This window comes from Pieris rapae, chromosome Z, assembly GCF_905147795.1.
Source record: "Pieris rapae chromosome Z, ilPieRapa1.1, whole genome shotgun sequence".
NCBI classification, from domain to species: Eukaryota; Metazoa; Arthropoda; class Insecta; order Lepidoptera; family Pieridae; genus Pieris; species Pieris rapae.
In genome coordinates, this window is record NC_059534.1 from 9,618,218 (window position 1) to 9,690,306 (window position 72,089).

General features: G+C 32.3%; 1 protein-coding gene across 1 annotated transcript; it reads right to left on the minus strand.

The window, feature by feature from the left end:
* Positions 1–1,252: 1,252 nt before the first annotated feature.
* Positions 1,253–41,478, minus strand: LOC110999035 (glutamate receptor 1-like). The gene is made up of 18 exons (XM_045634228.1): positions 41,275–41,478; positions 35,781–35,933; positions 31,218–31,345; positions 30,467–30,596; positions 24,907–25,160; positions 22,789–22,938; positions 20,781–20,987; positions 19,130–19,237; positions 18,306–18,531; positions 17,136–17,221; positions 16,511–16,678; positions 16,054–16,185; positions 14,868–14,956; positions 8,813–8,966; positions 8,247–8,410; positions 6,897–7,011; positions 6,042–6,299; positions 1,253–3,905 (listed from the first exon to the last, which is right to left on the minus strand). Exons 1-18 carry the CDS (start codon positions 41,369–41,371, stop codon positions 3,840–3,842), a joined length of 2,685 nt encoding a protein of 894 aa, XP_045490184.1. The 5' UTR covers positions 41,372–41,478; the 3' UTR covers positions 1,253–3,839.
* Positions 41,479–72,089: the final 30,611 nt, after the last annotated feature.

Below are 72,089 nucleotides of genomic sequence, written 5' to 3' on the forward strand. Positions count from 1 at the left end.
TATTACATCGTAATGGTTTTTGCCTCGATAAATTACAGACAACATTTTTAACAATTTCTTTTACCCGGAGCAATCACGAACTCTTGTGGTGTCACTTAGGGACGGACAACCACGTTTAAAGCAAATTTCTAAAAGATTTGGAAATTAAGTCGCAAATCTGTTTACGAAAAAAATAATATAAATTAAAAGATAACGTAGCCCAGCTGTTTGGGACTTTTACACGATTATTACATCGTAATGGTTTTTGCCTCGATAAATTACAGACAACATTTTAAACAATTTTTTACCCGGAGCAATCACGAACTCTTGTGGTGTCACTTAGGGACGGACAACCACGTTTAAAAGCAAGTTCTAATAGATTTGGAAATTAAGTCGCAAATCTGTTTACGAAAAAAATAATATAAATTAAAAGATAACGTAGCCCAGCTGTTTGGGACTTTTACACGATTATTACATCGTAATGGTTTTTGCCTCGATAAATTACAGACAACATTTTTAACAATTTCTTTTACCCGGAGCAATCACGAACTCTTGTGGTGTCACTTAGGGACGGACAACCACGTTTAAAGCAAATTTCTAAAAGATTTGGAAATTAAGTCGCAAATCTGTTTACGAAAAAAATAATATAAATTAAAAGATAACGTAGCCCAGCTGTTTGGGACTTTTACACGATTATTACATCGTAATGGTTTTTGCCTCGATAAATTACAGACAACATTTTAAACAATTTTTTACCCGGAGCAATCACGAACTCTTGTGGTGTCACTTAGGGACGGACAACCACGTTTAAAAGCAAATTCTAATAGATTTGGAAATTAAATCGCAAATCTGTTTACGAAAAAAATAATATAAATTAAAAAATAACGTAGCCCAGGTGTTTGGGACTTTTACACGATTATTACATCGTAATGGTTTTTGCCTCCATAAATTACAGACAACATTTTTAACAATTTCTTTTTCCCGGAGCAATGACGAACTCTTGTGGTGTCACTTAGGGACGGACAACCACGTTTAAAAGCAAGTTCTAAAAGATTCGACATTAAGTCGCAAATCTGTTTACGAAAAAAATTATATAAATTAAAAGATAACGTAGCCCAGCTGTTTGGGACTTTTACACGATTATTACATCGTAATGGTTTTTGCCTCGATAAATTACAGACAACATTTTTAACAATTTCTTTTATCCGGAGCAATGACGAACTCTTGTGGTGTCACTTAGGGACGGACAACCACGTTTAAAAGCAAGTTCTAATAGATTTGGAAATTAAATCGCAAATCTGTTTACGAAAAAAATAATATAAATTAAAAGATAACGTAGCCCAGGTGTTTGGGACTTTTACACGATTATTACATCGTAATGGTTTTTGCCTCGATAAATTACAGACAACATTTTTAACAATTTCTTTTTCCCGGAGCAATGACGAACTCTTGTGGTGTCACTTAGGGACGGACAACCACGTTTAAAAGCAAGTTCTAAAAGATTCGACATTAAGTCGCAAATCTGTTTACGAAAAAAATAATATAAATTAAAAGATAACGTAGCCCAGGTGTTTGGGACTTTTACACGATTATTACATCGTAATGGTTTTTGCCTCGATAAATTACAGACAACATTTTAAACAATTTTTTACCCGGAGCAATCACGAACTCTTGTGGTGTCACTTAGGGACGGACAACCACGTTTAAAAGCAAATTCTAATAGATTTGGAAATTAAATCGCAAATCTGTTTACGAAAAAAATAATATAAATTAAAAAATAACGTAGCCCAGGTGTTTGGGACTTTTACACGATTATTACATCGTAATGGTTTTTGCCTCGATAAATTACAGACAACATTTTTAACAATTTCCTTTTCCCGGAGCAATGACGAACTCTTGTGGTGTCACTTAGGGACGGACAACCACGTTTAAAAGCAAGTTCTAAAAGATTCGACATTAAGTCGCAAATCTGTTTACGAAAAAAATAATATAAATTAAAAGATAACGTAGCCCAGGTGTTTGGGACTTTTACACGATTATTACATCGTAATGGTTTTTGCCTCGATAAATTACAGACAACATTTTAAACAATTTTTTACCCGGAGCAATCACGAACTCTTGTGGTGTCACTTAGGGACGGACAACCACGTTTAAAAGCAAATTCTAATAGATTTGGAAATTAAATCGCAAATCTGTTTACGAAAAAAATAATATAAATTAAAAGATAACGTAGCCCAGGTGTTTGGGACTTTTACACGATTATTACATCGTAATGGTTTTTGCCTCGATAAATTACAGACAACATTTTTAACAATTTCTTTTATCCGGAGCAATGACGAACTCTTGTGGTGTCACTTAGGGACGGACAACCACGTTTAAAAGCATATTCTAATAGATTTGGAAATTAAATCGCAAATCTGTTTACGAAAAAAATAATATAAATTAAAAGATAACGTAGCCCAGGTGTTTGGGACTTTTACACGATTATTACATCGTAATGGTTTTTGCCTCGATAAATTACAGACAACATTTTTAACAATTTCTTTTTCCCGGAGCAATGACGAACTCTTGTGGTGTCACTTAGGGACGGACAACCACGTTTAAAAGCAAGTTCTAAAAGATTCGACATTAAGTCGCAAATCTGTTTACGAAAAAAATAATATAAATTAAAAAATAACGTAGCCCAGGTGTTTGGGACTTTTACACGATTATTACATCGTAATGGTTTTTGCTAAGATAAATTAAACACAAAATATTTTACGACTGGTTTTTATATCTAGAAACCAGTCGTAAAAGGTAGGATATACAGAACTTATGCTAAGTACGACTTATTAAATAACATACATATTCTACTACAAGTATTTAAGGGTGAGATTCATCAGACTTAGCACGAACTATGACTTCAGTATGTCCTTGTTATGACAAACCCGAAGACACGTTTTACACGTACTTTGAAGTCTGAATTAGCTCTAAATGTCGTTTTTAAATTCCAACCTGCCTATTATTTATTGATAAAAGTTATTACACTATATCTAAGACTTAAACACCAAAACTATTTTTACGAACCCTCACAAGACTTACACGCTACATATTTAAGAACGTACTTAAAGCTATTTTGTTTATTAATAATTTTTATCTGGTTTTGCTTACATATATTAAACACAAAATATTTTACGACTGGTTTTTATATCCAGAAACCAGTCGTAAAAGGTAGGATATACAGACCTTATGACAAGTACGACTAATTAAATAAGTTCAATATTCTACTAGAAGTATTTAAGGGTGGGTGGTATTCATCAATGAGACTTAGCTCTTAGCTCTATGAATTCGGTATGTACTTGTTATGCCAAAACCGAAAACATGTTTTGACAGGTACTCCGGAGACAGACTTGGCTCTAAATCTCGTTTTTGAATGCCAACCTGCCTATTATTTATTGATAAAAGTTGCACTAAATCTAAGACTTACATACCACAAACTATTTTTACGAACGGTCACAAAAATTACACGCTACATATTAAAGAACATACTAAAAGCGAATGTACTATTTTATTTAATAATATTTTTTATCTCGTTTTTGCCAAGATATATTAAAGACCAAATATTTATCAATTTCTTTTACACGGACCAACGTACTCTAATTGTGTCATTTGAGGACAACCCGTTTTAAAAGTAAATTTTAAATGTTTCACAAATAAAGTCGCAAAATCGGTTTATATAATTAATAATATATAAACTTAAACTTAATTTATTAAATATGGATTTAAGTGTTTGATTCAGGGCTTTAAAGTTGAAAGAGGTCGATGTTGTTCGGCTGCTTGGTGACAGACGGGCGGCGGTTGGAAACGCCGCTCTTCTCGGATCAGACATGCGTGAAACTGGCATGTACAGCATCGTCCTGGGAGATCTGGTTTCCAGCGGGGAAGTACTGAAAACGTGAATGTTTTATGACCACAGTTCCTGTTGCATTTGTATGTGTTAAACATCAGGTCTTGTATTCAGTCTATATTGAAATATTTCCAATATATTATTAAACTGAGGTTATGTCGTCATTATACAAAATAATTTAAAACAACCGTCTTCTGTTTTATAAAAATATTTTGAATAAGGTGGAGTTATATTAAAGGTAACGTCGAGTGAGTTAAGTAGAGTTGAGAGTGGCGACTCAGGACTTCTGACTTCTGTACGTCAAAACGCAAAAAGTTTCTGACTCCTTGAATTTGATACGTTTATCCTGGTCTAACCTAAGCTGTAAAACCGGCTTTCTATGTGATAAAAACGTCACCAACGTTTGTTATTACACATGGGGGAACAAATTAATTTTATATGACCTAACCGAAAAATAATTCCATCAGTGCACAAGTTTTCAAAGGTTATATAGGTCTCTTCTGATTACCTGTTACTATAACGAAGTAATAATTTGCATATGTGGACGCTTGTTTATACAAATAAAGATTAATTAAGCCTACCGTGGGGTAAATAAGAGATATTAATATTCAGTGAATTTATAATTAGGTTGTCCAATTTTGTAGTAGATTATAACACATACACGGGGTTAATAATAATGGGTACCTACATCACTATTGTTTTAGACTCATTTCTTTTATCGTCCATTTTTTTTGATTCCCCGATTTTCTTTGTTTTATTAAATATTATTCGCACATAAAAACCACGTGTGTGTGTTAGCATGTAGCATACTATACCATGAAATTATTGGAAGTAAAAAAATGTATATTTAGTTACTTAAACTTATAAAATATTAAGCTTGATACAATGAAATTACGATATTATATTTATTTCCAACGGCATAGAAAAGCTATAGATATATAGATAGCTGTGGCTTAAGATAGGGCTTAAAGTTAGGGCGACACAATAACACTGGATCCAACACACACTGGGGAACATACATAACTTACGACGTCGCACTAAAATAATTTCCGATGAGTGCTTCCCGCCAAATCTCTTCCTAGTAGGAAGTCAGTGTACTATAAGTGCACAAATTGTATTAGTATTATTTAGTTTACCCTAAAAATTACCGTAAATTGTACATGAATTATTACTAAGGTAAAAGTCCCAACGGATGATCATGAACCAGTAAATGATGTATATATATACTGTATACGTGCTAATTATTATAATATAAATAACGAAAAAGTCTGCGTTTACTGCACAAGACGTTATGCGACAGAATTACATATAAAATTCTAATATGTAGCTACTAAACGAATACATCAACCAATAGCATGTATTTTTTCTCGGTCTCCTTTTCTCACTCTCTCTTAACCAGTCACAATCGCTCTCTCCCTTTTCTTCGACAAAAACGCTGCACATTTTCGTGACGTTTCATCCATAAAGATTTTACCCCCATACGCCTAAGGAAGCTTGACTTCAATAATATATGGTTTATTATTTACAGAACATAAAACAAATTGTTATTTAATATATTCATACTAGTAGTCCACAAGCTGGAACCAGTGCGGGCCAGTAGTTTTGGCCATACTGAATATAATAATAGTATGCATAATGTATTTTTGGTGTCAGTAACATTTTCTGGTAATACCTGTAATTAACATTCGTTTGACCACTTTCAGTTAAATACTCATTGGCGATTCTCCATTTCTGAATAAAAGTCTACGACAATTTTTATTATGGTTGTTTTATCTCTTTGTCGAGAGAGGGGGAGAGAGAGAAAATGAGAGTTAATAATAATCAGAGTAACTGAAAGAAACCGTGTCTTACATTGGCAATATCTACGAAATAATGAATGTTAGAGTAATACCGATAACACTTCGTTTATTCAATTGGCCAATATTACTAGATCTAGATTACTATTTACGGTTTTGAGCTAATTTGACATTGGTGTAATTAATTTATTACCTCCGTGACATTTGACAGTGGCACCATTGCTCCGACATAATTCATTTATTTATTGGCAATGGCAATTTACAATTAATATAATTTGTTTTTTTTGGCGTTCATAAGTGTACATGTTTACCTATATGAATAAAGATATTTTTGAGTCTGAGTTTGAGTTTGAGCATCGGTAATATAATATAATACTCACACCACCAAATGCAGCGCCATTCCATCCAAGCCTGTCCTGGTCGCGGGACCTTTGAGGTGCCTTCCTCTCAGTACGCGACGGCGTCTTTGTTTTAGCCTTCAGTGCAGCGCCTAAAGACACGTTACTGCGAATCGCCTCGCTACGTCCATGGTGGCAGAACTCCAATAACGCGACTCCAAGTGCCAAAGCCAGCCCACCGACTAGAACGTAGAATATTCCCGCAACTTGACTTAGTGACATCTCTGATATTTCCGAATCCTGAAAATGTTTTATATCTTGTTAGGAAAATATGTACTGTCTTAAAATAATATTGTATTATTAATTAGCGTTTGGTAACTATACAAATTTTATTTTTAATTAAATTAGCAAATAAAACATTTATAATTACGAACCAAAAGACTTCTCTAGACAAGATGGCGTCGATTGCCTTTGTTTCTAAACATGTAGAGAAACATCGAGATTTTGTTATTTTTACTATCTATCTACCTATATAAATTTTGAGTACAGACGAAGACTTATCTCGTTTTAAAACGTCTACCAGTATACTCGGTACATATTTATTTATCAAGGTACAGCTGATATGCGCGCGCACCATCACAAAAAACCGACTCCCTGAATATAGCATATTCAACATTTTAAAATAAAAAATGTCAATTTCTTTAATCATATTTTTTTGTAATATTTGAATAAACTTTTTTTAAACTAGATAATGCGCCACAGTAAATTTTTTTATCTTGTAACGCCAAAGAAGCATAACTTCTAACGCGTGTACGTAAGTACTCACACACATATTTTTTTATTAATTTTCAAAGTTTTGCAAACACAAATTTATCTTTCCTTTCTTTAATTACTTGCCTTATCATTGTTGTTTTCACATAGGGGTTTGTTAATATACAACAACCATTTATGCCAAAGCTTCATGATTACTCCATCATTCTTTAATTCGACTATGACGAGGTTCAGTGACTCCCTGAAATTATAGTTTTCATTCATAATTATGAGTTCCGTATAACCCCCTATATTAGTAATAATAGTACACAATGGCCTACTCAAAAAAGTTTTCCTCCAAAAATTAAAATATCGATAGAACTTTGATGATTGTCAAAATATCTTTAATAATAAAGGAACTCCTTATATAACTTGTTTAGTGGTTACAGACTGGCTTTAGAATTTCAAACCTTTATCTGTCTGGGCCTACGATTTCTGTATCTATTTCGTCATCATTGATTCTTTCTTATAGGCAAGTAGGTAATCAGGCTGTGCCTGACACATGCCGTCGACTCTAAGGTTAAAAGGTTTATTTTCCGACACCGTATGAACAAGTGTTAAATGCGCACATAGACAGGAAATACATAATTTCAGAGCGAAGTTCGAACCTACTACCACTATTACAATACTGCTATATGACATTACTATATTGACTTGAGAACAATATTTGACCAGAGTGAGACCGTTAATTCCACGCATTTATTACATTATTTTTGTAATATTTGCATAACAGCAAAGGAGAGAGAGTAGGATCCAAGATGGTGGGATGACCAGACTGAATTTATGTTGTTACATGACCCACAAAAAGTAAAACCTAAATAAATAATATTTATATTGATAAATATGCCTCTTTCTAAATTTAAAATCTTCAAAGTCTTTATTTCACGAATAAAACAATGTTAAAAACGACGAGATACACTTATATTATCCAAGTGTTCCCTAGTGATTCAAGCCATCGTAAAACCACATCTGTGATATAAAATGTAAATTTTTATGTGTTGAAGATTGCATTTGCAAATCGGGGTCTCGTAAAAATTGTATATATTTCAAACTGAGCATTTTCGTGCTGGTATAAACTCAACGAGTTTCGTATTACACAATATGAGATATAGAATTATAATAATATTAAAATACGTATCAAATGATTTGTGTTAGGTTTGACATTCCAAAAATAATTCAAAGACTTTCGTGGAGTATCTTTTTTATGTACCCAATACCGCGGCTCATGAATAGGTATTACGTAATTTATATAAAATAGAAAGATCATTAAGCCCGCTTTGAATAAACAGATTAAAATTTGTTTATAGGTTTATACTTTGTTCGTTCGCTATGAAAGGATTTACGACATGGATTAATTAGATCTGAGGGCTTGAAATTTCTTTATTACACGTGTCTATAACTTAAAATACGAAAGAGTATGTATATACAAATACTCACGTGATACTAGATCCTTTTGTTAGCGCAATACCGAAATCAACGTGTTTGTATCGGCAGATTGGTGGCGTTAGGCATGATCTTTCATATCGACTGTCAATAGTGTAGGGTGGATCGTTGGCCACTTCCGGATCCTTTACAAAGTCGTTGTTTGGAAGGAATTGACTCTGCAATTGAATAATTATAGCTCCTAAATGTTAAAAAAAACATTGTTTATAAAGAGGGCGAATGGATGCTTTCCAGATTTTAAGATACAACTTCTATTACTGCCACACTTGCCAGAGGGCTCGACCAAGTAAAAAAATCCAATTAAAAAAAAACAATAAGTGTTGAACTATAATTAATTTATGAAAATCGATAACGCTTGATTACACTGACACAACATGAAGCTGTATGAAAATAGATTGGATCTCTTTTATAGTATTACAATAAAACTAAAATCTATTAGGATCATACAAACTGTAATCTTACACACGTATCAATGACTTCATAACAGTCGCCATGGCATCGCTTCGCTCATACGAAGGTTTTATTGTTACCTTTTATCTGTAATAGTGGATTTTTCTTACTTCGAAATTTATCTTCGAATTATAGGTGAGGAATTGAGCGGGCTCCGTGATCCGCTCAATGATAAGGTATGCAGCTAAATTGGCCGTGTAGGAGCATACTAATATCAGGGCGAAGAACCACCAGACAGTTCCCACAATACGTCCAGATAGAGATCTAAAGAAAATACATTTTAAGCACCCGTGTATTACCACAATAGTTTTATGTCATACGTTGTCAAACAAACGATAGATGGCGCTTTACGCACCTAAAACTTAATAACGTGTTAGAAACAATTTTGTACTTATACATTTTTTTAATTTAATTTTAAGTAGTATAAGTGCAATCCCAAGAAATCAATACATAGTCATAAACACGTGTTTTAATATCACATTAGTAGATGTATAACGACAACTTGAGCAAGAAAGGTGACAATGAAAAACTGTGTTGCCAAAAGTATACGGCTCGATACACACTATGAAGCCGTTCTCTATTCGATCTAGCTCCGGTCTTGATCCGATCAAATTACGCTGATTCAGTACTTAGGTACTAGTCACAAGCAATATTCATAGCCGATACATTTCTCGAAATAATTCGATAACAGAAACTCAAAATATCTTTATTCATATAGGTACTACATTTAAGTACGTAAAAAAAAGAAGTTAAATTAATGAAACTTTATTCAAACCAAATAATAATACATAAAAATATACCTAATAACTAACCTTAAAATTTAATAATTAAAAAATATTAATAAAAGAAGTCTGTTTAATAATATTTTTTAATAATTAAAGGGACTTTAAATTAATTGTAAATTTTCATTTACTAATATTTCGCAGGTCAAGGGCGTAGGGCTGACAAGAAGAACTGGTAAGAAAATATCCGCCACTCATTTTAATCGCTGTTTTGAGTCATACTAATTGTTTGAACTGGAGCAAATCAACCCTAAGGATTTGGATCATTTAAGTACTCGTCAAATTTATAATAAGCTTTATTGATTCATTTTCTTTTAACGAGGGCTTTGAATTTATTTAGAGAAAATTTTCAAATTTTGCTTTAAAATTGTTGTAAAAACGAATACACTCTCCATATAAGGAGTGGTTTATCTTATAGAATCTAGAGCCTGGTTTATCGTACACTGAAATAAGTTATATTTCGCGTATTAGGTGAAAGTCACCATTTGTTTTAAAATCAATTATATTTTTTTTGTACATACAACAAGACTTCAAGAATATATTGACCAGATAGTGTCATGATATTTAATTATTTAAACCTACACCGTACCAACTCCATCGGATTAACACTAGAGAACAAGATTAATTTCACACTACAAAAAAGTGGCAAGTTAGAAGTCAAATAAAATTTTGGCGAATTTCACTAAAAACTTAGCAAAAATAATTATAGTATGTGTGTAAATAAAACACTGTCAGTACAAGTCAAGTGTTTTCTACTAACCAGTACCAGCTGGATATCGAATCGATACTGGAGCAATACGATAGTGAGAATACTCTTATTATTTCTTGTCTAAGAAAATTTTATCGGAGCGAGGACGAAACGAGACCGGAGAGATACTGCTGTAAAATTTCCATTATTCTACACTATAACAGAGTGAACCGCATTATTTATATCATGGGGCTATGTATATTTGTTGTGATATATAAAGGCGCATAATTTTTTCAGCAATGTCAATAACACCATATTTGGCAAGATGTAGAGTAGGCAAAAGCTAAAAACTTGTATAGAAAAATTATGCAAAACAAAACATGCTAAACTGGCATCGCTGTAAAGAACTGTCTTACACTCCATCGCTTATAAATCAAATTCAAATATGGGTGTCACTTTTCAGCATATTTTACCTTTCCGTTTTGTATTTCGTCGAACGACAAAAGATGGAGCTTTACGCTTTTAAAACGCGATATCGTGGTAATGCTACCTTTATACATAGATCCTGCTTCATTCTGCCGAATGCCTTCCAAACCGAAACAATTATTGTTAATTTTTTGATACCACAACATGACTGAAATGTTTGCTTGTGGTACAAATATTATCAAACGTGATATTTTATAATAGTATTCTTAATATCATAAATTTTCCATTTAGGCACTAATTTCCATTACAATCTCTGTATGAGGATCATTCATTCTTCATACCATATTAATTAGATTGAAAATCGTTCGATACATTTGAAATTTCATTATTTTGGTAACTACTAATTTAAGTGTTCTTTGAAATCAGTTTCATTTGTTTTAAAAACCTGTACGAGTATGTCAACTTGATCGTTGCTTCCTCTAATAACGGTGTGAATTTACTTCGGGACGCGCTACTATAGAAAAATATCGGTAGTTTTTTGTTGCATATTTATTCAGTACTTAAATGGTGACACAAGAATACATGATTTAGAATGAATACAAAAGAGTTTTGTGAGGAAGGGGCAAAAAATTTGGTTATATTGCCGGTTTACGGACAATAATTTTACGTGATATAAAAACTGATGAAGATTTGCACACTTTGCCTTGCTATTATTATTTTGTATAATACAGGTACGGATTTAAATAAAGAACTAATATATGACATTTTAGGAATTATTTACCTTTTTTGCTACAATGGTTGTTGCAATAAAAAAATGGAATTCACATTAACTTTTAACTTCACATTATAAACAGTGGACAAAACACTTCACGTATAGGTTGTGTGCCGCCACTGTCTCTCTTTTACTCGGACGCATCGGCCGATGGAGTGGAAAAGAGATAAATGCGCCCCAAGCCTAACGCTTAGGGCGATCATGCCTCTCTATAGATTATTCCGCGCTCTCGCTTGCACACCGGCTCAGGTGGAACGTAACAATGAGTCATGTTTTTTCGAGCGTGCAGCCGGCGTTTATCGATTTGTAAGACGTCATCACGTTAAAGCTATCAGCTGGAGGTGATACAAACCCATAAAGTGTTATAATGTATATGTCACCGTAAGATTGTAAACATCGTTATATTACAATCTATCTAGTAAGATTGTAAACTATCGATAGATTGTGAACCGTATCATTATGATTGCAATTTAACGCATCATTTTTCGGTATATTGTAATCTATCGATGGGAAGCGGTCAAATTGTGAACCGGCATAGGACGGAATGCAACTCGCGCTCTGATTGGTTGAACGGTATGTGCCGCCACCCCGGCCACACATATTTGTTTGTTATTTCTATTTTTATAATTTGTGCTTAAAGACATAATTGTTGTTGTTAAAAGTTGTACTTACTAACATTGCTATGGAACCTTGTTTTCCGAAATAAACAATTAAATAAATAAAAAAATAATAATAATAATTGTTGATTTTTTTAAAATTTTTAATTAGAATTTGTGTTTGTAGAATAAATATTTCGTTACAATTTGTTTCTAACATATGTCAAGATTTCTAATTTCCTATTAAATAATAAATTTATTTTATTTAAGTGAGACCGACCAATCAGGAAGAACTTGCAGACAGTTGACAATTTGACGCGGGACAGATTGTAATTTAACGGTTTCACTTCGGTAGATTACAATATAGCAAAAAATGATGCGTTAAATTGCAATCATAATGATACGGTTCACAATCTATCGATAGTTTACAATCTTACTAGATAGATTGTAATATAACGATGTTTACAATCTTACGGTGACATATACAAGGACATGAAAGGTATTTTATGGATGTCGTATCAAAGACAAGAGCATGTTTAATAGAATGTTCCTACTTAACATGCCTATGTGTTACACCTGAATCCTATACATTACGGGATAAGCCGACGTTAGGCATTCCTATTGACTATGTACGCTATTTAATTAGTGTCCTGTCTAATGAATCGCTGGCAATACGCAAACACAAGATATGTTTAAACCATAAATATAACAGCCTCAATTAATTAAATAGTTTTATTTGCCAACGTTATTTTCTTACTTATCAGTATTATTAATGAAATAAGCTTAATAACAAATAACGAACAATGCAGTATAAGACGTAATGAGGAGATGATATCAGAAACTCTTATAGGTAGAGCCAAATGACTGGTCTTCCAGAATGGGGAAGGATCAGACTATCAAGCCTGTAAAATAAAATTAAGCCTTAATTTGATTAAGTACTATAATTTAAGTTGTATTAAGATTATATTTCAGTGGGTCCAGTATATTTTGTAACAAATGTCTTTTATCAGACGACAAAAGAATAGATTAGATTTAATTAGATATACAGATCGTGTTATGAATTTTGTCTTCAGATAAAGAGAGATGGAAATATTGAGGAGTATTTTATCCCATACAAAAACGAGACCAAAAAAAGGAATAATACATCTTTCTTGAATAATCAATTACTGTACGGATTAAATTATACAGCTTTAATAAATAATAAATAAAGTATTTTTAATAAAATTTATTTATACACATATAAATTTATAATCCTCAGCAAGGCCTCCTTCTAATTCATCCACTTGTCTCTCCTCTCTCTACTTATTTCTAATCTTACGCCGCTAACGAGTGATGTGTTTGGAAATAGGCCGTCCACTTTAACTTTTTTTGACTGTGTCAGTCTCTTTGTAAGGCTTATACTACTGTTCACTTGGCTTTAATATTAAACGTAGGAATAGCATTTAAATATTCTTAATACGTAACATAGTCTAATATAAATGGATTTCCAATATAAGGTTCCGGAAACTATTTTCCTGAAACAATGTTCTATTGTAGAGTCGATTTAAGTCGAGGCAGGAATTTAATATAATCGTCTAGCCAATATTGACCGCAATGTATAAAATTCGTGTTCCTTTGAACTGAGTATTTCCAGTTATTAGATAGTGCTTAAGGAAACACTTTCAGGTGTCTATAGAATATCATTTACTAACGTATTTATTGATACGACACATACATTGAAAAATAATCTAAATAAAAGAAACGTTTATATTCAAGCATTGAAAGCAATAATACGACAAATCGTATATCCACAGTTCATAAAAGTACTTTTTATTAGAATATATTTTAATCAAGTTATGTTATACGAAATGACGTGAAATACTTTTCAGAGCTTTAATTTTATCTTTATATACTTTATCCTGTCTCTTAACAGGCTTAAAGAAAGCGCAGAACGATGTTGTCAATTTGATATATTTTTGCCTGTCGCTGTCAAATTATGCGGAGTTACAACCAACATTTGACTTACATATACATAGTGATATAATTTTTATACCCCGTAAAAAATGAGTAATCGCTAAATATATTAATTGCCTTTTTCAATTATAATTAAATTTAAGCCAACGGTGACAGAAAGGCTGTTGAGATTTTCATCCTGCGAAAGAAGGCTATTCGTGCAATCTATAATTTAAAATGTAGGGAATCTTAGAGAGATAAATTCAAGGCAATTAATATACTTACCTTTCCCTCTAATATATTTATGAATATATTATTGTATGTATATAAAAATAGTGATAAGTATACTAGAATAGAATATAGGCACAATGTTAATACTCGAAACAAACGCAGATAAATAGATTAATAAAATCCCAGAGGCTCTTTTATCTCTGCCTATTAATAAATTTAAGAAATGTATTAAAGAAAAGCTGGGTAAATAGGCTATATAAAGTTAGCGATTATTTAGTTGATAAAAGGGCCTGGGACTAGTGCTGGCAGTCTACTTCTAATTAATTAGCTATATTTGTTTTAAAACTAAGTGTTGTTTGATGATTTGCTTTTTTAAAGAGTACCGAAAGTTTTTTACACCGGCTTTTCTTCTCAGCCTACACCCTCTGTTCTGCTGCCAATAACTATAACTAAAAACATCTAAAAATAATCAAACAACTAAAAACACTAATGCCACAAATATTGTATCGAACCAAAAAAAAATGTTACAAGTAAATGTTCCAACAATAGTTTTAATTATTTTTGTTTCCATAATAACACAATTTATTCTTGAGTATATTTGAGGTTATAAATTTATTAAATATAATTTTTATTAGTATTCATTGGTACTAAGGTTGCTAGGAAAACTATCACTACTACGGCCACCTGAGCGAAATCTTGCGAAGTTTCTTATACATGTTTTCCTAATTATGTACTCACCTAGGAACCACGTCACTGCCCTGCTGCATGAATGAACCCAAGGAGAACCAGAAGGAATTCCAGATACTAAACTCGTTGTGCAATATTATCTGAAAATTATCATTAATTAAAAATCATGTCGAAATTAAAAGGGTAAAGGAAAATTGTGATTAAAAGGAAAGAAAGATTCTGTTGGATTTGAAGTGCCGTTGACGAATGAAAATCTACATCCGCCATTGTTTGAGAGGAAGTGCGTTTACTTCCAAGATCTCATAATCCACAGAGCGTGATTGCGCGTTAACTATACCCGCGCATTGGCCTATCAACAGATAAGCTCTTCGTGTCCTTGGTAGCTTCATGTTGTGTAAATTCAAATGAGTATTAGAGTTGAACTCGTGGTCATAGAACTTGTCTGCATACCCAATTAATAATTAATAAAGCACAGAGCTTAAGAAAACACTTTTTCAACGGATTGAAGCTATGTATTAGCTAATAGAGCTATTAAATAATTATTTTACATTTCATGACAAAAATATTTTTACGGCGTTTCGCGTGTTTTACAACGTGCGTGGTTACGGTGACTGAAAACAAAGGGGTGTTAAAATATGAAAAAGTATCACAGCTGTAGAATAAGTTATTTTCTGTATTTATTTCCCCGAAGTTAGTATCGACTAAAATATGAAGGGGTTTTGCAGAATTTAGTCACGGTGTCCTCTATTTTCGAGGATTGTTTGTTTTCAGATTAAATCTACACTGTGATACTTTTTGACATCAACACCCCTTTGTCTTCAGTCACCTTGACCTCGCACGCTGTAAAGAACGCGAAACGTCGGATTTTTTTTTATCATATAAATTAATTATAAACTTAAAATACATAGCTTCAATCCGTTGAAAAAGTGTTTCCTTTAAATCTGTAAAAAATATTTTAATCAAAGACTAAGCACAAAGCTGTGAAAGTGCACACAATTCAAGAAACACCTATCTGTCTGACACTGCATGACGAAACCAAATTGGCCATTAAACTGAACAACTAACCAATATTTTCAAACATATTGACAAAAATAAGTTAGCTAACTATGTAGTAGTCCTGTATGTAAAAAAATTGTTTGTTGTAAATAACATTGCGTACAAAATAAATCCTTTCATAAACAACCCGTTCGATCTGAACGCTTAATGACTAGGCTAACATATGCAACTAGATAAATACCTCATTAGTACTGCTAACAGGATGATCCAACTGTGTGTCTGATATCGAAACAGATTTCCACTCATGTGGTGAAAACCTCGATACGAGAAACAGAACGATGCTCACTGCAAAAAAGCTGAATAGGACGCAGAGCTGAAAATAACGTTATATTGTATTGATGTTCGCCTCCTGCCCGGTTGCACCCTATTATTTATAGAAAGAAAAAAATGTACAAAATAAAGAAAATAAATATTGGCCTTTTGTGATTGTTTCATTAATATCGATTATGTACGAGTAGCTGTCTGTGTTAGACCCACCATTAGGTATAAATTATAAATAAATATAGAACTATTACTGCCCGCTATATTGGTAGAACCGTACCTTTAGAATGGGATAGCTTTTATCGAAATTACATATCAATTATTGATACGGGACTTAGTTACTGAACATTGTATTTGATCTTTAATCCTATACTTACCCATATCTCCTTAGATAAAGGCCGCAAAAAGCCAAAGGTATCGCCGAGTTGTTTAGCCGTCTTTGTCTGTATAATCGGATTTTCAACGGATAAAAATGGTTCGGTAAAATCCACTACTCTCTCTCTTTCAGGTGTTATTGCTAATGGAGCCAAAGTGAAATCAGCTTCCTGTGGAATAAAATATACAATCGTATTGACGATAGAAAATGTATTTTTTACGTAAGTTAACGCTATATACGTGTGCATACTTATATACTATACTATACATATATACTTTAATACAACCGTTAATCCCTTACTCATAAAAATCAGTCTAATCTTTTAACATCGTCTTTTTGCTCTAACTGTGGTTACGCTGAGAGGAAAGGCAGATAGGGCAGGCTTGTACTACACAAATGGCACTATTGCGCTTTTCTATTATTATGGGAGTAAATATTGTTTTATTTATTTGGGATACGGCATCGCCACTTGAAATTGAAAAAAATAATTCTATCTTTCACTAAGCAATAGTTAAAACTTGTTATAGAGATGTTAAATTTCTTGTTTAGATTGAGTGTCTATGGATACGTCACAAAAGTACGCAAGGAAACCCAACACTAAATTAGTAAACTGAGGAACACCTTACCTTTTTTAGAACTTCGCCAACAAGACCAGTCCAACCATTGGGCGTCTCGCTTCCGAATTGACCATCGGCGACTATTTTTATCTGATCTAAAAGCAGAACACAATTTTTTCTCAATCAATTCAATCATTTATTAATTTAAGTAACACAATACACTAATGAACGTCAATAAAGTCAATTCAATAAAGATATACAAATTATATGCATTTTTTTTTGCTACCGGTTCTCAAATCAACGGCATAAGACACACTGACAAAACAGTAAGTGAAAAAACTCTATTAATGAGATATTTATCAGGTCCCGTCATCTGCCCTCCTAAACCTTTATATAATGATTAAATTAACCAATATGTTAATTGAATTATATTTTTTTACAGTCGAACCTGAGTAAATGATAACTGGGTAAGTGAGAAAACTCTATTAATAATATCGGAACTCGAAACTCTATTATAATAGAGTATTTTTCGTGTCCCGTCATTTTGCCTTCCTAAAACCTCTATAAGTGAGAAACGTGAAACCTGTGTAAGTCAGTCACAGACATTTTTCATACGTTAACCTGTAAATCTCATAAATGAGATTGATACTTGCCTATACCTAGAGATTTGACTGTATTTATCAAAAAAAATTAAAAGTCTATTATATTTTATATTATAAAAAAAAAAAAATACTTCATCTTCAATTCTTTCAACAAGATAAATAAATTTGTTTGTATAATTTCTTTAACGATGTTTACAATATAAGTTTTTATACATTACCTACTTCAAACATCTAAGCGATGTTAAGGATAATGTTATTAGAATACAAATTGTATCAAATATTTTTTTAGCTTAATAATTTTATTTTGTTTGTAATTTTTATAATAATAACATACTAGCGGGCTGTCTTAGTTTCGTACGTCTGGATATTTTTTTATATTAGAATTAAATATAGCATAGTAATGTGTATATATTGTGAACTAATGTTAAAAATAGGACTATTAGTAATATATGCGTTTCAACCAAACAAATCATTATTACTGATTTGCAACAAAATACTAATCCTAAAAATGTTAAGTAAATTAGGCTAGCTTTCTCTTTTACAACATCAACTAGATTTGAAATGAACTACAAATAAAATTTTCTATTATGTCACAATTAACGGCCTGCCGTTACAAAAATATGCCAGAAATACGTACATTTTATTCCCAGTCTCTTCGAGATAAAATCAGCGAGATCCTTACAAAATCCATGGAATGGTTCCTCCCTTTGTCCGTATTCTTTTGGTGTTATCATTAAATAGGGCTCTTGTAGGATTGTCGTAATGGTGTAGGTTTTATTTGTGTCGAAGGAAGTCGGTGTGTATAGGTCAGTGAGTTTCGGTGATAACATTGTAAGACCGCCTCTGTCTGACCAAGTTGCAACCTTATAAAAAAATTAAGTCACTTTTAAAAGCAAGCTAATATCAACCCCCAACAAGACTCGACCGTCGCCAATTCAGGTGTATTTTTAAGTTTTCTTTAATGTTAGGCAAAATAATAATATAAAATCAACATAAGCAAACAGGTTTATGAACAAATTATTATCGTTAGACCGTCGTTAGTCTTAAAAGGTAGTACAGGGAAAGTATTTTGATTTAATAAGAAATTAAGTCAAAACTTAGAGAGTTACCATGTAACTGATGTGCAAAGTTTTACGCACCTTAAGATTTTGTGAGCGCCATTATGTTGGAAAGTTTATTAAAGATTTGAACTTCTCACCCTATTACTGTGATCTTTTTTTTGCTTAAGTGAAATCATAATAATCATTCTTTTTCAGTAATAGATGACGCGGTGGGCCGCATTATATTAAATTTTTAATTTTGATTTAAATTTTTGAATAAATAGAAGTTATAAATCCATGTGGGTTTATATCTTACTAACTGTTATATAAAAATTTGTTCCTGCTATGTATGAAAGCCATATTCTTATTACAAAATATAGGTGAGCCTCCTGCTATAAAAGAAAACACATCATAAACTCACTTTAACCATTGCGCTCTGAACAGTCATTTCAACGACTTGGAGAGTGAAATTAGAACGATGTCCCTCTTCATTGAATGATATATTTCCGGTAAGGCCCTCGATATCCGTCTAAAAGTTAAAAAGTTTTAATAAATCTCGGTGATTTGGACCCGGACCCATAAAGTTATGGTGGTCAGAGCAGCTGTTCCTACTAATGTCACCAAGTTCGTAAGAACTTCAATCCCTTTTTTACTGTGTAGAGAGCCGATATTTTCCGAAGTGTTACGACCGGACATAAATAATAGCGTGTTATTACTCCGCCCTTTTATATACCTCGACCTATAAAGGCAAATATATTTCCGAGAGATTTCCGAAAACATTTTATTACAATGAATTTTGTTGCATCTTTACTGTTAAATCGGGGTAGTATTGATAGGCAAGAAAGCCTCTCAACGAGATATACATCTTTCTTTCAAGATTTCTTTCTGTTTTACACAATAAACGTAGAAAAAAAGGAATAGGCCTGTTTATCACTCATATATTATATCTCCTAAATCAACGTATGTTATTGATTTATTTTACTAATAATAAACATCAATGCGATCTACCTACACGTTTGTAAAAGTATAATATATTTTCTTTGTTCGTTTCTTTACTTTAGTGAAAATATTTTACCCGATGTCCCATAGTTTATTCTGATAATTGCAGAGAAACTAATAATTTTATTTTTTACATAATTAAATTAAATTATTATATTCTCACTAAGTGAATAGAATAAAGTACCTTTGAACCAACATGTGGTGATGATTGATAGGTCGAAATTAACCATTTACTACAATACAAACTATATATTATTACATTGTCAGTTTTCGGTGATTACAAGGCTATTTAAGAACCATATTCGCAAAGCTAGTCTTTCTCGTGTTATACACACAGGTGTGTAGCTAAACCTTATACCGTCCGACAATTATTGACCGTTGACAATTGTTATAAGGGACGGCTCTCCAAACGTTCTGGGTTGATGCAACAAACCTATATCTGATATTCCAATACAAACAAATTGTCTATGGTAGTGATTGCGTTACGGTGGATGCTGTAAGCAATCGGATCAGAGTGAAAGGGTACCCTTAGCAATACCAATACGAAAATCATATAGATAACGAAATAGGAAATAGAAACTATCGGATTTGGTTTTGTATAGAAAATTTTAGAAGCTTCAGACTAAATAGAAGCATATACTTGTGCTGTTAAAAAAATAATAACATGTGTGGAATTCACGAATTTAATTTTTATGTTTAATATCAATAATTAATTTAAAAAAAACAACTACACTGAAAAATAGTTTTTATAATTAATAATATGTAAATTAGATTTATTTTGACTATCTGAAGTAATATTAAATGTTAGACTATTCCTTAAATTATTTTTACATTTCAATTTTAAACGTTAATTTTGATTTAACGTAGGAGAAAATGAGATAGGAAGCAAATCAGTGTATAAACTCTAATTTAAGAGAAAATATTTATGCTGAAAGTATAGAAAGAGAGGAAATTGTTCCTATATTAATAGCGATGTACTATGGTTTTGTAGTCAACAATGGTTTAGAAAATCCTATACGAAGTATGTATGCATTAGCTACAGATTTCATATTGCTAATAATATTAAATCCTACCTTTTTGATGAGTCGTGAAATTTTGTCTCCGTGCTCGAAAGGAACAACCCAGCCTTTGCTAGGATTGCAATCTATTACTTTGGTAGCGTTGGCTAATGTTGCAGCTCTTCTCAAGGCGGCTCTAAATGAATCAGGTTTCTTTCTATACAGACGTCCCAGTGCGTCCATTAAAACTTGAACGCCGTCGTACATCAGCGCTGTTTGAGCCTGTAAAATATTGAGTGTAAGACTTCTAACAACAAATGTTTTTTAGCACTTTAAGATTTAACAATCGACACGATGCAATTACCTATCACTTCGTAATAAGCACGTCTGGCTTAGAGCGCCGCTTTACCCGGAAGATACTCAATGTTTTGTATGAAATTTTATTATATATAAGAAGGCTATATAGCTATATAGCCGGGCCTAAGCTGTTTATCGAGCAGTTATCCACTTTGAATATTATCTGAGTTTAAACCCAAAAAATGATATTTACAATTCAAGACGGTTATTTTATTTTGGTAGATCATTCAAATTTTTATTATTTATTTTAACCAATATTTCCAATGGAATACCGAAATATGTGATGAATTAAGTTTTAAATTTTCATTCGTCAAACTTCATAATCTATTCATATTTAAATGCCAAACGGAAATAAGGTATTGTATACGCTAAAACGGAATGAATTTTTAAATCTTTTTTTTATAGAATTGTAAATTAAATAAAATTTAATTTGCACATTTTTATATTGTAACACATTCATTCGATTTTTTATATTCTAATAACTTTATAAAAACATTCATTTATTATTACGATGAAGTAAGCCCAAATATGAATCAAGAGAGATTTGGATACATGTTATACAATACAATAAGCCAGTTGGCAGCGACATATACACTGGTTGTGTAAACGCAGACAACAAATATATTTGCGTATTAAATTTTTTTCAGCTACAAGAGCTGAGTTACAACATCGGAAGTCAGAATACGAAATTCTACCCATAGCACCTCGACGTCACTTCACTATTAAGGGTTTTTAAGGTAGTTTTTGCCGCGCACCATCATATGTGGAACCATCTGCCCACTGAAGTATTTTCGAATTAATTCGACTTAGGGTCCTTCAAGGCCGGCTACACACTTGCAAGCCCTCTGGCATTGAGAGTGTCGATGAGCGGCCTTATCACTTAACATCAAATGAGTCTCCTGCCCATGTGCCGCCTGGTCTTTATAAAAAATATATGGTTGGGACTTCATATTTAACTCTTTAGATTTTATATTATTAGGGATCATCGTAAAACCTTATCGATATTGTGTGAAAGAATTATTAGCATGCGCTATAGGCAATGGGATAATGATGGTAATATTTAACCTACATCAAAAAGTAGAAGGTTATCAATTCGTAATGTGTATTTCTTATGTGTGGCAAGTTTGTTTTATACGTTTTATGTTTGATTTTCAGTGTAGACATTTTGCTCTGTAAATGTGAACTATGCTCCGTAGCTAACGGCATGGCTTCACATTTATATGTTTAAAGATTTTAGTGAAAAAGTTTATTGAAATTACACTTCTTTTGGCGTGTTAGGGAAAAATGATGAGAGTAAATTTTAACGATGTGCGTTTTTACCCTGTAGTTAGCTAAGGTCAACACTTTAGTTTTTTCTATTCGTATAGTTTTTTTTTACTAGAAACAGTGTCAGTAATTCCCAACACCCCACAGGGGGCAATTTTATTAGTAATGGCTATTTGAAAATTCATGAAAATTATTTGCAATAACAATTTTAGACTTTTATTTTAAAGTTTTTCATGATATGTTTTACTCACTGTGTGTCGATAATCATTTCCCAGTAATTTCTTACTAAATAATAATAATAGGTATCATTTACATTTCTTTATATTTAACGAATTTTTTAATGAATAGGTGGGGGTGAGGGGACACTAGAACATGTGATTTTTAAAACTGAAATTTGGGTAATGAAACGCAGAGTAACTGCCATATGGCGTTTTCTATACAAATTAATAAATGAACATACAGATATAGTCCCCTTGAAGCGTGGATCCATCCTCTTTAAACCCTCAATGAATTCCTTCACGACCCGCCGGCCATGATCCACGATGCGGAATCCGGTTATATTCACTGCCCCATATTCCGTAACCTCATTCTCCCATTGATCGTCCATAACCTGTTAATGGGAATACCTTAAATTTACTATATGATATTAATATGTATCCTCCCGACCTGGTTTATATGTAAAAGACGCAGCGATAAAATTACAGTGTCGCTGAGTTAAACTCCTTGTTTTGTGTTGGTTCGTCACAAATGTATTTAAATCATCATTAAAATCAATCATTATTAAATTATAAATTAATTAATGTATTGTTTGAATAAGCCAAGTAGGTTATCAAAATTTAAATTCTTTAAACGTTCATTTAACGTGTTAAAGTGGAAATGACTGATATGATACAGTTGATAAAAAAATAAAATTTATCTAAAAATAAAAATAAAAATGAAATATTTAGGGGTGGATGGACTACCCTAAAAATTTAGGGGGATGAAAAATAGATGTTGTCCGATTCTCAGACATACCCAATATGCACAAAAAATTTCATGAGAAACGGGAAAGCTGTTTCGGAGGAGTTAAACCACAAACACCGCGACACTGTAATTTTATATATAAGATTTACAATACGTTTAAAATGAATTTGTTGTAGATTGTGATTTTATTATTTTACGATCTATATTTATTAAGTGGGGCGCTCCGTTGCCTATTACCCCCGTTGGTAATTGCTCACTGGTGACCCAGTGAGCAATTACCAACCAACCCACAACCTCTTATAACTGAAAGTGTGGGTCAAATCGTTCGGACTTACATGACTGACATTGTAAACTATAGCATAAATATGGACTGCAATTAAACTTATTCATACAATCTTAGGCCCAAAATTATTAAGTATATGAAATTTAAAAACACAAGAATTCTCTTACTCGTTACCAAATGTGTTTCCAGATCGAGAGAAAAAGTATGGATTTCGTCACAAAGACAAATACATAGTAATAACATTAATTTAAAAATCTTTATTCTGAATATAGGTAACATGATACACATGTTACCTATGGTAACATGGTACACTTATGAACGTCAAAAAAGAAATATACATTGAATGCTACTAATTTTACATTTACAAATCAAGGACGTAGAACGGAAGAGAAGAACTGGCAATAATCTCGCCGTCTTTGTTTGTACGCTGCAACCATTGCACCATGTTCCATCTGACGTCTTAAGTAATAAAGAGTAATACTTTTTTTTATTATTCTAAATTTAAATCTTGCTAATAAAAAATTAAACGCTGGAGACAACTCTCGAAATTTTACAACTATTATTTTCGTTTCAACGTACAACATTTATTTACAGTGGAATATAGTTTGAAAGTTTCATGTTATATTTTTGTATATACAAATTCAAAAACTAATTAACAGCTAGGACGTGACTGGACTTAAATGTAAGCGCATTCGACGCTCATTTATCTTATTGTCTCGACGAAGTTTAATTTAGTTTATACTTTGTAATTAGAAATACACTGATGAATAATAAGCATTTTCAAAGCAATTTACTCTCAAGACGCGCAAGAGACAAACAAAGTTCCTACCACAGAGTCACCATAGTTTAGCAAACCTTTAGACATACATAATTACGGCTTTTTGCAACCAACTGTACCCCGTAGTTTCCATTTCAATTATTTTCTTAATCATTAGTTAATTAGCAAACATTGGCACTTCCTAACCAATCCTTCTTTAGGAAGTGCCAAGTTAATTAACTGACAAAACCCGGTCTGGAACTTTCAATACCCGTAGCTTGGGTCAATATCTAAGCAACTTCAATAACTTACGTGGAATGTCAGGGATTCTAAGGATTTATGTAGTTGTAATACCAAAGATTGTGACAAAATTTAAAACATACCCGATAAATTATAAGTAGAAGCAACAAGTAATGATGCTTATGATTACTGCTACTTGAAAGTAGTGAAATTGATACCAATAAACTGGTTGTTAAAAAAAATTGAGCAGAAAAATAATTTATCCCTCATGGATACATTTGTGGGACTTGTATTCGAATAACTTCACTTGAAGACAGTGAAAGGCCTGTACTTACCAAACCAGTGAGCAAGTAATGATAGGTTCGACGTCCCAGTTCCACCTTTCTCACGTGCTCCACAAGGATGCTCTTTGTATTTTTTGCATTGCAGTCTAGAAGTATTCGCTTACTGCTCCACCTGTCATTTTCTTCTACGCCTAAAAGAAGATCTATGGCTTCTGCTGCGTTGTTAATGCGCTTCACTAGAGATATCTTGAATTTGGCTCGCCCCGGTTCCATAGATTGATACAATTGTTGCAATCGCAATAGACCTGCCAAAAATTATACAATAACTAAATGTTTTTTAACATTTTTCCCTTTACAAAGCGTAGCCCCGGGTTTGTAGTCAATACCGTGTGTTTGTATTACAATATTTGTTTTAAATAGATCAATGTTAGTTTAGTCTTATTTACTGAAAAAACTACATATACATCAGATTATTTTATCGAAATAAATTTGAGTTTTTATTTTTGAAATGAAAACTTCTTTAGCGGCGTTGTAATTTTTTTTTGGAATGGGTAAAAAAATGTTAAACTTGCGTCAGGACAAGTGACCTGATCGAAAAGTCATATGACGGATATACGATTTGAAGTTGTGTACGATAGCGCAATAAATAAATATTGTTTTCTACCACATAAATGATAGTACTTTTATACTGATAATTAAAGCAATTCGTGCAAAATTATTCCCTAACCATTCCAAAATATAAAAAATGCACAACGTTAATATTCAAGTTTTCACTTCCGGCACTCCTGTCGTTTTTTTTATTTAAAAGTGAACACCACTAAATGAGTGATTAGTTTACATCGGATAGATATACAGGATGGATAGTATATGCTTAACTAGGCTCTAAGGATAAGACGTCGTTAGAGTCGGCGACCGCCTGTGTTAATAGTGACCACAATACAACCTTTTTTCGCCTTTTATAGTACTAGTTCGCTATCGCCAGCACTATATTAAAAATTACAATTCAACTAGGTCTAGCATTTAAAACTGGCTTACTTGCCTTAAGTTTACACGATTTGCTTTACAGTCTATTTGATTATACACTGTTTATCATTTCGTATATTCTCTGATCTGACTAAAGGTGAGTCAGTACGTTTGGTATTTAGTATTGACTTTTATTAACATAACTTTTACAAATTCAAAGAAAACACTTTTTTAATGGATTAAAGTTACGTATTATTGTAAACTTATAATAATTTAAACCTTTGTCTTCAGTCACCACCACGCACGCTGTAAAGCACGCGAAACGTCGGTTAAATTTTAATTATGTTTAAATATAATTGTAAGTTTACAATAATACATAACTTTAATCCGTTAAAAAGTGTTTTCTTTAAGTGTGGTATTTATTTATCACCGACAAATCGATCCTTCAATTGTTTTATCGTTTGATCATATTTGGCAAATAATCAACATTGTTACAAGAAGTTATTGCCAGTTTAAGCGGTAATAATCAGAAGTGGAATTGTGAAAAACTAGTGATTTGCTGGGCCAATTTCAAAATACCCGCGTCCGTTGATTGATGTCGATTCAATTTTGGCCAAAGTGTTTGCTTTATCGAATGTATTCATCGTTCAGAAAAAGCTATTACATTGTGGTCGTTGTTTGTTAGAGGAAATAAATTTTCATGACTATTCCTAATATTTGCACTCTGTGCGTATTAAAATTTGAACCCATTTTTGCTTTGGTAAATGAATTTTGTATTGGAAAAACCTTTCAACCAGTTTTTGCTGTTAAAAATATTTCACTGTTATTGCAATATTTATTTATATTCTACGAACGAGACAACAAACAAAGTACACAAAGAGACTTTATCCGTCTTAAATTATCTAAAGTTCAAATCATAATAGAACTTCATGGTAACTAAACCCAAGGTTTCTTATTTTTTAATTTTTATTTTTTTGAACTTGGAAAACGTATAAGTTTATTCATGTAGGTAACATAATGTACACTTATGAACGTCAAAAAAGAAATATACATTGAATGCTTCAAATGTTAAATTAACAGCCAGTTCTCAAATCAAGGGCGTAGAACGTAAGAGAAGAACTGGCAATAAACTCGATACTTTCTACGGATACAACAACACTTCATCTGTCGACGAATAGAAAGAAAATATCAAGGCAGCCGCGTGCTGTTAGAACTACAAAGGCTGTTGAAGCCAGAATTCGAAACCCCATTAGAAAGCCAAAAGTCTTATTTGGAGAAATGAAGATTCCCGCTAGGAATTTGTAACGTATTATAAAATAAAACTTGAAGCTCGGTGCCCATCGTCGATATTGTGTACGTGCCCTTAATCAATCTTAACAATTAAAGAGAGAGGATCGGTCAAAACACCTTGTTGCGATACGCAGGTGAAAAATATAAAAATATCCTCTTTTGACAAAAACATTTCACGATTGATGAACATTACAATAAGCAAAATGATAAAGTGTATGCTCTCAATTCTAAAGAAGCTGCTTAAGCGGTCGGAAAGGTACAAGGTGGTCATCATCCTACGTCAGTGATGGTTCAGTGGGGCGTATCTTAATCAGGAAGTCACAATACTCCCCGCCCCGTCCATGGGTAAACTATATTCTAATAATGACATGTATTACAATTTAGTTTAATGTTTATTTCTTTTTAGATTATACCATTACTTTTTTCAAATTTTAACGTATTTTTTCACGTATGTATACTTTGACAATCTTATTAACATTGGACTAATAAAATTCTTGTTTCAATATAACTTTAAAATATTAAATACTTCAGCTAATATTACTTCCTGTACTACTTTCTAAGTGTACCGTAAAATATAAGAGCAATAAATGTCAAACGCAAACAGGCAAGTACCTACTACAAAAGAAAAGTCGGTAAGGATCGGACTTTGCGACGATGGAGAATACTTTTCAGCGTTTTTCTATAACAATGTTTCATTCCTTTCCTCCTAACGGCCATTTATATATTTGTTACGCTTAAAAGAGATGAGCAAGTTTTTATTTGTCGAGTTCAATAGCTAAACAAAAATCTTATTTGACTTTGAGGAATACGATACGTTTTTATCATATTTATCAGTACAAAAATACAAAAAATACAAATATTCTTTATTTGTCTACCATCTACAATAGGATTCAGATTGATGCCTCCCTAGTAAGTCAGAGACATGTGACAGAGAAGCTTCGTTCTTCTTTAATATATATGAAAGGTATTAGAGCCTTTCATGGCCAGGAGCAATACCTTTAGAGAATCCCTATTAAACTAAACACTTTTCGGTAAAGTATTTTTTTTACAAAGTAACCTAAAAGTTATGATTTGAGATTTTTTTTTGTATATATTAATATTTTCTTCAATGGGTATATTTAAGATAATATTAATGTATACAAAAACCATAGACAGCAGGTTTTACCAATGTAGTGAATAATATGACAAAGATACAGTATGTAGAAATTTCGAATTCTTATTAGAATTTTCTTATAAAATCGCAAATTAAATTGCAACTCTACAGGTTGATGTTAGGGATCCGTCGTAGAAATTTTTTTTGCAGCTGATGACCCCATCTGACCCCTGGTTGCGTTTGATCTACGAACTTTTGGTTAACCTAAATATAATAATAATATCGAGGAGAGTGTAAACGGATTATCCCCATATATCATTAATGATCTGTTACTACGCAGTACATAATTTGCGTAATGTAATCTTCGACTATATAATTCAAGTTACTGTTTGTGTTTATTTATCTATTACACGTAGGTACTAACAAGACCGTAACGTGACATCATATACATTGTACCTGGATATGTTACCTATAGCACTCACAATACACCCCCCCCCCCCCCCCCCACTTCCCTATTATCTTCAAGCACTTATCAAAATTTTTGTTTTAGTAAATGTTATCCTCTCGAAATTGATGTTTACATTATCGTACTCATTATTATTCTGTTTTGTTTTGTTTCTCATACTTTTATATAAAATTCTCATCTGTGAAACAAGAAGGATGTATCTATGAAGAAAACGTTTTAGTATACATTTTCTTTTAATAGTAAAAACCTCAGTGCTTCATACAAAATCGCATTCAAGTTTGCACCGAGATAATCGTTAATATTTATTGGCACAGATTACAACTAAAAGATCTAACCTACATAATTTTATTTATATATATACTTAGTGGTCCGGGAAAGTTAAATATGTATTTTTTTAAAATCGTGTACAGGAAGTAATATTAGCTGAAGTATTTAATATATTAAAGTTATATTGAAACAAGAATTTTATTAGTCCAATGTTAATAAGATTGTCAAAGTATATACGAAAAAAATACATCAAAATTTGGATAAAGTAATGATATAATCTAAAAAGAAATAAACATTAAACTAAATTGTAATACATGTCATTATTAGAATATAGTTTATCCATGGATGGGGCGGGGAGTTTTGTGACTTCCTGATTAAGATAGCCCCACTGAACCATCACTAACGTAGGATGATGACCACGTTGTACCTTTCCTGTAACGTTCCATTGTGTAGAAAATTAACAGAAAGCTATCTCTGCCTGATACACATTATTTTAAGTCTCATTCAGAGAGCTATAAAACTTAAAAAACAGCAACTACTTTTCACGCATATATAAATATGATAGTAAAAGTATGTTGAAAATCGATTATTAAACTAAATACGGTTCTAAGACGGAAGTAATAGTATAAAACAAATACAGATAAAGTCTTAGTAATTAGGTTAAGAGAGAAATTGTCAGATGAATTAACTAGAATTCTAGACCAGAGATCCTTCCAATTAGTTAATTGGTGTAGGTTTTATTTGAATTATAATATAAATACAGTGAGAAAACTAATGTTATATCGCAAAAGCTTGGACGAGCTTAGAAATTTCAGGTTAGAATTGGATAATATTTTAGAGAATATTCCACTTATCGAAGGCTATATTACGTTACCACTGGGGGCGGAAAATTAATGAGTTTAAACAGTAAAATAAGCTATTGAAATGTTAAGTTGCTAACTGTACATTAATGGTTAAATTAACGTGAAACTCTTGTATGCCGGGACGGACTATTTCTATTAAAAAACTCAAATAGCGTCTGCATATTAGTCTTTTCAGTTAAACCTTACGTTTGCTAAACAGCTTAAACTGAGTGTTCAACACGACGCGCGAGTTCATAAAGAAAACCTATTTTATGGCAGCACATTTATTATTTGCAAATGCATTTTCATGCTGAACTTTGTTTATATATAAAAAAATATTTCATTTGTGTAATCGATATGATAAGGAAGTTGCGCCAAATTGGCGTATTGGCTTAAAAATGGTTTAAAGATATATACGATAACAATTTACATCAAGCAACATAAACTACTTATAGTATTAACCATACTGTATTATTATTAAAAGTGTGTTCCAACTACATGCCTTTATATAGACCATAATATAGTAAATTCATAATAATTAAATATATAAACATTATTATTATTATATATTTGTTATTTTTAGTTTCTATATGAAGAAATAGTATATACTAGATAATGTCCTCCTTAGATTATCATGCTTGTATTAGTTGTTAAAGTAAAATTGGTAAAATATATTAGGTATTTTCTTACCATCATGCGAGTCGTACACATACATTATTTCCGTCCATCCGTAGTGGACAATAATGTCAACTATTGCTTTGTGGTAGTCGGGCCTCATGCTCACGGCATGGTCAATTAAACCGGATGATGGAGGTATAACCTGATGGATAAAATAGCTAACATTAGTTCCAGTTCAATACAAAATTCTCAGTTTACTATATATTAAAACCGCACCAATTTATTAAATCCTTTTATCATAAATAAAAATTATTGAACAAGACAGTATTTGTTTGAATTTTATTTTATAAAGTTAAGCGTTGAAATTTAATAACTGACAATGTTCTCTGAACGAGTTTTACATCAGAGCAGCGCTTTGTCTATGAGAATTCGCAGAATGCTTTTGCTGCCGTCACATAATAAGACAAATACCGGCACGAATCGTTAATCATTTACAGTACTTTAAAGTTTAACATTTGTTGCGCTTAAAACTTTATTAGAAACAATTTTCATAATTCTTTGGACTCTAAGTACCAGGAAAAATGTTAGCGCTAGCAACAAATGGCGTCCTAAAACAACTTAAGCCTGTTTTCAAAGCAGTTTTCATATGAAAATTTCAAATTCTATACAAGATTGTAACTAAGTTATAATTTGAAATACCTGGTCTCTCTTATGACATTTAATGCCGCATTCTACTAGTCACGCTCAACATTGGGAAACTTTAATTAAAACAAATGTATATTGTTAAGTAAAATAGTCTTATGACAATTATAATAGAGCTTACCTTCTCGGGGAACCATGGAGTAACGAATGGTATTTGAAAAGTGTTTGTGTACGAGTGCAGTGTATCAAACGATTCCGGGTTGACAGCGCCCAGCATGGCGAAGACACCTCGGGCAAACTGGGTGCAAACTGTAAATAAGAATCATGCTTAAGTATATGTCTAATAACTAGTACCTTAAAATTTAATAATTAAAAAATATTATTTAAAGGAGTCTCTTTAGGCAAGGTTCCGAAGATACTGGCAGCGTTCCCCCTTTGAATAGCTAGACTAATTCTTTGTGCGAGGTAGCTGCCAGCTCTTCGTTCTCCTGTGATATCGACTAACCTTTTGGATAATTCCCTAAAAAGCCTTAACGCGCTAGGACCCCACGGATATTTATATGTTAGGTTTAGAAGTGCTTTACTTTAATATATGGTCAGGGCATGGTTAAGCGATGTAGCGAATACTCAGTGGTGTAAAACGAAAGTAGCGTATGTAGGATAAACGAACGAAACGTGACATATCCCTTGTCACGTCTACGCTTGAACGAAAATCGAAACAGCAACTTTTCGATTTCAGCGACACGCGTATTTATCTCCGTCTCGCGATCACCCGCCCGAATAGTCAATAATTTCCAAGACGAGTATATAACTACGCAGTTTAGTCAAACATCTATCGGAAACCAATCACGGCAAATGGGCCTCCGCAATTTCCTACGGGTCCTTACAAATGCTTGATTTGGCTAAAACAATGATGCTATACAGGTGGCAAAAGCGGCCCTATTATCCTTTAGCTTAGGATTACTAATACGATTCTGCAAACAGTCAAAGGGATGACTCAGACTAGGTAATTGGCTGTTGGTACGAAATGTGAGCATCGTTATTTACTTCCCGTTTATCATATTGTTTTGTTATTTCTTTTCAAGTAACTAGATTGTATTTTAAAATCAATGTTATATGTTTACAATCACTATGTGAGTAATTGTATTTAGTATGTTTTTAAATATAAAAAATGGAATTGCACATTTTCTACTAAGATACTCTTCGTCTCTTTCTGTCATATTTTGTTTACGCCGTAAAGAAAAGAGATGAGCACAGTTAATACGCAGCAATTATGTTCTTATCCTTTTTTAATAGTATTTTTTTCTAATTTACCTTAGTTAACCAGATTTCTGAAAAAATAACTAAGCCTAATATTGCTTAATAGCCAAAATTATTGTATATATTCATAAACGCCGATTATCGGCGGCTATATACTTAGAACATTAAAAAATCTCCAGTATGTAAAACTGAGATAAGCTGTTTTTTCAATAAAACCGTATTTTCATTAAGGGAACGAGCTCTGGTGATTCTTCGCTCCTAGCACTTTATCTAATTATAATTAACTTACTTAACCCATTATGATAAAACGAACTTAGTTTAATATTTTTAAACGCGTACTGCGTATATTTTATTTCAATACACGGCCACTTATACCTAAAAGTGATTGTTCGTTTGAATTTTTCCGAGATATACGCAATATGCTCTCTATATAAGGCTAGCGTTTGAAAAATAGAATTCATAGCATAATTAAAATCGAATATTTCTAATGAGGCAAAGACCGACATTTCTGAGTCAAAATTAAATATGTACACGTAAACACGTTTACACATCTTTCATTGCTGACTTGTAATAATAATTATCTATAACGGTACATCTCAGCTAATTACGTTAATTAGCTATTAAAATAATTTTAATATTGGATCTAATATGAACACTGTTAATGTTCAATTAATTACTGGCTACAAATGTAAATAATTTAATAGATGTTTAGTTATGTATCGTTATTAGCAGTATATTTATATTTAAATCGTTGCAGTGAACAATTTTTCCAGATAGCACATGTCGGATGCCGTCCTGATTTTAACAATGATAACATATTTGCATTTTATATTTTCATGAAAATGGCACACAATATCTTTCTATTTTCTTTCAAATATCTAAGATTTCCATTATTGATAGTTTACATTCCACCTGTTTGAGCTTGACGTCTGGTGTTGCGCGATAAAGCGTTTTTTTTAAGAGATTTGCCTTTACGGATCCAGCTTCGAGACCAGGTATTTTTGAACTCTTATGACGTAATGGTCTTGAAGGGAAGGTTTGACCGAACCATAAGAAAGCTATACCAGCGAAAATTTCATAAAATAATAAACGACGGCGGATAGAATGTGCTTCAACAACGAGGGAGAAAGGTGGAGATAATATAAAAAAATTCACAGCTCCTTTTGAGGGATTTGAGAAAAGATGTTCATTTATGCGAGTGTCGGTAAAATACCGGAAATTTTCCATCATTAGGACAAATAACGCGGATCCGACGTTAATCCTCTTACAGACAATTTGCTATTGTTTGTTGTTTTAATTTCCGTGTCAGTATTTTAAAATTATTGTTACCAAGATACAAAATATGTATTTGCTTGTATTTTTGGGACCTTTGTTACACCGAAATGGTGAGATAAGGTTTTTCCATTTTTTTCTGTGTTAACGAAGTAAATCTACGTATACTAAGATAAGGAATAAAATCTCAATTCTTTTAAATTTGGAACATTATTTGAACTTTTTCAATACTCAACAGAATACAGTATTCACCGATAATAGGCTATCTACCCTGCGGTCTAGTGTTCGAGTTACGGCAGTGCATCAGTGGAAGTTTCACTGGTTTCTTTGAGTAGAATTATCCCTTCTTAGTACGGGTAAAGGCAAACATCATGACATAAACATTATTTCTTTAACGCATAAATAAAGGGGTCATTAATAAAGGAAACAGATGCAATCTTTAGCGGTTATCAACCGTAAAGCTGAGCTTTCAAATAGTTTGATTTTTTTCTTCTGTAACTGGAAACATATATATTTTTATTTACATTTAGACTCAAAAACTGAGGACAAAGCATTTTTTTATTAATTGTGGAGGAAACGGAAAAAGCGGCTCATCTGATGTTAAATCACATTGCCAGACGAATTGGTTCCGAAATACTTCAGTGAACAGCTGGTTCTACGTAGTAGTAGTGTGCGGCAAATACTGCCTTAAAAATGCTCACTTATGGAATGTATATAGATGTGTTACGGAAGGAGAAATAAATTGGAAGGATTTATTTTTTATTTTCTCACAAAAACTTACAAAACTTCATAACATATGTTACAGTAAAGTATCTAAATAATTGTCATTCTTCTTTGGAGTAATTGTTATTGTTTATGTGAGACTGATGCCTGTTAAAGGTTGTGCACCTGTGTTACAGGTCATCAGGCCTCCACCACTTCGGATCGACAAAATGATAATAAGTAAAGAATAGACAATTATGGTTACAGTATGTATAAATATATATATAAATGAAGAAATATATTATAATAACATATACTTATGACTAGTAAAACTCGTCAAAGTAACTCTAAAATTTTAAGTTTTATGAGGTAGCGATTCCGAGGTCTTATGCCGCATAAAATTATCACACGTAGAGCTTACTAAAGTTTTGGGTATGTAAATCGTGAACTCTTTCAAAACTTATACTACTTTAAGTGTGCTAATGGTGCACATTATACTCCTATTCAAAATTTACTAGAGTAGTTAATTAGTTAATAACAATTTTCACTTTTATATTTCTAAAGAGGAGAAAAGTGCCTTTGCACATTTCACGTTTCAATATGCTTAATCGTACGATTAAATAAAATAATCGAAAGAGAATCGGCACGTATTCGATCTATGGATCAACATGTGCCACGCATCTACCACAAGCTTACGTATACAAGAAAGTATCACAGAAATAGATCCGATCTGTTGTCAAACCCCATATATGTTTCTGCTTCAAAATTATTATAATTACTATATTTAAAAAAAAAATTGAATTGTAAGCACAAAACAATATATTAATCGTAATCCTAATAAGACGTCTGTAAATTATTAAGGACTTGTTTTATTAAATAAACATAAAACAATGTTTTAGTATACAAAAGTACACTATAAAAAAACTTAAAGAAGTCTTGAAAAATAGTAAAACGAGCATGGTAATTAATAGAAAGTTCTTTGATACTTTTAGATATTCGCCCACCAAAGCGAAGCATAAAAGGTTACAGGTGTCACACATTGTCGACTTTTTGGGTCTAAGAAATGTCGGTTTCCTCACGATGTTTTCCTTCACCATTCGAGCAAATGTTAAATACGCACATATAAACTAAGTCCATTGGTGCACAGCCGGGGATCGAATCTACGACCTCAGGTGGCAGAGTAGAGTAGAGGTGGCACGCTGAAGCCACTAGGCCAACAATGCTCTGTACATTTTGTTGGTCTCTAATAATATGAGTCAAACACCGCGTGATTTCGTTGTAATTTATTAACAAAATCTCTTGTCCCCTCGCGTAGATACACGAAACGTCATTCAATTAAAAAAAATCGTTTTGTCTATCTTCACCTATAATATGTTAAGCTGCCGCCCGGCCCATGGAAACTTACTCGGCTACTAGTCACTTGTACGCAATGTCATTAAAGAATATGTGTAATATATTAAGAAATACCATTCCATAGGCAAAAGGCAAATTATTAAACGAGTATACTTACTTAGTCTTGAAAGCTTAAAGGCATCGGCTGTATTGATGACATCCACAAAAGCTTGCAGTTCAAGACGGCGGGTACTGATGTTCTGATTGTGGACTGCCATTGCATACTTGAACACATTTTGAATCTCCTCGGTGTCTTGATCGAAAATTGCACCTGGGAAATGAGGAATATAATTAGACAGTATGAATATCTTAATATATATATTTCTTGTGTGCGTGTGTATGTGACTGAACTCCTCCTAAACGACTGGACCAATTTTGATGAAATTTTTTGTGTGTGTTCGTGGAGATTCGAGAATGGTTTAGATTCACAATTTTGTCCGCTGGACCATGTTTTTTTTAATTAATTAGTAGTTGTTGATTTTGAAATGTTTTACATTGGATCCGACAGACGGCGCTACCATCGCACTGTCAAATTTTAAATAATATTCGAATTTTAATTTTAGTCTGTCCCGACAGTTAGCGCTGATCATCGCTATCAGATAGCTGATAGCGATGATGATAGCGCGATCAAATTAAAAAAAAGTTTTGTTATCATCGTGTTATTGTAGACCATGTGCTGGATCGTTAGATATTGTCATAACATTTGAATAATAATTTTCATCCATTTCAGCCTATACAGACTCATTTACACACTCACACATTCACTTATAAGACATAGTTGTAAGACTAAAATTTTCTTTTGAAGTGAAACTTCTTTAGAATCGTTGTGATTTCAAACCGGATGCAACGAAAAAGCGACAGTAAAAAGAGACAGAAACATTAATTCATATGATTTAACGTGGGAGAAAATGAGATAGATAAACTTCTTTCGAATCGTCGTGATTTCAAACCGGATGCAGCGGTAAAGAGAGACAGAAACATCAATTCATCATATGATTTAACGTGGGAGAAAATGAGATAGGAGGCATTATACAGCCTCTATTTACTGCCGCTTTTTTTTTGATCGAATTTCAAACTTTCGTTGTTTTAGTTTTTGTCAAATTAAAGATTTATATTAAACTTATAAATTAAAATGTATAATTAAAATATACTGTTTTTAAAGAACACACACATTTAGATAGTGGAAAATGATTAATTTATATTTGTTTTTGAAGGTTTCACTTCTACCATGTGTGAATTGCACAAATGTTTTTTTTTTTTTAAACATGTACCACAGAATATTAATTGTTTTCTAGTTACCACAATACACGGACTAGCGATATATATTTTTATTTAACCCCTTTGTTATAAATGGGGTTTTATTATAGTTATTTGATTTGATATATTATACCTAGTTAATTCATAGATCTAATATGTAACAGATTTTTATTTTGCATATTAAATGCTATTGGAACAAGGAATTATTTCTTACTATCTTTTTTATTTAATATAGGACTAGCATATTTTATTTCGTAATTTATAGACTTTATTAAAATTAAAATATTCACATACTTATCACATTATTAATATCTATATAGTTTTATAATCATCACATTAATAAAAAGGTATGACATTAAATAAAACATATATAAGCCGGGCTGGAATAAATCAAAATCTTTAAACGATTTTACATTATTTTTTTTCCAATTCTGTCTATGTTTGTGATTGATGACAAGTGTGTGTGTGATATATACTAAGAGGAGAAAGATAAGTATGGTATGTAGCTCTCTTCTACTCTGATTCGAAAATATTATATACACAATTTATCAAGCGTATAGTGTTGATGTAAAAAAAATTAAAGCACAAAATTGTATGGATTATATGAGCCTTGTTAACGATTTCAAAACAAGAAGTATGATTTTTTTGTATAAGCATTTAAATCATAAAATATATTCAGTTATTGCAACGCGGCTATTGAGCGCGATCGAATCAAAAAAATCCGTAACGAAAATAAAAACCTAACACAACACTTAAGGAATATCGCTGCAGCCAATACGCATTAGAGCTGGACAGAATGCATACTGCATCTCACATCGATCTGGCGTGATCAATGACGTAGCGCAGGTGTGTTAGAGTGGGAGAGAACGCATACTGCGTATTCACATCACTCTGACGAGATCGGTGACGTAGCGCAAGAGTGGCCGGTGCAGCTGGTACAGATAGACAGGTGGTGAGACAGACTACATAGGCGTGTTAGTCTGAATCTGGAAGAGTGGTAGAGTAATATACGGAATTAATAACACAGAAAAAATACTGCACAAATCAAACATAAATAAATAATTATAATGCCATAAGTTGCTAAAAAATGATATGCAATAGCTTTTTAATAAGCGCGGCATTCACCAAGAGCCACACGTTTTTATTTAGTATCACAAAACCTTGACATTAAATTTAACTCATCATTAATAATCCTGTAATACAAATGGTATTCAGTTTTCACATTATAATTGTATTCCAATTATCGCTTGCTATTTTAATAATGCGATGTTTTATTATGTTCTCTCGTAAGTAATTTATTCTGTAAAGTGTATTTTAATTTTGATTCTCAGTTTTTGTAATAATAATAATAAAACTACACTTAATCATCAGTTATGTAAGCCATGCAAATAACAATCGACAGGTCTATCAAACGCCATAAGTGGAAATGAGTTAGTGGCTCTCCTTACGAATCCTCAAGGCAAAAGGAAACCTGATCAACAAAAACAGACCTTGCAGGCGAAGGAAGCTGGAAGACCGATACTACGCTGGATGCCCTCTGCCCCACTTGGGGATTATAAATATTAGTACAGTTATGGCCACTTCATGCATTAAATTTTCCATTCCATAAAATTTAATGGCCGATTACGTAACGACTTACGGAAGGAACCGTAGGATGGTGAAATACCTTTTTAGATGTCAATTCGACTTATCGTAAAATTTAAATGGCTTAAATAATAGTTCACACTTTAACTAACGAATTTTTATTATACTTAATAAAAATTCAGTGTGTAATTTATACCTACAATTTTGTATGGTAACATACAGAAAACCTGTATGAATCTGGATATAGAATGGTCAAGAAGAGCTGGCAAGAAAGTCTACGCTACTGATTTGAGTCGCCAAGTTTTCTTGGTTTTACAAGCATTTAGCTTTTACCTAACAAAATCACTATCTTAGCGATAAAAAATCCCTCTTACTACACACTAATAACATAAATTCGAATAGTCGATGGGATTTTGTATAGAAATCGAAATAAAAGCGTAAACTGTGTAATTAATTTTTATTTATTACTATTCAATTAATATATTTTTTTCTTACATATATTTCTTAGTCAACCAAACTGATGCCACGCTTGTATTGATTGCACTGGTTTAAATGATACTTCTTCTACTGATATTATAAATATTAAAACGATTTTATACGTCGAGGTCCAATATTAAATGTAATGTAAGCATCAGTAAACAATTCAATATTTGTTTATCTGTATTTTAAATCAGTTACACTTATTTTAAATACATAATACAGTTGAACTTTGTTTGAGTAATACGATAATATAAAGTAATAGTTCCATTTAAATATTAATTAATTTACCCGCCAGCTTGGCTAGAGTGCACTGCAGAGATTTTGTTTCCTGTTTGTTTGTTATATTATTATTATTTTTATGCGATAGAAGCAAAACGGGTTGGAGGTACGTATGAAGTGATACCGCCGCCCATGGACACGCACGTTGCCAGAACGCTCGCAAGTGAGTTGTCGGCCTTTTAAGTATCGGTACCCTCTTTTTTGAAGCACCTCAAGTCGAATTGGTTTGGAAATATTATAGTTGTGCTGAGCGGCAAATGTCTTAAGAGTCACTCACTTATGGAACAACGGACGTCGATTTGATACGGATGCTATTTTGTATTCTCCCTATCGGCCTATAACTCACTTAGCTCTCCTCTCCTTCTAACTCCTCTCAATGCTGTCCATGGTAAATGGGGTAGAAGATGCAGAGAGACCCCACATCTCTACGCAACGTCGAGGGATAAAGCCGTACTAAAAGTGACAGGTATCATGACTAATTAACTAAAGTACAGTATTGTATTGTCCAATACAGAAATATGTATAGTTTCAGCTAAATTTGGACTAGATGTGAACCTTTTGAAATTGGTTGGGAAGTTACACGATTTAAGCGTACGTATGACCACACCTTTCATTTATTACTATTTAGATATAGTGTCAATATGAGATAGGTATCCTAGTAAGATTGATAATTATACCCTCCAAATCATAGTTGTATCTTGACATTCAGTGTGACTACTCAATGTTAAAAACCTAAGTTAAGTTTTATCCGCAACAGGAATCTTACCCTCAGACGGCGTGTCTACTTCTGTACTTATAATAAAAAAATAATAAAAAAGTGTTTGTTCATTTTAAGTCGCCTTAATAAAAAAAATTTCACTCGAACTAATGATTCCTGGAATTATCAATGAAAGAAATAACTCTTCAATTATAGTAATATTGTACTGAAGAGGACATTACTTCACACATTGCCAAGGCCCGAGCTACCCTAGCACAACTTCGTCCTGTATGGCAGTCCTGGACGTTGACGCGTCAAATCAAGACTAAAATATTCGGTCCAGAGTCAAATCTGCTGTATAGGTGTGAAACATGGAAGGTCATCAAAGACATCTCGTACCGACTCCAAGACTTGGTCAACCGATGTTTTCGCCGTATGGTACGAGATCGGTAGACGCCGTAGATCTCTAACAAGAAACTTTGTGAGCGCTGCCAAGAAACCCTAATTAGCCTGCAGATAAAGCGACGCAAATGGAAATAGATAGGCCACACAAGCCAAAGGGATCCCAATCATATTCTCAAGCAGGTACTTGATTGGAAACCGCAAGGAAAGAGCAACCGTAGCCGTCCGAGGTAAATCTGGATGGTCTGCGGCCCCATCTTGGGTTCGAGGGTTATAGGACATTAAGTTTATTAATTAGTATTGTGTGTGTATACGTCTAAAGTATTATACTCACGGGGTAATTACGATGTATAAGTACGTATATATATATCTAAAGTTGTCAAAAATAGTTTTGTTGTGTTAACTTAAAACTTATTCATGGGTAATTTTCTTTAAATGATAATTAATCGTTGCTCTTATTCCACGCAGGAAACAATGCTGAAAAAATATAGCAATAACATACAAAGGTCCGTAAATGGATTGTCTAAGACATATAATAATTATATTTTATGCTCAAGTAAACTTTAAAATGGCGACGAGATAATGGCGGGTGAACAGCGCCGCCACCTTCCACATTAATTCTCATAGAGATGAAAGATGAGCGAAAGAGTCAGAGCAATATGAAAGAAAGAGAAAATCGATACAAAATTTTCATGCTACAGAAAGCTTTGAACAAAGCGAGAAGGAGCGATAACACCTTAAAACATTTCTAAAAACATTTGTTCAAGTTTATCAGAAACCAATTTACGTTATTTCAATGAATTAAAAAAAAATAGAAAAATAAAAATTAGTAAAAATCCTGAATAACTAATTAAAAATAGCCCATAATACGACAATAACAAATATTCGAATTATAAAATACTTAAAGACTTACCAACAGCAATTTTTTCGACTGGAAAAGGCTGTCCCGATATGCCGAAAATATATAACAAAGAACCGACAATAGCAATCGCCGATTGCTTTCTAATCATTTTGTTAAAATTTAAATACGTTCAAACGATTTTATCATTGTATAAAATCGTTTTTATCGTGATTTTAATGTCACAACGGGATAACGCGACGGGATGCTGCGCGCAAACCTGAGACATACGGACGACTGATGGCCGACGCTGAAACGGGCAGAGGCAGGCTACCTCCCCCCCCTGCTGCGAACATTCTCTTTATTCGTGTTAACTTTATTTTCAATTATCCTGGATAATAATAGGATCTATGCTCTATGCATAGTATATAAGATTCAAGATAGAATATCTTTAATGTACCAATTATTGAATCTAGTCTGTAAACCGATATGACTTATGAGAAAAAACCTTTTCAGTATTTTCTATCAGATATATATATGTGTATAAGACTCAAATTCCAAAAAACCCTCTTTTCGTTAGCGAATTTTCGCATAAATCCCATCGAGAAATAAGGATGCTGCGCGCGTCGATTTTGATCAAATGCCTCACCCCACCCGAACGCCAATCCCGTTACCGCATTCTGATTATTTAAATTGAGTCTTATTACCTGTAGATATGGTTTGTTATGCCCGGGCAATCGAGGTAACGCTTGTAGAACTTGGTTTTATAACAAATAATATTCTTATTATGTTTTAATTCGCTTGTTCGTTCATCCGTGTAGGTCAACATCGCTGGATTAGAATTGTATCAAATAAACTAGTTATTTGGTTAATAAAAATGTTTTGTGAATATAATACAGTTTATTTAGGATGATCTCTTTATCTTTTTCTCGTCTTGTTTTACAGAACACGGGGAAAACGGGCAGGAGGCAACTGTTGTGAAGTGATACACAACACAATGGCAGTGTCTTGAGTGTGTTACCAGTCTTCTTGAAATTTCTAACTCCACATACTTACGGTAAGTACGGAAAAAATGTCGTCGGTATAATACGGGTGGAATTTAATAATCTGCCTAGAAGTCCGATGAAACTGAACTGCAGGTTAATCCGAACTACTTTGAATGCTCTACATGGTAAAGACGGTAGAATATGCAGAGCACGTAGGAGATGAGTACAAAATTAGTCTCCTAAGCTGATTGATACCTATGTTTTGAATTTATAAGTATCATGACAAGACGTTATACAATACTTAGGGTGATTCAAAATGGGAGGTTCATGTATTGAACCCTGTTACTGTAGCGATTTTTTAAACTCAATTTAAACTAATTGGTATTGCAAAAGCGATGAGGATTTTTGATACGAACGGTCAAGTCGAATTCAAAAAGCTGAAAGTTTTGTTACTAATTCCTCTTTCTCTGACACTTTATATTTACGGTATGATTGAAAGAGACAGCTAAAACGTTGCATGTAGACTGATTAATCTTTATGAATAAAGGTATTCATCTGCCCTAAATAGTAGAGTAAAGAAGTACAGAAAGCTGATCATCGACTTGCCTAAAAGCACGCTTACATAGGACATGAAACAAAAATAATCATAAATAAGAACGAAATTTCAAATAGAAGCCTTCCGTTACACTGGCAGTCAAAATTTTCATTTCACGAACTTCTCTTAAGAACAGAGCTCATTAGATATTTAGATTTCCATTGTTAGCGCTACGAATGCAGGTTGGAAAAGTTACAATACGAATTGATTTTAGTGGAAGTCTCATAGTTTAAAGATAAAGATTGAGCTGAGTCTTGCATTTACTATCACATATTGAGATATTGTGTACGAATACACGGGTATTTGTACAAATGAAATAAATAATTATAGAGTCTATTAAATAATAAATGTATTACCGTAGAAATACTGACTGTATCATATTGATTTAACAAGATTTTTGATTTATTGAGGATAGCGACACATTACGCTAGGACAAACCTTAATGCGAGAAATCTCCGGGGATAAAGGTAGTATTAGGACCCTACACATCAAAATTGGCTATCTCTATCTCTTCATTGGTTTTCTAACAAAATCAAAGAACTGAATTCTTTTTTTACAGCTTCGTAGTTTTTTTACAGTTCATATATTAGTTTTTAAATTATTTAAATTAAATCACGTTTAATTTCATTATTCCATTTTATTGTTTTTATTTACGTCAGACTATTTATAATAATGAAATTTTTTTTTGAAATTTGGAGAACTTCTTGCAAGTTATAACGATAATAAAGATGGCAAAAGTGCATATATAGGCAATCATACACAATTTGATCAATTAAATATATTATATTTTAAAAAATCTACGTTTTGTTCCTCCCAAAGAAAGAACTTTGTAGTGTGTGTATTATTTTAATACATCTTAATATATATATTTCTTGTGTGCGTGTGTATGTGACTGAACTCCACCTAAACGACTGGACCGATTTAGACGAAATTTTTTGTGTGTGTTCAAGGGGATCTGGGAATGGTTTAGATTCACAATTTTGTCCGCTGGACAATGTTTTTTTAATTAATTTTCAATTTATTAGTTGTTGTTGATTTTGGAATGTTTTACATTGGATCCGACAGACGGCGCTACCATCGCAGTGTCAAATTTTAAATAATATTCGAATTTTAATTTAAGTCTGTCCCGAAATTTAAAAAAGTTTTGTTATCATTGTGTTATATCGTGTGTGACCATGTGCTGGATCGTTAGATATTGTCATAACATTTGAATAATAATTTTCATCAAAATGGCTTATAAAAATTGAAATTTTGAAATTAAAGACGTGTAGACAGGACAACGTCTGTCGGGTCCGCTAGTATATGTTATATATTTAAAAGGACATCAACAATAAAACCTCGTATTTACCATAAGCACATAATCTAACGACAATACGTTGTCTTTAGCAAAATAATAAAATTTGTATACCATTTTAAATCTATCTAACGTTGATTATTATACGACGTGATTCGAACTGCCATCAGCCTTCGCTTTGGAGTGATCATATTCACTCTTAGGTGCCCCAGTGACAATGGAGTAACTAGCATCATGGCCTTCACTGTCAAAAGAGTGCAGGACGTTTGTCTCGCAACGCCGCGCTCAACGGCATCATACGCCGCTCTCTCCTGCGTCCTGTGTGTGTATGTAGTGGAAATAAATAAATAAATAAAATATTCCAGCCATTGCCTTCAAGACATGCGTTTATATTCCAGCCATTGTATTCAAGACAGCAGATGATAAGGGGTTGGGTAGGATGTTATTGATTATTGATGAAATGAACCTTGGTATAGGTTACTACTTCTGTGGATACGTTAGCCCCTTATCATCTCTCTTGGACAAGCACAAAAGCTGGCATGACCACAGAGGAGGTGAAATATAACCGTGAAAAATATATGTAAGTATACATAAGTCTGTTTTTGTTCCTTTTGAAGCAGAGACTCATTTGGCCCTTGGGTTCAAGTACACAGTCGCTAATTAACAATTTAAGTATGACTCCAGATAGATAGTGCCGGTACTTTCGTCGCTCAACGAATCACTATCACATAGAGGCCAATACTTTTGTAATTTATTTTGGTTTAGTATTCCTCTATTTTTAAACGGTTTTATTTAGCTCACCCCGTTTGTTTTATTTATTAATTATTATTATTACTATGTAATGTACATCTCATTTATAAAAATAGTGACGTACATGGCCACTAGTAATACAAATTTAAATAATTAGAAAGCATTGGAAATTTTCTTCCAAAATAAAGTAGCCATTGAAATCATTGTTCATAAAACATTCAGGAGATTCGTGATGCCTCCGAAAGCGTCTTCGCACACACATACACGAAATTTCTGTGTTTAAATGTGATAATGAAGAGGCAAACGACTCAGCGGCTCAAAGTTTGAGAGGCGCGCATGACGCTGAATAAGTAATGCATATTTTATATGACAGTATTTAGGGGGTTTAAGCCAACACAACCAATAATTTGAGAATTATATTTTTGACTGTTATGTGTATACTCTCTATTATATATATGTTTATATTAGTTTAACAAAATAGCAAAAATGAGCGAATATTTTGTTAGTGTATATTGACTATTCTAATCGTTGGTACATGGCAGTTGATAAGTACCACATAATTAGCATATTTTTTTATGTTACATGAGGCAGACGAGCAGGAGGCTCCCTGATGTTAAGTGACACATGTTAAAATATAAATAACTGTAACCTTACAACCTTTTAGTTCTAGGCCTCATATTTCTGCATGTTTCGAGATCATCTCATATTCTTAATCGGCATGAAGATGATATATGTGCTAAAATCCCAGTTTGCTCACGATCTTTTCTATTGTCGTATTAAGGACTCTTCGTTCACCTTAGTGTTAAATGCACACTTAGAAAGTAAAATCTATTGGTTATTTTATTATTTATATAGTTATATTATTATAATTGAGAGTTACTTACTAAGACTTACACTAATTAATTAAAAACAATATGAAGACCTGCTATTTATCCGTCAATGCCTTTTCTCTTTGCTTACACGATCATTCTGGCTGACCACAATTGCTCAAAAGCTTTTAAAACGTCGAGTTACATAATGTTATAAATTCGCATTTATATCGGTTAGAGAAGTTTTATTTGAATAATCCCATATCGAATAAAAGACACGGTATTTCATCTGATTTAATAATTTTATACCTTTAATACATCCCACGTGAATATATCAAATATTAGGTCCTTTCATATGAAATTGGTGTTTTGTATGGGAGGAACAAAATGTACATTTTTTTAAGATTATATTTAATAAATTGCCATCATATAGCTAGTTTATTGATCCCTTTACTAAAAAAACTATTTTGACGGAAATCAATAAAATCATTGAAAGCAGTTTCGACAGCCCCCATCAGTGTTGAATAGTGCCTTGCTAGAATTTATCCCAATTTTTAAATTGTAAATTGCTGTACTAAGTTGAATTTGGAATTCCTAACCAAAGAGGACATATTTGAGCTCCAAGTAGTCAGTATGACAAAATGTAAAATCGTAAACGACATTTCATATGTAAGGACCTAATATTTTGTAACCAATTTCCAGTGGGCGACAGTGGGCGTTTGTGCTCTCGACTGTATAAAAAGGAGGACGTTTTGTATCCACATTTCTACGGCATATAACTTTAATATTTACCATTGTAATAAAAATATCTATGAAATTCTTTTCTTAATATTTCTGATAAATATAAATACCAATATTGCGTTCGAATATGGTACGGACAATTATAAAAAGCATAAAAGGACAACCCACGTTTTATTTTGTAAGATTTACAAAGGTATTATATTGCAAACCTCATTGCTGATATTTGTATGAATAAACCTCACAAGTTGTATAGACTAAAAATAGTCACAGTACAAGTTTCAACACAGTTTAATCATTCTATTGTTAGCGAAACTAAAGACTATAATGGCTGATAAACCTGAATCAGCGTTTCTATTTAAATAATTGTTGTTGCTTTGACCACTGGAAAAAACCACCACCGAGGTCGTGCTAATTGTTTGTAAGCTTTGGCAGTAGAAAATAATATATACCTACTATATGAACGTTCATTAGTGAAACATACAGTAGAAGTACCTGGCACTTGGCCTATTTTCTTTTAATGCAAAGAGTTTCTACTTATTTGATGTTTCGTTAAAAATTTCAGCAACTTACATGTTCATAGTACTTAAGTTTGTCTTCCATTATCCAATTGTAAATATTTACGAAAACTCTTAATCATTACTATTTACTATTTATTAATGTATGTAAAAAATTGTCATTCTTCTTTTGAGGGATAGTTATTTATGTGAGACTGATGCTTGTTAAAGGTTAGAGTACCTGTGTTACATCAGGCCTCCACCACTTCGGATCGACAAAAGATAATAAATAATAAATAATGTCTCTCTGTTATTTATTATCTTTTATTACTATTATGGTTATAGCAAGTTGTAACGTTAATAAAGTAAGAAAATGTACACATTTATCTATAATACTATTTACATAAGGAATGTATATATCATAAGGATACCACTTGGCGTATGTATATGTGTGTGAATTTTTGTATGTGTGTGTGTGTGTGTCATCCTTAAAATATGTAGGAATCTGTATATCGAGAAAGTGTACAAATATATAAATAACTACCTATGCGTCAGTGCGGCCGATAGGTTTTTCGAAATCTATTAATCCATTAAAAGTGTAGCTTAAAGTACAGTGAATATTGAATTCTAGTCACGTTTCAGTTACATCTCTTTGGGCCTTTATAGCGAATCAAAGTTTGACAAACAACAGTTTTATAATTTTTCTAAGTTTTTTTATAAGTTTCTCAAATTTTTTTACATCAATAAATGAGGCTGAGACAACCCTCCTACGTAGTCAAGAGACACATGTGTTGGAAACATTTAAAGTATTCAATGATATCAAAAATAACAACTGCGATTCATAGTTCCAGCATACTGGCTTAGAAGAGAGTTTAAAATTTCGAATTCCGATCTTCAATATTTAGATATTAACTTGGGATAATAATATAATTTTCCGTAAATTTTAAAATTGATAAATATTATTTTAAAAGCAATTCATAGATTTCTACGACATCATAATACAAGTTTTTATATTATTTATTACATATTCTTAGGATTAAATGGTCTTGATTAAATCGATTAATTACTAAAGGTTAGACATATGTGAAACCACTAAAAACATAAGATTGCGTCGAAACTTGAAAATCTTGGAGTCTTGAAAATCTTTGAAATGGCGAAAATTAAAACACGTGCAATAGTTCTAGTTTGTTGCCCGTATCAACTGAAGCCAGATTTAAGTTTACAAAACTAATTTACACTCACTCCAATTACGTTCAGTAACAGACAGTAGTCAGTTAACATGTATGATGCACACCTGTCTCAGTTTATTAAGTTACTACTATGGCATACAGTTTAGCTCAGTAATGATTAAATAAAAATAAATCAGTGGCGACCAGTTCCTTAGGTCTTGCCCTCAGATTTCTGAATCTGTTTCATGATCATTTTTTAAAAAATCTAATAGGCAAGTAGTAGTAAGTAGGTGATCAGCCTCCTAACACACGCCGTCGAGGCTTTTTGGGTCTACGACTACGGCTTCACCGTTCGAGCAAATGTTAAATGCACTGCTCCGATTTCGCTAAGTTTCAAAGTTTCAAAGCTTTTTATACAGGTTTTTGTGGTGACTATAATAACATATATTATATATATCATAAAATCCGGACATACATGTAAGCACATTTCGATGAAACTGAACTGGAATTGAAAGCGACCTTAGATTATAACCTAATGTAGTTTGAATGTAAGATAAATGAAATAACGAAGATAATGATTTTTAATTAAAACTTTTCTTTAAATATTAAAACGAAAGCAGACGCGATATACGTCGAGCATTTTATACACGTATGGTGAGAAAACAAAAGACAAAACTGATGTGAGTTTCGTTTCATTGTGATTGGTCTACAGCACACGTTAACATGTGACATACGTCAAGTGTCCGTTGATCCAATCACAATCTACTACGTGACGATTTATCTACTGTAGATTAAATATTTTTTCTTTGATCGAATCTTCATCAATTTCAAATACATATTTTAATTTCACTCCATTCTACAAGGACGTAAATAGCAACTAACCGCTCTCGGTTGTTCTTTATATTCACCGTTATATGCTTGTGAGTAGAATATCCTGTCGTTTATTTCACTTGTGAGATCATTATTAATTATATACATTATTCTTAGACGAGTTAAAATAATACTTTTGCAATCAGTTTGAAACATTAAAGAAGCCTGAAGTTTGTTTTTACAAGTTGGAATTTCGAAATGTTCAATTAGTGAATGTTTTGTCACGTTTTATTCTTTCCAAGGTAACACGGGTTCTTATTAGTCTAAATACGTCTGCACCCCCTGCAAGGAAATAATAGCAGTTATTAGGTTTCTTGAACCAACTCGCAATTTAATTACGTACAAAACCTGGCCTTCCTTACAATGTCTTATATTTTATAAATTAAAATAAATGGATCAGTGGCGCTACAACTTCTTTAGGTCTTGGCCTCAGATTTTTAAATCTGTTGCTTGGTCATGATCATTTTTAAATCTCAAAGTTTTCCTTCACCGTTCGAGCAAATGTTAAATGCGCACATAGAAAGAAACTCCATTGGTGCACAGCCGGCGATCGAACCTACGACCTCAAATATGAGAGTCGCACGCTGAAGCCACTAGGCCAACACTGTTTTTTTTTTATAGAACCGGGGGCAAACGGGCAGGAGGCTCACCTGATGTCAAGTGATACCGCCTTAATTAATTAATGTTCTTTATTGCTGCTGCTTATATTTTTTATATTACACTTTATTCGATGATATTGTATCGGATTTAATTTTGCCCCAAATTCATTAAAAGCAAACGACAGTTTACACTGGACCACCTGATATATGTCGCGTACACGTACATGTTCAATTTAATTCTTCTACACGTGTTTGCGTTTTTCAATACAGAAAACATCGCGAGATGTCAGCCGCCAAGCTTGGATCTTAAAAAGTGAAAACAATCGCCATTCTCGCTTATTTAATTGTGGACTACGCCAATTAGCTTGCCAGTACATAATGAGCCGCTACCCTCCTTAAATAATACTTCATTCGACAGTAAAAATATTTGAATTGGATTTAATTTATGTGTCCACAGCAGCTTCGACATTCATTACAATAATAACATTAAACTTAAGGTTAATAATTATTACTAAAAAATTAAACAAGGCATTTTGATAATAATATTGTCCAAGAAAAAGAGAAATGGAAAAATATGGAGGAGGCTTTTATGGGCGCCATAAAAATCCGTGACTAGTAAAACAATTTTAGAAGGGTTAGTAATTAGTATACGTTCTAAATATTAGACTCATGTTAGGAAATATTAACTAACCAATTGTTGTATGGATACATTAATAAGGCTTTAATAATAATAATTAATTGGTAGATGGTTAAAGAAAGATAAATACTCCAAATCACTCTGAAGATCTTATCTTTGGAGGCCTGTAATAATCTTTCATAGTAGCTTAAACATTGTTTGTACATATATTTATCCACAGTATTGTCTTTTATTAACATAACTTTTACACATTTAACAAAAACACTTTTTTATTTAGAATTATTTAAACATAATTATAAAACCGACGCTTCGCGTGCTTTACAGCGTGCGTGGTCATGGTGACTGATTTAAAATTATGTTTAAATAATTATAAGTTTACAATAATACATAACTGCAATCCGTTAAAAAAGTGTTTTTCTTTAAATATATTTATCCAGTTCAGAGCAAGTTTCTTAAGTGTCCAGGTAGACTCAGATTTGCGAACATTAAAAAAATTTAAGCAACATAGCAATACATTACCGGGCCGATGAACTTTAAAGTGTAGAAACGGCATTTTTCGGGAACATTTGGCATGCAGTATCGTATTTTCCCCGTGAGTGAGTTGTTAATGGCACAAGTATGTTGTTTTGTTATGTTCCGTAAAAACTAACTGTTCTTTATTTATTTATATGGCTAACGGAATACACAATTATAATACGAATACATTGAAGCGATTGAACACTAAAAAAGTTTCTTTAGGTTTTAAACATTTACGAAAGTGCAATCTTATATAAAAAATTCTCGTTTCGCGGTGTTTATGGTTGAACTCCTCCGAAACGGCTTTCCCGATTCTCGTGAAATTATGTGTGTATATTGGGTAGGTCTGAGAATCGGACAACATCTATTTTTCATCCCCTAAATGTTAAGGGTAATCCACCCGTAAATATTTTTTTTTAAATTTTAGTAAAACAATTTTTTTTATCTTTTTTATGATACAGCATCAGTAAATACATATAACTCTGAATTTTAAACCCTTTTACAATCAACCCCTATGTTTTATTTCATTATTAAAAACATATGTAGTGAACTCTGAGGTTTATACAGAGAAAAATTCACAGAACAACCTAAAAAGATTTCATTCCGGAAAACCGAACAGTCTCTGGGATAGCATAGCAAACTGTTCCATGTTGGTATGTACTAAACAGGTAGGCTCAGTAAAATCTCATTAAGGAGAAACGAAGTTCGCGGGGACAGCTAGTAGCTATATAGATTCCTGAAAGTGCTTTCGTATTGAATCGCTTGAATGTTGGAGTAAGCCTGATGTTTTTACAAGCTAATTGCAACGATTTAATTGATTGATGTTATTGTCGCTTTTACTATAACACTCGTTCTTCATACAGCGCAAACCCAACTATTTCGAATTCCTCGGACAAACTATGTCATGTCACTCATGTTTCGTATACCTTCAGATCATCTACCAGAAAACAGATATATTTCATGTAACTAAAAAAATCTTTAAAAATAATACGAAATCTCTGGTATCCTTTATAAGATAAGATGGCTTTTATATTTAGTATAATGACCGATGCATCCTACAAATTTATTATATACATTTTTTTGTATATGTCGGTTATAATTGTTAACTGTGCTTAATGTTTCTGTTTGAGTGTGTATTCCGTTTATAATATACTTTTTTATATGACATTTAATTAATTTAGTTGCAAAAGCAATTCAGATATTGTATAATGAGCAGCTGTAGGAATACTGTTATGAATAATTCAAAAAATATATGTTATTCTCAACGATGTCGTCGTACACAATTTTGACTGTTTTAATAGATCTACATATTACCGACAGTCAGATATTACTAAACAGACTATCAAGTTGTCATTTAAGAAGCTTTAATAAAACTGTAATTTGATAAAAAGTCGTGTTTTATATGTATTTAAGTATTATCTAAAGCGGTTAGCATTAGTTAATTAGCTGTACGACGCTTTTAAATTTAAATGAATCAGGCTAATAAATTTATTAAACTTATCGGGGTTAATCAATTTTCCATGAATATCTGATTAGAGCGGATCAATTTCATGCGTGTTAATTTGATTAATATTATCTTTTGGAATCCACTTTGCTTCTAATTGAAATAATATATACCTTTGTAATTAGATGACATTATATCTAGTAGATTTTATATCTAGTATCAAACTGAAGCTCATTATGTTTTGTTTACAGTAAACATTCCAATATCACAAGTGAAAGTGTCTTAAAATAGTTAATTTTTTGATAACTATTCAAGTTGATCCCCTTAGCATCTTACGGCTGGATTAATGAAAAGGGTTAACCTTTGTTCAAGCATTTGCCAGACTTATAAAATCATATAGATGGCATCAGGTGTGTGTTACGATTGTCAATAAACAAAAGAATTTAAAATTGGTACACATTGTACCAGTTCTCAATTCGACACAGTTTTCTAAATCATATAAATCGAAGCAAGCATGATTCGTTAATTTATCTCTTGTAAAATTTTGTTACGTGAGCAATCAAGCGCGATACCGCAGGGCACAGTTTATAAGGTTAAAAGCAAAAGAACACAAATATTACATAATAAAACTACATCGATTAGAAGCACATAATATCGGTGACGTCTTTGAATTCTTTATAGTTTACATACTACAATATTTATTAAAGAAAAGATCTATACAATCATGGCGTTATCGCATGTCGTTTTAATTGGCGTGATCGCTACCGCTCTTCTCATATCCTTAACTTAAGCAAACCCCAGGCGAAGCATGACCATGCGTCACTGCACACATACGGCCAGTGATAAGCCGTGATCTACAACCTATATTATCATCCTTGGAGGACATATTTAAGTATTTCAATCGAAGTTTTTCTTTATTTTACGTGCGGATTGTGAGTTGATATCGGTTAGAATATTTGCTTCTATCAACGAAGTGTTTTAATTAATTTTGTTTTATATCAAAAGAAATAAATCTCAAAGCGGTTATAAAATTATAGATTATTTGGATATTGTTAGTGAAAAAGCATCTTTTGCGTCTACTGTATAAGGATAAAGATATACCTTTAAAATCTAGTAAAAGACCTTCCAATATTTAATGACACAATAAGAAATTTAAATCTCTTTAATATCTCGACTTCTTTCAAGACTAAACGAGTCAACAAGTTGGAGTACGGTGTGTTTGTCTTAAATAGGAATTAAATTTACCTTAAGTATAACTTTTATGAGAATCTCATAATAGTTAGTAGGTACTCAGCTTTAGGTGTTTGACGTTTTGAATCTGATACGCAAGTTTTCTCACCGTAAAAGCAAATGTTAATTACTTACGTAGCAAGATTTATGCATTGGTGCAGGCTTGATTTGAATCCATGATCTGATTTATGAGGTACAATAAATACACTTTAACAATGCTATACCTCGCTTATACCAAGAGTTGATTATATTCTTAGATTATCTCTTTAATTGTGATTCTTAGAGAGAATAGTATTCTTACATCGCTGTGAAGTGTATTTGAGAAAGTTTAATCAATTTATATTTTGTATTAAAATATACCGCTTACATAAATTATTTAATCTTTAAATTATAACAAAAAGATGTGTCATTTCGAATTTTAGTTTTGTTCCGGTACTATTCATAAACTGAAAATCAAATTTAAAATCTAAAACGTTATAGCTAATTAAAGATCATCAGTAAATGAATGGGTATTTAGACAGCTATTGCAACTAAGAAACCATGATTTAGATGTAATAAGATAAGATATAAAGTCCATTTACAATCCATTCATATGCCCACTTATTTATTTAGATATTATTATCTCAGAGGCATATATTGGGATTGACATAATGAACCACAATTGTTAATCCGATGAAAGCTCTGTTTGTTAAATGTAACGTCAATATTTCATTACCGATATTAAATGGTTTAATGGATATATTTTATTAAACAAATAATAATCGTAAGCATGGCATAGAAAATTCTGGCTTTTAATTTTGTTAATACCACCCGATGTTTAATGTTTATGTCTAATCACGGCATACGTCATGCTAATCCATTCTGATACAGGTTTTTGTAGTCACATCAAAGAAGGCCAAAATAATTTTTAAGAAAAAAGTATAACTTAAAAAATATCAAATAAAACCTAAATGAACTTATGAGAAACAAATTATGAATAAAAGCACAGATTTTGAGAGGTCAAGAAGGAATCTTGGTAGTAAATATTAATTTCAAAACGACTATCCACCTAGTGGTACGAAATTTTATTTACAAAAATTCAGTTGATTCAAAGTCAATTGTTTCTGACGAGTGGGACTACTCCTGCCACGATTTATACGTAAAAGATTTAAATATAAAACAGATTCTTCTGGACATATGGTTAATGGAGACTTAACGAAGATATAATACGAAAAAACTTTGTAGATTTTTTTTAATCAAATATAATCAAATTCTTAAAAGGCCGGCAACGCACTCGCGAGCCCTCTAGCATCTCTATCACTTAACATCAGGTGAGCCGCCTGCCCGTTTGCCCTCTGTTCTATAAAAAAATATATATAAAGATACTAATAATTTATTGAAGTAAAAGTTATTTAGACAGATGAGGGAATTTTTACTGATAAAACGCATAAAAATAATATTAGCGTCACGCAAATGCGCAGCGTTTGATTGAGGCCGATTGAGAGAGAGTGAGGGCTAATGCAGCCTGAAGCAAATAACCATGGAGCGAGAGTAGAGAGCAAGGAAGTGAAACAGTTGAAACACGAACTAATATTGAATATTTTACTTAGAGTAATGCTTGAGTTACAGTAATACCAATAGAAATCGCGTCAAATAATGTAAATATCGTAGAAATAAATAAAACAAATTAAATTTATAATTTGCATTAATTTCGACACTTTTAATATTTTAATAACAATTGAATTCCTAACATATCTATATAAATATGAACTAGTCAAATTTAATTGCCAACGAAGTTTCACTTCTGTCATGTGTACTTTGTATTTTTTATACCTAGTGCTATTTATATTATTATGTATTATTTATTGTAGTTTAAAACAATCAATGATTTAACTTCGGTTTTTTACGGCCTCGGGTTCAATAAATTGAAATTTTTCGTACTGACCCTAACATCTGCGCCACTCAAAATTTGATTTCAATTAAGGAACCAAGAACTTTTAATAAGACGCAATCTCTTGCGGTCGCAGTAGGATCTTTAATATTCAATATTATATCTTGCGTAGTCAAAAATAAATTCATTTCTGGTAGCAATTATGGAACTAATGTCGATAGGTGACACATGTGGATAGCGAATGTGTTATGATTTTTGACGTGACAACGTCGCATAATTCGATGGAGCCGGCGGTGCGCACGAAAAAAGATGACTCGTGCGACGTTACCTTGATTTGAGGCGTCTTTTATTACAAGTCATTTATAACAAGCCATTATCTATTAGCCATTCCAAAATTTTAAATTACATTTTGACGAAGGTTTTTGCTGAAATCAGCACGATATTAAAAAACATCTTCAATAATTTAAAGAAACAGGTCGATGTTCTAAAGTTGGAAGTTAACTAGGAAATTAAAAAAAAACTTTATCTAAACAGCACTTTGGGTCAAGGTTTTATTATAAATCATGGCGGTATATAAATTATTCATTGCGTCCCAAAGGGTAAGGGAAAAAATTCCGCGTCAAGAAGGAATTTCATCGGACTTCTTTTCCACCCAAAAATTCAACCAATTAATTGATCAAGCTCACATAAATAAATAAATAAATATAGCCTTTATTAACAATCTTATAAATTAAATTTTATCTTATTTCTACTTTATACACTACTTATACTTATACTTATGAACAAAATTAAGTTAAGGTAAATGAAAATATTATCATATTATTTCCTCTTAGACACCGGTTTCTTGATCGTCTTGCTTTTCAGCTTAGGCCTCCCCAAGTGTCCTCTACAAGGATCTATCTCTTGCTTTCCTTATCCATGTGGCTCCTGCCACCTTTTTAATATCATCTTCCCATCTACGATATTGTCTACGTTTATTTCTCGTTTTATGTCAAGCTTACATAACACAAGCTTAATACGGTTAATAGTACTCAAAAATCAACGCAGAGAGCCATGCAAGTCTTTTAAATAAAGCCAGTTTTGTAAAACAGCAAGGTGCTATGACTAAAATACTCGTAGAAAAGACAGACTTGTGAAGAAATTCGACATATTCCATACAATTCGTTAAGCACAGAAGGCTGATAACGTAATATAAATTATAATAAATAAAATAATTTGAGTCAATTAATCGTACACATTACTATTTTATATAGCTTCCAAAAAGGCCACGGAGGGTAAGAAACAAAATTAAGATCTAATACTGATCCTTGTAAATCAAAATCCATATTCGCCTTTAAAAAAAAGTATCATCTCACTAGCTACCATGTTACCTTAATGTATAAACGTTTATATTGATCGCCGATAAAGTAAACGCAGTAAAACATGAACCCAAAACACTCACAAGCCGTTCCTCGTATAGCGCCTTGTAATAGATTTTGCCGTAATGCGTCAAACAAACATAATTTATGATCAGATATATTTGGCAAGTGCTGGACCCCGTCTGAGCACGATAATTCCACCAGAGGCACGCTCTAACATGTGAAACAAATTCATAACATTCTATGTGTTTTCACTTGCATATGAAGTAAATTTTTGAACTCGTTTAATTTTTAAATATTCATGATTAATAAGGTTTATGACTATTCGCGCTAAGAACGACGCACTACTTACTACACTTGTTGAAATGGTAATAGAAAAACTAACACCATAAGTTTGTTCCTTATAATTCCTAAGACATTTTAGAACAAGCAAACAAATCCTACTTAACTGAAATAAGGATCTTTAATAACATAATTGATTCGGTATTTTACAACCTCCACGGCTCAGTGTTAAATAAACAAATAATCAAATAGAAGTAAAAATAACCCTTATTCTAGTACACTAAAATTACACTAATCCATGTCATTTATGTTTTCACCAGTACCCGACCACCGACGGAGTTAAGGACTCCTCCAAATTATTCCACTTGTTTCTAATATTACTTGCGACAATAATCCAATTTAAAAAAAAATGTATAGCGTATATTTTTTCCAGGAGAACCGGGAATACTATGTCATATCATCTAATATAATACTGATTTTTCTCATTACTTATATAACTCGACGTTTTGAGTGTTCAGTAGTTGCGGACATTCATATATGTTCATAAAAAGCTCTTAATATTGTTTTTTTCATGACAAGGTAAGCAAAGGTATTTTTTTTAAGCTTAAATTTCAGCTTAAGTGTTTATGTGCAAATATCCACGAATAAAGATTATCATTCCCTATTCGAGGCTCATTATATGTTAAATGAACTCTAAAATGTTAGTACGTTGTATTTTATTAGGCTAAATTCTGTACGTCAACCAGAAATAGATGTGCGACTTCAAGTTTATTCTTGTACAGAACTAATTATTAGTTTATGTCTTAATCACTATACAATATAAATATATATTTCTAAAAAACAATTTATTTTCAACAGAAAACTAGACAAAACAGAAAAACACACAAGAAAATAGATAAAAACTCCACGTTACGTAAAAAATATCAACTACATTAAAAAAAATCAAAGGTATCAAACATTTGATTTTTTTAATTAACAACTATATAGTATTTTATGTGCAAACCATATTTGTTTTCTAACTGTCATGGACTTCAATTAAAAATTTTTAGAACATCGGTCGTTATCACTTCCTGATAGCGTTTTTTACTGATCCAATCGTAGCTCGTAGCATTCGTAGTTCGAAGCATTCGTAGCGTTCCCCTAACCGACAAAACGTGCGGGGAGTCGCTACGCGGGAGGGCTGTGAAGCTCAACGGTCTACAGTTAGCGTGTGCCAGCTACGAGTACCTGACGTAGCTACCTCACGTTCGGCTAAACTTTACCGCGTTGTTTAATAGCGCGGAAATGTTCTGTATCAATAATACAAATTATGATTAAAATCAAAATGATATTCAGAATGTTAAAACTTTTATTTTACATGTATATATTGTTTTATTTTTATTTTAAGAACTACGCGTTGGCTAAAAAATCTTTGGGTAAGTGAAATAGTTTTATTGCTTGCGTATTGTTTCTTTCGTCATTTGAAAGAATCAATTTTACAATATTTATTCGTAGATTTTAACAATTTTTGTTATGGTTAAGTTTTAAATAAATAAAACTGTATTTCGGTTAGATGTCATTTAAAGTTCCAAGAAGCCGTAAGCTAATAAATTGTATTAGATTTTAATTGTTAATTTCTTTCAGAATTTCAAACTAATATTAACGTTGTGGGTTAGTGTAATTTTTAGAATCTTCCGGAAATTGTTTTATTTAAAAAAAATGATCTGCAAGATAATTTATATAAATAAATATAAGTTATACGTTGAATGTCTTATTATATATCTATGTATTTACGGATTTTTTAATTACAAATGCGAAAGTACCCATCGGAACGTATTCAGTAATTCTAAATCAACCTTTACTATTTTAGGAAACAAATACATCAAATTTTACATATTAGCGTGGTCAAAAATTTATAGCTAGTATTAGAATAGACGGTTATTGTGTCAGTATTAAAAAAATAATTCACTGAATCTCAGACAGGTATAAAATTCTGATTAATTTAAATGACTTGCGAAAAGCCGAAAGATTACGGTCTGGTGTTTATTGTATCGTTATCCTGCCGACACAATATAGGGGCTCCCCAAAACTTCATACGGATTTACATCTCTTAACCCTATGACTTTGTAAGTTTTGCTGAATAAACATTTCAACATTATATAAATAGAGATAAGTGATGAATTGCTTTTCAATTCTCACAAAGATTTATTCTTTCAGCGAGGTCTGATAATAGTAGCCAACATAAAATACACACATTTAACAGTTTAAAATTTTTTCATATAAAATGAAAACAGTTAGTCTTATGTGTGTCAATATTAAAACGCTTTGACGATTATAATATATCACCTAGTTCAAAAAGCGATGTGTTGAATTTCCCTTGAGTTGAAAGTTGAGTTTTACTCTTTAGTCATGTTTGATGACTTTTTTAACAAATTTAATACATATAATAATAAAAATGTTTTACAGATTTTAAAATATAGTAGGATAAAAAACACATTTCTTCTGAAAATATACTAATCAAAACATAAGGTTTGATGTTAATTTACAATACTTGTAAATAATAATTATTTAAAAAACATCAGTACAAAACATCTATGTGACGATTGTGAATAAATTATGTGTGATGTGATAAAGTCATGTTTATCACACGGCTGAATTTAAGTAGACCACGCATCAATCGCGGTTTGGTTAACATAACAGTTACTACAATAAACTACAACATATAAGTGGCCTGCCCAGGTCTCGCAATTATTTTCCTCGAGTAGTAGTAGTAGTTAGTAGAAAGGTACCTTACGTGTATAGTGAAAAGAGTCCCGATAGTTTTGTTATGAACAAATAAATATTTAAAAAAGTTGCAATTAATAAGTAAAAAAAGGACTAACTAAACTTAATGAGCGATTTAGCGGGCAACTTCATTCTGTTAATTTTGTGTCACGGTGCGCCTGCATCGTAAAATTTAACTCTCATCAATTTTTCTTTATACTATCATACAACACGATATTTTCATTGTGTTGCGAGAATGTAGGGGAAATTAACGGATGATGCCGTCAAATATTTTTTTTTTACTTGAGCTAGTATAGAGCGATAACATTTTAGGTAACAATGTAACTAATTTTACAGAACAATACATAAAGCTAAGTATAAATAACTGCAGTGTATGAAAAATTCAACACCTAAAAATATTGCACTGCGGATAATATCTACCCAACACGCCGGGACCGAAGCATGTACATCCGGCCTATAAGCCTTAAGAATTAACCACTTAGTCACTGAAGCATTATGATGATCGTATTAAGAAAGAACATATTTATGTTTTAGTATACCTAGGTAATACTGAAAATGTTTCTAGAATATTAAAAACGGCTTAATGTAGAAAGTTGCAAATACTTTTATGGATTTTCAATGTAATGTCCGTTCCTCAATACACATCGTTGCATTCGATGGAACTACTGAGAAGAGGAATGGGCCCACTCTTCCTTAGGAGTCTCTTCTATGGTATATTCGTACGCTTTCACCGCTTCTTCTTCTCAAGTTCTTTAATAAATAAGGCAGGGCGCTAGATCAGGACTGTATGGCGGATGACTCATTATCTCTGCTAATTGCCATTCACACATTGAACAGTTCGTTTTGCGGAGTGCGCTGAAGCATTGTCGTGGTAAAGGAGGATATTGCTTCGAGGGCGCTGCTGTCGGTTTTTTCCTCAGAACAACTTCATCTTTACATATGGCGATGTCAAATACATCAATTGAGACACCGCCGTTGAACGTATCTAACATTCTGCGAATCCAGTGCAAAGTTGGTTCTGGTCATCGGTTGAAGAATGGGGAAACCATCTGATACAAAGCTTCTAGATGCCTAAATGTTTGGAGTAATATTTGCCTATAATGCCTAGGCTTGCCCGTATCTGCTGATACATCACTCTCTTATCTTCCTCTATCATGCGTCGCTCATCACTAATGTTATCTTCAGTAGTCGCTGTTCAAGGACGTCCCTCACGCGGTTAATCATTGAGATTGCTGCATCCATGCTTTAACTCGTTAAACGAGTTGTTAATAGTGGCACGAGAAGGGTTTTCATCAAGAAATGCTAATAACAGCCTATCATAGCTTTGTTGTTGAGTAAGCCCACAACGAAAGTCATAATAAATCCTTGACCGACGTTTTTTCGGGTTAAGTTCATCTTCACGTGTAAAAAGAATTTTAGATTTTCCGCCAAATCCCAAATCAAATGACAAATGAATGCAATATACTATTAGGTTACCAAAATGTTCTGAAATTAAAATTCATTAAAGTTTTAATAAGCAATGTTTCTGACTGGCCAGTTCTAAACATTTTCAGTATTAACCATATATTAAATGAAGATATACGTCTTCAGAATAGGGGCATATCAAATCTCTTGGACTCTTATTAATAGGTGCAGTAATAATCTACTTAACTAAATGGTATGACTATCTCTAGTATATACTTTGCAAACATTATTTTTTAAAAGTTTCAAGATAAATTTTATCTGTATTCTCATAATGTTTCATTTCTCTCCCCTCGGGAAATGTGAGCGTAACCTAACTGAAGTTTCGATGGAAAAAAGGCATGGATTAGAAAACTTTTCTCCTATGGTTACATTATAACATTCCTAGCTTGCGAAGAATAATATAGCATATACAATATGTACTAGGGGTGATGGCCTAATCTTTGCGTGTCACTTTCAACTCTAAAGTTGTGTTCATACTCTGGCTGGTACACACTGATTTACCTTTATATGCAGATGTCGGACACAAATGGCTAATCACCTTGCTTAGAAATGCTTTTCAAAGAGGCAGTGCCCGAACTCAATAATGACCTTTTAGGCACCATTATTGGAACTCATATTGAACGGGACGCTCGCGCGGATAGTGAGCGGCACCGCTACTATGGTCCCGCTCCACTCGGATCCGAGAAAAGAGTACTTATCGTCATCCGGTATTGGTCTAATGATTTAACAATAATTGGAAACAGACAAAGCGTGTGTATTTCTAATAAGCTAAAACTATGTATACAATATACTTGAATGCCCAAAAATATCAGATTATAGATAATACAAACTAGACTTAGTACATAATTAAAAGGTTTCAAACACTTATCAGTTAACGCTTAGTCACGAAATACGAAATACATTGGAATGGAACGAGCTGTCGAGGTGACAGGCGCAGATGAAATCAACGTATTAAATATATCGCGGAAAAGTCTCTATGACCCTCTGAGTATTTTATTATTAAATTCTATTGAAAACCTATTATTCAACACATTTATGATAAATAAATGCGACCCTACATAGTACACTGTCATGTCAGAAGTAAATCTTCTTTGGCAAAATAATTTTTAAGTCTTGTTAATTTTTATACAAATTTAAAACTTCAAAGAGTTAGAGAACTTAGATTTCCAAGAAATCTAAAGTTCCTTAGATGGAGGGAAAAGGCAGATATGTTAGGAATAGAAAATTTTAATTTTTATTACAATATGAAAAGTATCGAAATTTTAAATTTATTATTATTATGTATTTATTTTTCGATTCGATAACAAGAACACTCGGCATTTTAAGTCATTTGACATTTTAATAAATAATTTTGTATAAAATATAAAATACTAATATAATAATATTTCATATTTTCTCTTTACGAAATTTTAACTTTAAAAATAAAAATTATATTCTTAAAATTAAAAAATATATATGGTAATTCGCTCTTCTCACTCGCTTTCAACAGATTTCAATCGTTTTCTCCCTTCTTCTTCGACAAAACCTCTGAATATCTTCGTGACGCTAATATAGTAATTTTTGCGTTTCATCCTCAAAAATTTCACGCTCATGCGCCTAAAGAAGTCTCTTCAAAACATTACCGAAACGCTGCACTAGAAATTACAAAAATACCGCATTCAAATGTTTACTGATATTATTTTCAGCGCACCACTCGCCTATATCGATGTCATAAAATTTGATTTGATATCGATATGTAATACGTGACGTCAATGTAATAATAATATTGCTTTTAGCTTAACGCATAATTTGCTTATGGTTTTAGTAAGGCCGCACTCTGCTACTGTCAAATGAATAAAATCTGTTTTATTACTGAACCTGATTTATGTGTTAACGTAACAATAGTGTATATGTGTTTTATTAATAATTTGGCAACACATTGTTAAAATGATTAGGAACTATGGTAGACTTTAAATTAAAATTTTAAAATCTTTAAGGGTAAAGTATGACAATTTTCTACTACAGATTTAACTAATGGCAGACCATTTTCTTTCCTTAAAAGAGTGGCAGAGACTTTCTTGCCAGTTCTTCTCGCCCGCTGTAGGCCCTCGATCTGGTAATAATTGTAAGTTTAGATCATTTACAATTATGATTAATACCTGAACGAATTATTGGAACAATCCATTCTAAATTAGGTTTATATATACTACTAGTTAATTACATCTCTTCCAGTCAAGTCTTACTTAAAAAGCTGTCAAAGCTAATGCAAGGCGTTTCTCCTAAATACACGATAAGCTTTTAACAGTACCGTAAAGCTCCGTAGATAAGAGAATGAAGCTCTCTTGAATAATCAAATTGGTTCAGTATTTGGTCAAGAATGAAATATAGTATCATGGCTTTACGTCTGATTACGATGTGTGGCGTACACTACTAATATAATTTAAATATATATATATATATATATATATTTAGTACAGATCAGATATAAAAGTCTGTATACGGCATCTTTCATGACCCAAGTCGAATTTCCGTGTTTGTTTTATGATGGGTATTTGTTGTATGTATATCTTCGTATATAATTCTACTGTACGTGGAAATGTCATTGAACTCCTCTAAAATGGCTGAACCGATTTGAATATTTTCTTTTATATATTGCGTTATGGTGGCTGCATGGATGGTTTAGATATACAAATCACGGCAGATAGCACTGCAGTCGATATCTAGGAAATTCATCTATACAGCAAATAAACAGCTAGTATCTGCAATCTTTTGTGCATGAGTTCATAATTAAACTTACTGCACAGATTTTTGATGATTTTTTTTTCGTGTGTAAGCGGAGTCGAGAATAAATGACATTATTAGATTTATTTGCATGTAAAACATGGATAGGACATGTCTGTTAGATCCGCTAATAATATCATCTATTTGTCTACTATTGAGAAAATATTTTTATTTTTGTGCGTTTGCATTTTACACATATAAGCAGAAATAAATCTGAATAAAATTAGAGTTATTTTAAATATTTACTAAATAATCATAGAATTGTAACTAAATCTGCTTATCATAGTAATAAGTAAACATAGCTGTAGTCTGTTTTTTGCGGGATACTAAAGTTACAAATTTTAAGTAAATAAAAATAATCTACAATAATTTAAACACATAATCAAGTTTTAGTAAAACTCATCTTCATAATAAACATTTAAATATTTTGCCCTATGCTCCATACGTCATTCTAATATAAGTTTAACAATATTTTTTATAATCTATTTTTTTATAATTTTAAGACGTATTTATTATTGTAACAGTAACTGTCCTTCATACATTCTTTAAAAATCTAAATATACCGATAAAAGTTTAATTCTTAACGGAATTATATATCATTTAAAATCCTGCAAACACTTGATATATACATTGCTACATAATATGCTATGTGTATATGTCTTCAATAAACTTTAAACTTGTTTATCAGTAAAACAGCTTAAAATTAGTGTAATATAGTAGTGCGGCTTGTGATGCGGCTGAAAAAGCTAAAGTCTGCAAATACAGGGGTTTAGGCTCTGAATATGATTTTGTCCCATTCGGTGTCGAGACCCTTGGTCCGTGGGGTCCTAGCGCATTAAAACTTTTTAGGGAATTATCAAAAAGGTTAGTCGACATCACAGGGGATCGAAGAGCTGGCAGCTACCTCGCACAAAGAATTAGTCTAGCTATTCAAAGGGGAACGCTGCTAGTATCTTCGGAACCTTGCCTAAAGGGACTCCTTTTAATAATATTTTTTAATAATTAAATTTTAAGGTTAGTTATTAGATATATTTTTAGATTGTAATTGTATATTAATATAAGTGTAATATTATATTATTAGTGTTAAAAATGTATTTGAATAGTTTATTTATCATATAATATAGCCAATGAATTTAGACATATGTTTAGTTTATTTGTTTTTAGTTTTTAACATTGTGCATAATTTTTGAATGGATGTTTTTACACCGAGCATTTACAAATCCATATACCTACGTATTACATAATTGGTTATCTATTTAATATCTTAATCAGCTGATGCACAATGTCCGTGTGGGCCACTAATAACTAATGAACAAACTATTTCCGATAAAAAGATACCAATTATAATTTAGTACTGTTGTTCAACCATAAGGAGCAGTGTTGGCATAGTAGCTTCAGCGTGCGACTCTCATACTTGAGGTCGTAGGTTCGATCCCTGGCTGTGCACCAATGCAGTTTCTTTCTATGTGCGCATTTAACATTTGCTCGAACGATGAAGGAAAACATCGTGACGAAACCGACATGTCTTAGACCCAAAAAGTCGACCGCGTGTGTCAGGCACTGGAGGCTGATCATCTACTTGCCTATTAGATTTAAAAATGATCATGAAACAGATTCAGAAATCTGAGGCCAAGACATAAAAGAGGTTGTAGCGCCACTGATTTCTTTTTGTTTAAACAATTGGGATTTTATAGTAATAAGTTATTTGTTTTCTAGTCATTGTGTATTGAAACTAAATAGTAATTGTATACGTAGTACTAAATTCTGTTTACATAAATGTATATCATTCATTGCTTTATCTTTAAGTACATAAAGATTTACGAAAATTAGGGTTCATTGTATTGATAGACAATTTTACTTGCAGATAACATAGCTTAAAACTTATTTATTTTAGTTTCCCTTTTAACGTAACGTCTTTGAAGTCTTCAAACGTAATCTCGCATGTAAGTTAAGCCCAAATTGCCGGCTGCGACTCGAGTAAAATATAGCAGGGCTATAATTTCTTAACCTCATATAACAAAGTCATATACACTTGGCAACTTTTTCTCGTAGCCCACGTCATTGCAATATGTGCACCGATTTATCCACTACACGCTATTTCTCTGTGGTTATATCATTATAAGTAATTATTGCACGAATTATTCAACTACTATATTATACGAATATAGTTAAATGATGTCCGCATGTGTAAAATGCAGTTTTTTTTTTTAAATTTTACTTGTTATTTATTCTTGTAATGTTTTTTTTTGTATATGAAATTATTTAGATATTGCACGTCAAATTTATATAACAGTAATCATAATGCCTATTTAATTATGCTTTTAGTTTAGTGCTTTTCAGTAACCAGAGATTGCTTCATCTAGTCGATAGTCCTATCTGATATATGTATATATTATCGTATAGGTATCTGTCGATAAGATGTGGTAGTCTACTAACACCACCTATTCCTGCGAAAACTTGACCAGCCCTACCTGGGCATATTTGCATCGAAACTGAATTACCAACATTGAACATTAGAATTGGATTTGTTTTGTAATTGTACATGGGAACCACTGAAAATGTTTAGAACTGGCCAATTAGAAACATTGCTAATAAAAACTTTTTTTTAATTTCAAGTTTATAACTCTTTGGTAATGTAGTATATTGCATTCATTTGTCATGTGTTTGTGTGAATTGGTGGCAAATAAATAAATAAACATGAAAAAAAAATCTAAAACTCTTCTTGCGAGTGAAATGAAATCTCACGCCAGGTTTTTAGGTCAATTTTTAGTCAATGATTTAATATGACTTTCGTTTTGGGCTTACTCAACAACAAAGCTATGATAGGCTGCGATAGCATTTATTAATAAAACCCATCTCGTGCAACTATTTGCAATTGGTTTAACGAGTTTCAGCGTGGACGTAGCAATCTCAATGATGATTCGCGTGAGGGACGTCCTTTAACACATACAGCTGAAGATAACATTAGTGCTGTGCGACGCTTATTAGAGATACCGCAGATACGGGCAGGCCGTCCTGACCGGGCCCCCTGTGACTTTCATTAATTCCCAAGAGCTAAAGATTGAATTATTTACGAGCCCTGAAAATGCGGCGAAAGCGTACGAAAATGACATTGAAGAGAGCCCTAAGGAAGAATGGGCCCACTGCTTTTTAAGCTTGCTTCTGCTGATTAAGAAGGGGTTCCCCCTGAGAAATGCAGTGGGCCTGAATCGGCCCGAAATCGAATGCGACTATGTGTAGAGAGGAACGGAGATTCCTTCGATTAACAGTAAAAGTATTGGCAATTGGCTACATTACCTAAGCCATTCTTAATTTTCCAAACATTTTCAGTCTTATCCAGGTATATTCTTTTATATGTATATTGTATGATAGATTGTAATTATAAAGATAAGTTATTATTGCATGAATTATTCTACTACTATAATTATACGAATATAGTGTAATAATGGGTCCGCATGTGTAAAATGCACATTTTTATAAAATTTGTTATTTCTTCTTGTAATATTTTTTTTGTACATGATATTATTTAGATATTGCACGTCAAATTGTATATAACAGTAAACATAATTCCTATTTAATTATGCATTTAGTTTAGTGCTTTTCAGTAGCCAGAGATTGCTTCATCTAGTCAACAGTCCTATCTGATATATATATATATATATATGTATTATCGTATAGGTATCTGTCGATTAGATGTAGTAGTCTACTAAAACCACCTATTCCTGCGAAAACTTGGCCAGCCCTATCTGGGCGTATTTGCAACGAATCGGAAGTAGCAACATTGAATATTCGAATTGGACTCGTTTCGTATTTGTATCAGATTTTGAAACTGTCGTTAAGTTAGTGCATCTCTTATGGTGATTTTATAATATAATTTTACTATTTCGACTCCTGTAAGCTTACCATGTATCTTCAGTGGTGTTTTAATTTTGTTTTTCCACCACGTAATACCTGATTTGTCGAAAATTAAACTACGTCCAATTATTTCATATTAACTTTCAATGTGCGGGTGCTGATAATACTCAATTTTCTTTAGACGCTAGCTAAATCGCTACAAGAAATTGCATGGTAAGCTTGCAGGTGCTAATGCATGAATTTGATTCTAACTTATATAATTGGTAGCTGTAATGAAAATTGTTTAAAAAAATGATAAGCAATAAAGTTAAAATTTTCGTGTTTTACACACAACATATAAAATATATGGCACATTTAAAAGATAATAACTTTGATACCTCTCCGTTAAATATCTCTCAGCTTTTCTGGTCAGTCAATGTTTGCAACATTCAGAAGTTTGTAAATGAGATTGATCATCGGTCAACTTATATCCACCGAGGGCTCCTCCGGGCGAGCTTTGTATGAACGTAACTTTAAATCCAGCGCTGGCTTAGCAGTCGGAGTTGAGAGTTCTCTTAATACTTTGATGGAAGCCACCGGTATAGATCCCTAGGATTAACACTAGGTCACATTGGAGATTATTGACACGACACAATGATAATCAAAATAAATTTTATCTCTCAAATTCTCAAAATGAATTGCCCTCTGAATTACTCTTATGTCCCTTTCTAACAAATTGTACAGTACTTTTTTCTAGTAAATTGTAATTATGAGAAACTATACTTAAAATGGTGTGAATCAAATGTTTGAAAGCAGATAAAATCAACAGCCCATCGATTCCAAACCTTGGAGAAGTTAAGATAAAAACAGCAAAGAACTGCATATATTAGATTAAAAATTAGCGGAGTATTGAATACTGACCCTGCGTATAATTAAAAATACCGATCTCTCCAGCCAATACATCCGTTACCTCCGTCTCTCTAATTATCTAATATTTATATCCTCTGAGGACTTTTTTTCTTGAGGCCGTCTTGACTTTTCTCATAAAAATCATAGCTTAACCTTCAAAAATTCTATCATGTAGTAATTTTTTGATTATTAAACAAATATGTTTAAAGTTTTAATTTAGTAATACAAGTTATATAAATAAAGCCAGGGATTGTCTTTAGTGCACTAACTCTACAGTACTAGACAGAACGATTATATTTTGCCGGAAGGAAGGTCGTAGAGCGACGTATTTTTTTAAGTATTTTTGTTCTATTGTGTCAAGGTGGCGGTCCTCTTCATATCTGTAGCAAAAGAAAATATTTATATAGTATTCAGCTGTTTGACATTTTGCTATGTATTTAATTAGATAATTTGGCTCAATTCAGATTTTTGCATTAAACGACCAAATTATATTTTATTCAACATTTAAAAATAAAATTAGTTTGACCCCTTACAAATTTAATTTATAGGCATCTAGATATCCATATCAATTTCTGAGAAATCTATAAAATATTTTTATCTGCTTAATTTAACCGTAGGTGAACACATACACAAACACAACACATAAATTAACAATATTATAAACACAATTCAAAAATTGCAAATAAAGATATTTCTTCAACAGATTATGTGATGTGTACGAAGCCCTATATTTGTTATTTTTTATGTTTGTTCTTATAAACAAATTATTAGTCTTCTGAGCAAAATACAGATCTAGTGTCTTAGAGAAGTGCTGGTTAATTACGACCTCTATTGTAAAGTTGGACAAATAGATAGATGTTCCCTTTAGTCCATAGCCTGAGCATAAAAAATTAAAACAGCCTGGTTGAGAATATCATAGCAAGGCTGACGTGGCATAAAAAATTAAAACAAACTGACTCATGACGCCCAAAACATAGGACCGAGCAAAAAGTCATACGTTCCGTCTATGACACCCGAGTATATATCTCATGTCATTTCGGCTAGTTTCAAATGCATGAGACAAACGCATCCGGCCCATTTCAGCGCTGAATATGACAGGACGCAAGGCAAAATTCCCTGACAAATGGCCCGACAACTGAATAAAGTCGGGGCATGAAAATAAAAATACTATGACCGTAGGACATTTATATGGTCACAGCTTGAATTCATGGAGTCGGGCAAATATCGGTTAATGCTACAATATGCACTAGGAAGCCTGCCATTATGATAGAAAGCTTTTTGATTTAAGAATAAACCCGACGAGGAAATATATTTTTATTTAGAAAATGGAATTGAAACGAAAGCACTTTTTTTAAGTAAATAAATAATGCTTATACGTAAGCTTTCGTTTCAATTCTAAATAGAAAACCGGAACTTTGGAAAAATAATAAAAATTAGCCAAACTGTTTTTAACTACATCCATTAAGTCTTAAAACTTTTATATAACCGATCTTACAGTAATTGTATATTAAGAAACATCAACCACAATATTATCAATTTCGTTAATTCCTCATAATTAATTACATCAACCATCGAAATAATTTTGCGAAATTTAATCGGGTTTTGGGAAGCCGGTGAAATTACGTTCTACTTCAATCTCTGCGAGGAATTATCCCCCCCAAGTTATGAAAACTGGTTAAATTATTGCTGATGGGTATAAACCACCGTGCACCGTCCCTTTCGATCGTTAATGCTTTAACTGTGTAAGCTTAAATGATAAAGTTAGGATAGCCCCCGCCTCTCGAACTCAAAGGCTATCAAATTCTGACACCCAATAATACTTGTTTAAATAGGTGCTTGGACAACGAAGTTCCTAAGTGGAACAAAGGTGTACGGATCTCACTTATTGTGAATATGCCTTTAAATTAAACTTAGGAACTCGATTTGGTCATGAAGTCGATTCCATCAAAGCTTGTATTGAGTACAAACAATCGGTGCGATCCGTGACTTTGTGACTATTGTACAGTCAAGTTGGAACTTCATTTTAGCTCTTCTCAATGCCCTTTATGGACAATTGAATACGAAGAGCTTCTTGTGCGAAGTGTATTGTCTGAAACGTAGCCAACCAAAGTATGGCTGGGCAGACTAATCTTTTCTCATATATTTCAAGACTCAGTCGGCCATAAGCTAATTAATTAATTATTATACTTACGAAACCTTTTTTAGTCACACACAGCCGTGGTTAAGTATTGTAACTTTATACTATGATACAGTTATTATTTTTTTCAATCGACGACACTGGTTGACCAAAATTGTACAGTTGTCATACTTTTTCATAAAATCCAAATGAATCGTAACACATATCTTAAATAATACCAACTTTGCTGACTTTATAAAATCAAATTTCTGGTGTAAAATTATGTAATAGTAAAATTTTAAATTAATACCAACTTTAATTGTGTAAGCCTAACCCGAAATAAATATTTACTAATTCCAAATAATTTGAATAACATTTTCATCACAATGTTAAAGCAACCTTTCTTAATGTCTAATAAAGAGATTTAGATATAAGGAATGAAATAATAATTATTATTAATAGTTTTCAAATTCTGTTATAAAAACAATATTTAATCTCTTAATATGACCACAAACAAATAAACAAAAATAACTAGTAATTTACAGCAACGTAAAAGGTAATTTGCCAAATATGATTATAATATTATTGGATCCAATTTTTTACTCTATATTAAGTGTATTCTAAAATCGGTACAGAGGCCATTTCTACTAATCCAGATGACAATTCTCTCATTGGGTCCCAGTTGACGTCACATAAAATGTTACTGTTGAATGTATAAAACATTACAAAACTTAAGTATTAGTAAATACGTAGATAGAATGTTCTTTATAGTGGTGTCTATATATATATAGTTGAACGATTAGTAGGATAATCGTTATTATAGAATATATATATTTGAAACTTTTAAGTTAGATTGATCTAGAAAGACACCAAGAAATATCAAACTTGAAACTCATGAGGTAATTTACTTCCAGACTAAGTTTTTACTGATTTAAAAAGTTCAAAAAACTTAGTCACAATTTTCGGGGGATTAGAAGTTTTTTCGTTAAAAAGCCAGTTTGTTGCTCATTTGCAAATTCAAATTCGTTTTATTTACAAAAACGTAAGTTAGCCTATTTCCATTATATTTCTAGCTGTTGCAAAGAGATGCTTCCGTGGCACCCAATTAAAAGCCACTCTCAGAGTCCTTCATCAGGGGTAAATGGTTTCTAAAGCCATTTAAAAAAACTTGCAAACTCTAAACCTACGTTTCCTTAGACTATCTAATAACCAATCGATTATTTATTTTCGTAACTAATATTTTTTCTATTTTGCCATACATTTTATATTATAGCAAACAGACCACACAAAAAATAGTTCCGCTGTAAACTAACACCTCAATTGTATAGGATATACATATATACAATCTGTATACGGAATCTCAAATGAACATAATAAACTATGATTCGTTTTAATTGGCT

What these genes read in the sequence shown, in the direction of transcription:
- LOC110999035 (XM_045634228.1), bottom strand. Translation starts at nt 41,371, where the DNA reads ATGATTAGAAAGCAATCGGCGATTGCTATTGTCGGTTCTTTGTTATAT. An exon ending in GAAGAGACTGGGAATAAAAT is followed by an intron (nt 17,222 to 18,305) that starts GTACGTATTTCT and finishes TTCTGCTTTTAG; the next exon opens with ATCAGATAAAAATAGTCGCC. An exon ending in ATTCGAAGATAAATTTCGAA is followed by an intron (nt 8,411 to 8,812) that starts GTAAGAAAAATC and finishes ATTCAATTGCAG; the next exon opens with AGTCAATTCCTTCCAAACAA.